Consider the following 70,174-nt stretch of genomic DNA (forward strand, 5'->3'; position numbering starts at 1 on the left):
CATTACGTTTTGTCTGGGCAGCAACCTGCTTCTGTAGTGCCCCCTCCCTCTTGGGCTACCCTTAAAGTGCTCCAACTTACCACCTGCATGGTACTTTCATTTAATTAGCTGGCAGGCCCCCTGAGGCCCCCTCCAAAAAAATTCCCTAGCTACGGGGCTGAATGTCTCTCTCCTTCACTCGGCATGATCTCTTCCACAGAAACCCATTCATTTCAGTGGTGCTTGGGCAGGAGAACTTCCTGGTATATGTTGCCCCCACGGGTTATTTGTTTTTGACTCCCACACATCTCCCTTGAGGCACCCAAAATATACTGCCTGAGGCAGCTACCTGTCCTTACCTCAGGGCAGGATTCTGGGTTGTGGTTCAGGATCAGGGCGAGCTCAGGCTAGCACTAAGCAGAAAGTCTGTTTAAAAATCCTTCTCCGTTTGGATACCTTCCCCCTCTTTTCCAGAATATTCATAACTTGCCTATGGCTGCCCTCGGATTGCTGCTGAGATGTGCTCATGCTTTCTTTCTTTCTTTCTTTTTAATCATTTTATTTAAATTTTATCCAAAGTATACAACTTTTACAATTGTAATTATGTAGATATAGTCTGAACGAGTCTATTACATATTTTTGTTCTCTATCCATTTATAACATTCTGCCCATCTTTCTTTAAACACCTTATCATCTTTCCCTTGCAAAATTACTGTTAATTTGTCCATTTCTGCGACATCCGTAAGTTTCTCAGTTAATTCCTTTCTCTTGGGAATCTTCTTGTTTCCAGTATTTAGCTATCAGGATTCTAGCCGCTGTGAGCATATATGTTAGTATATACAAGTTTTTTCCTTTATGTTCATTTGTGCGCATGCTTTCTGAGCTAAGATTAGGACCCTTTGCCGAGTCCAAAGCTCTATCCGCTAGAGACCCCTCGGGCCTCTTGCCTCCTGGAGCCTCCCACCAGCACAAAAGGAGCGCAGCATCGTTGCGTAAGCAACAAAAAGGGGCTAGGCGCACACACCGAACTGCAAAGTAAACACAGAGCAAGAATGCAGAACGCTCACCAGTAAACACGGACAGAACTATGAGACCAAACAGCCTGGCTGTTCCCAGGAAGCTGAAAGTGGGCTGCCACTCACGTCGGACCCAAATCGTCAAGAATGCAACGTTTGATCGAGTTACTAAAACAGAGTTTTATTTGCGGGAGAAAGAAGAGAACACCATAAACTAGTACAAAACACAAAGCAGGTGGGGGAGTCTCAGTCGGCCTCGAGCCCCGTAGAACCATGAACCCGTTTCCGCCTATCTTCGCTGGATGTGAACCCGCCTTGGTATCCCTGGTTAAAATGTTCATGACAGAAAAGTCTGAAGGGCTGCTACCAGTCAAGATTCATTTTACCGGCAGCTTCTTAAATATTCCTCTGCCCTGTTCCAGTGGTTGCCACCACCCTGCTCTCCCAGGAGGTGTCGGTATCTGCTAGTCGGCTTGTTCACTCCTGACCGGGGTAGTTACCACTCGTGCTGAAGGGCCAGGCTTGAGAACATGAGGGATGTCGGCCATCTTTGCTTCTCCCTCACCAACTCTCACAAGCTTCTCAGTGGCAGACCACTTGCTCAAATGCACCGCCCGCTTTTCCCCATGGCTGATTCCCTGTACCTTGGGTGGAAACCATTTATTTCCCAGAGGTCCGGTTTGGGACAAAGTTATTACCTCAAGGCAGGATCTCCTTCTCAGTGTAGAGGAGGAAGTGGAGGCCATCTTTATTTCTCCCTGGAAGCCTGTCACACACAAGAATGCTGGCCTCTTTGCCCAAATCAAACCAAATCCCGTGCCCTAAAGCAGCCATTGCAGCTTTAAAAAGAGCCCTGGTTTGATATCATCTCCCACCGCCCATCATTTCCCCAGAATTCGCAACAGCAGGCAGATCTTAAGCCTGGAGGATGTCTCTCCCCACACAGTCTTTGTCACATCATCGCACCCTCCCTCCCCACCCTTTAAATTAATCACTTTTCTAAGTAATCCCCGCAGAAACAAAGGGTCCGAGATAGGAAGAATAAAAGGGCCCAGTGTGAGCCTTGAACAGCAGAGAGGCAATGTGAAGGGCACACCCACGGGGGCTTCCCTGGCTTACAAACAGTGCCCTGGCCCCCTTGCCAACCTTTGCTGGCTGAAGACGAAGCTTGAGGGACGGGAAGCAGGGTCTAATCTTGCAGAGGCACTCAGTGAAAGTCCAAGATGGGGCGAGAGGTGTTTTCAGTCAAAGGCTATCCACGAGAAGACGAGAAAGGACGAGCTGACGGGTTTTCCTTCCCCTTTTCAGGGATTCTTTGTGGCGGGGGAACGCCAGCCCAGAGCCCCTCATTCAGTCCCCAAAGTTAAAGCAGAACATATCTCTGTGCATGTATTCCCAAGGATATATCTGACTGTCTCTTTTCTTGAGTGAGTGACGGTGAAGTTCAGGAGCCTCCTGGCGGGTGCAGCAATGAGCGGTTGAGTTTTACACCCAGGGTGGGCTGCCGCTTCATACATAGTTCTTCTTGTCGTAGTTGGTCACTGCTGACCTGGGGGCTGAGTAGGCCACATTTGTGGGTCTGTACCTGTCATCTTTAGGGGGGCAGGTGCAGCAGAGCAAGGCGCCCCCGAAAAGAAAGAGGGCAGCCGCTGCCCAGCCAATGTAGAGAGAAGCTCCCAGCTCTCGCTTCTGGGCTTGGGGCACCAGCGTGTTGTAGAAGTCACGGATTATGGTGTTGGCCGACCAGCAGACGGGGATGAGGACCAGCATGCCGGACAAGAGGAAGACGACTCCAGAGACGATGGTCACCTTGGCCTTGGTGGACTCTTCCTCGATACAGCGGGTGCACTGGGCCCCCATCAAGAAGACGAGGATGCCCAATGCACCTAGGAGGACGGCAATGACCACCAGGGCACGGGCGGCCTGCAGGTCCGGGGGTAACGACAGCATGGAGTCATAAACCTTGCATTGCATCTGGCCAGTACTCTGCACCACGCAGTCCATCCAGAGACCCTCCCAGGTGATCTGTGCAGTGACAATGGAGGCGCCAATGAAGGCCGTCACCCGCCACATGGGCAGCCCGCAGCACAAGATGCAGCCGATCCAGCCCAGGACGGACAGGGACACCCCGCCAATTTCCAGGCCCATCGACATTTTGCCGCCGCTTTGTCGGTCAGTGCTTGCCAAGCGGGGGAATCGGTTGCTCTCGGCGTGTAGCTTCCAGTAGAGCTTCTCAAGCACCTGGGCTTGGGCTGATTTATAACCATCGCTATAGCCGGGGCGGGCTGTGTTAGCTCAGGCGCGGGGTGGGGCTTTGCCAACGGACTCTCACCCAGCCGTTCCCTCACACCATCTCCTTTTGTTTGTTTGTGGAGATGGCATCCCTGAGAGATGGAGGCCGACCAGGGAGGGCGAGCTGGAAGCGAGCCCTGAATTCCTACCGCTTGTTTGCCGTGACCGCTTTTGGTTTCAAGAGGAGGCTGGCAAGCAGGGGCAGGGCTGGAAGCAGAAGGGGAATACCTTCCAGAGTGCTCTGAATGGCACAGGGTGTTTCTTGACTTTTAAGCCTCAGAAGGCCTTGAATATTTATGGGTGAGGCCGGCATTCTCAGCATCCGTTCTGTTAAATGACTGCCACCATTTGAACCCAGAGCCTCAATCACTTGAGGCTGGGATAGTCTAGTGAGTTATTTGGGGTTGTGCATGCTTGGAGAGCAGAGCCCCTTTTAGGTATAAAAAGGGAGGATGGGTCTGCAACATGAGAACCGGTCATGGGCTCAGCAGTACAGCAGGTGGCTTGCCTACAGAAAGTACCCAGCTGAATCCCTGGCATATGCTAAGGCTGCCCAGCTTGGGAAACTCCTGGAGATTTGGGGGTGGTGCCTGAGGGGGGCAGAGTCTGGGGAGGGGAGAGAGCTCAGCAGGCATATCGAAGTCAAAGGTCAGCTTCTTCACCTCCTCCTCTTCCTCTGTGGTGACTGCCACCAAAATTCAAATATTAAATTTAAATTTCCTGGCTTGTATTACTTCCTCCAACCTTACATCAGTTGTAGGCTACTGAATACGCATTGGTCCTATCCAGCTGCTATCCGGTTATGTTCCACTCAGTCTAAGAAACCTCTTCAGATATTTCTCAGTGTTTTGGGGGGAATCATTCTGAAGATCCACAGAAGGACACCGGCCAACAGCAGTCCCATCTGTCTCTCATTCCCCAACCACCTTCTGGCCTTTAGTGTCTTTATAAAGGTAAAGGTCTCCCTTGCTCGAAAGCCAGTCGAATCCGACTCTAGGGTTGCGGTGCTCATCTCCGTTTCAAAGCCGAAGAGTCAGCGCTGTCCGAAGACATTTCTGTCATGTGGCCGGCATGACTAAACACCAAGGCGCACGGAACGCTGTTACCTTCCCACCGAAGTGGTCCCTATTTATCTACTTGCAATTTCTTGCTTTCGAACTGCTAGGTTGGCAGGAGAGTGTCTTTATAGGCAACAATAAACAACCATTTTCTGGTATGATATGATATACCATAGGAAAAGCAGGAATCCTAGAATATCCACTCTCTGTAGATGCTTTAGGTATTCCATTTATCAAGGAATTTCCATTTCTGCTTTCCAAAGCTGCCGTTTCCTCCCAAGGAACTGATCTCTGTAGTCTGGAGATTGGTTGTCATTCTGGGAAAACTCCAGGTTCCACTTTGAGGTTGATAGCATCTCCAGGCAAAAGGTTCAAGGCGGGAAGTGTTCGGAATGAGCTCGTGTTGCCTGAGACAATGGAGAATGGAGGAGACAGTAGTCAGCTAGATGGACCAAGAAGAAGAGATTGGATTTATACCCTGTCCTTCACTGCCTGAAGGAGTCTCAGAGCAGCTTACCATCTCCTTTCCCTTCCCCTCCCCACAATAGACACCCAGTGAGGCAGGTAGGGCCGAGAGAGCTCTTTCGAGAACGGCTCTTTTGAGAACAGCTCTGAAATAACTTATAACTGACCCAAGGTCACGCCAGCAGCTGCATGTGGAGGAATGGGGAATCAAACCTGCTCCTAAACACTGCACTAAACTGGCTCTCCCAAGGCTCTGACTGTCACAGTGTAAGCAGGTAACTTCTTTTAGCCCTGGGCTCATACTTCAGAGGTTGAAGGAGGTCTTTGTTTTGGTCCATCACATCTTCACTTGGAAGATGTGGTGAAAAGCACTTCTTTTCCAGAGATCCTGGAGAGAGCTTCTTCCAGATAGACGCTACAGATACTGTTCTGACTCAGTATAAAGCATCTTCATATTTCCTCGTTGGCCCCTGTGGTAGACAAGTGTGGTATAAATAACAGGAACTTGACCTTTTGCCTTTGCCTGAGAGAGCAGAACTTTCTATCTGTAGCCCTCGAGCCTTCCAGTTTCCCAAGGGCCATTTCTCTCCCTTTGTAAGTGCCCAAGAACCATTCCGGAGGCTTGGAAATGCCAGTAGAATCCATTCAGTAGAATATTTCCTTTGCACCCTTCTGAAAGGAAGACTATTTACTGGGAAAAAACCATGGTGACTCAGCTCCCGTGTATGCTTCCATGAGGCAGCGAGCAGCTGTTATCTTGGGGTCCAGCAAATTGTTCATGGTTCAGTTATAATACTTATAATAATACTTTCCATTTATTAATTGCTTTCCCCAGTGGGCTCAAAGCGATGTACAGTTACTCAATATAGACAAGGGACTAACAATGTTTGTAGGGGAAAGGGAAGACAACATATATTCATTTAATTGCACACACCGTCACTGCCCGGTGTAGACGTCTTCTGGCTTGGCTCCGTTGTTTTCCGCACAGCTGCTTGTTGACCAGGCTTCAGAACCCGTATCTCAATCACCACACTGCCACCACCTGGCCGGAACATCCACTGCAGGGATTCTTTCGTAGCCAAGAAGTTATTTCACCTTTCTGAACCTCGACCAGGACGTCCGACCATCAGCTAACACCCTCCCACAAGGGAGATTGGCGTGCCCACCCTCTCTAAGGAGTGGTTCCCATTTTATCTACTCGCTGAAGCTTTCGAATCGCTGGGTGGATGATGAGCTGGGGACAACAGGCTGGCTGCTCACACCAGCGCGGGGCTCAAACTAACACAGTTCAGATGTTAAGACAGTGGGATATACCCACTGTGCCACCGCTCCCCTTGTTAAACAGTTAACAATGAACATCCTCCTTGGATCAGACTAAATTTCCATCCATCCCACCATCCTGTTTCCAACATGGACTGACTTGGACACCTTTGCGAAACTCGCAAGTAGCCCGTGAAGGCAATGGACATTTTGGTCCCCAGCACTTGGTATTCAGAGGTGAATACGAAGGTTCCATGTAGCCATCATGCTACAGATCATATCTGTTGCTGGTCACTTGCAAAGCTCAGGAGAGTGGGGAAGCCATCTAGAAACAGGACGAGGACTGGGCTTGCTGTGGACGATAAAAGCCAAGGTGAACAGCTAAGATTGCCAAAGGACTGGGGTTGATGTGCCTTGAAAACCTGTCTAAAGTCTTGAATAGGATCACAGAATCAACCCTCTGCTCGATGCAGGATCAGCCTAGAGCATCCCTGAAAAGTGTTTGTCCAGCCGCTGCTTAAAGACTGCCAGTGATGGGGAGCTCACCACCTCCCTAGGCTCTGCTGCCAACAGGAACAGCTCTCTGCCCTCCTAAGTGAGAGCCCTCCAAATACTTCAAGAGAGCAAACCTGTCCCCCCTCAACCTCCTCTTCTCCAGACTGAACATTCCAGGAGCCAAACAGGGCGGCAGAGAAACTGGAAAGCCCAGCCTCTAATCAGACCTTTTCCGGCTGGCCAATTGGTTGTCGTTTTCACATATGCTTAAACAGGGCTTTTTTTGTAGAAAAAGCCCAGCAGGAACTCATTGGCATAATAGGCCACACCCAATAGCAGAAACTCATTAGCACATTAGGCCACACCCCTGACAGCACCACTCATTAGCATATTAGGTCGCACCCCCATGCTACCAGAAGTGTGGTCATCCAGCCACACCAACCTTTTGCTTCTTATTCTGTTTACCTTGTTTGTTGTCAAAACCCAGAGCTTTTTTTGTAGCAGAAACTTCTTTGCATGTTAGGCCACACACCCCTAATGTAGCCAATCCTAATGAGTTTCTGCTGTTGGGTGTGGCCTATTATGCTAATGAGTTCCTGCTGGGTGTGGCCAACTCGGAAGCCAGCCGGAACTGTGCTTAAAGGAGCTGTTTTTCTAGTCCGCTGAGAGGCCCCCAACACCTGGCTCTGCTCTCTTTCCCAAGTACTTGAACAGCCACTGTCAGGGAGAGAGAACTAGACAGGTTGGAACGTTGCTCTGGTCTGCACCAGCGGTTCTCCATAAATATCAGTTTGCTGCGTTAATCTGAAGTTTATTTAAAGTGTGGTGGCTCCTCTATCAGCCATCGTGTTTAACCAATGATCCCAGCAAAGGCGGTTTGTTGACTATTGCCGGTCAGCTATCGCTGCATACACATTCCCAGCAGTTCAGTCTCTTGGTGACACACGCTCCGTCCTTAGGATGCATTGCCTTGTCTAGATAAGGAAGTAGAAGGAATCCAATGAAAGAACATAGTTTCGGTCTCAGGCCATACCTCTTTGCCCTGGTCCGTTCCAGCCAAGGTGGCAATCCAGGAAGCGCATCCGTTTGCTCTCTCATTGCAAAGGATTTGTGGCAGCCAAGATTTTATGGAGGGCCGAGTAAAGCTTTATAAAAACGTATTGACAGCAATAACATTTCAGGGATAGGGTAGAGCCATACTAGCCAGACCTGCTCTCAGGGGAATTCCGGCCTGATTCATCGAAACTTCAACAATCTTTTCTTTAAAAGAAGAAGGACTACCCTTTCCCACACTTGAACATGTGGTTTGCAGAGGATCAGTGCCATACCCTTTGGAAAATGCTTTTAGGGATGCCAGCCTCCAGGTGGGACCTGGAGATCCCCTGGAATTATAGCTCATCTCCAGGCTAGAGAGATCAGTTCCCCTGGAGAAAATGGACGCTTTGGAGGGTGGAGTCTATGGCATGGTACCCCACTGAGGTCCCTGTCCTCCCCAGGCTCCACCTCCCAAATCTCCAGTAGTTTCCCTACCTGAATATGGTAACCCTACAAGGCTTCATCTCCTGCTGGTGGCCAGGAGGGACCTGGCATACATCATATCTATCTACCACATGTTTCTCCACAGAACTAGGGCACTGTGCACTGTTTTCCCATTTTCCATTGAGTACCTTTTTGGGCAGGAGCTGCAGTGGCTCAAGTGGTTAAGACGCTGAACTGCAGGCTGTGGAAGGTCGGTAGTTCAGCAGTTCGAGACCCGAGTGTGCCGCATGATGGAGTGAGCTCCCATCTCTAGTTCCAGCTCCTGCCAACCTAGCAGTTCGAAAGCAAGAAATTGCAAGTAGATAAATAGGTATCACTTCGGTGGGAAGGTAACAGCGTTCCGTGCACCTTGGTGTTTAGTCATGCCGGCCACATGACCACGGAAATGTCTTCGGACAGCGCTGGCTCCTTGGCTTTGAAACGGAGATGAGCACCGCAACCCTAGAGTCGGATTCGACTGGCTTTCGAGCAAGGGAACTTTTACCTTTACCTTTTTGGGGAGAGGCTGTGGTGTGGCTCGGTGACAGAGCATCTGCTTGGCATGCAGAAGGTCCCAGGTTCTGTCCCCAGCATCTATCCCCAGGTAGTAGGTGATGTGAAAGACTTCTACCTGAGACCCTGGAGAGCTGCCGCCAGTCTGAGTAGACAATACTGACTTTGATGGACCCATGGTCTGATTCAGGATAATCACCCGTGAACACACATAGTTCCCACTAAGCTGAGTTAGTGTGAGCTAGCTCACAGATTTTTAGCCTCCGGCTCACACATTTTTGTCTTAGCTCAGGAAGGATGGCTCCAAAGCAAACTGATTTATGCAGCATCCAAATCACTCGGTCACAACTTTAATGCCAGTAGCTCACAAAGTAGAATTTTTTCTCACAAGACTCCACAGCTTAGAGGGAACATACAGTCATGTGTTCATGTGTACATAATCACTTCTCTGGGAGCCAGTGTGGTATGGTGGTTAAGAGCGATGGACTCTAATCTGGAGAATTGGGTTGGATTCCGTCCTCCTCCATTTGAAGCCAAGCTGGGTGACCTTGGCTCTGTCCCAGCTCTCTCACCTCCACCCCAAATAAGCCTAGCTCGCTGCATAATGCTAAAAAAGAGCTAGAGCTTCAGGCTGCCAGACAATCTTTGGATCTCCCAGAGGTCATTTCGGGGGGGAACGCAGGGGAACACAGTTCCCCCGGGTGAGGTGCAGGGGGTGGGGCACATGACAAAGTCCCGCCCCCTGCTTCCGGCCACCCCGCTTCCAGCCCTCATTCAGCCAGGAGGAGGCAGGAGAAGAGGGAGGGTAAGTTGCTTCCTCCCCGCCTCTCCCCACCCCTGCCTGCCTGGGGCCAGGGAGGGCCTTGGCGGGGCTTCCTCGCACTCCCGCTGGCCTTGCAGGTCCACCGCCGGGCCCCTGATGTCAGGGGGTGTGGCATATGCTAATGAGTTATGCTAATGAGTTCCCCTAGCTCTTTTTCTACGAAATGACCCCTGCTCCTGGCTATACCACACACAATGCCACATGGTAATTTAATTTTTTTAGTCACTTGTCTGGAGTTTTGGCAACAAAGTTGTTTTTGCAGCATCTAAGTCCAGTAGCCGGATTAACATGGGGAAGCTGATTTGGTCTTTCTGCAGTTGTTTTTTTGCCACTTGCTACCCTCTAAAGGGGTAAAAGGTGGCTCAGAGGTTAAGACACTGAGCTGCAGACCAGAAGGTCTGTAGCTCATTAGTTCGAGACCCAAGTGCCGCATGACGGAGTGAGCTCCCGTCTCTGGCCCCAGCTCCTGCCAACCTAGCAGTTCGAAAGCAAGAAATTGCAAGTAGATAAATAGGTACCACTTCGGTGGGAAGGTAACAGTGTTACGTGTGCCTCAGCATTTAGTCATGCCGTCCACATGACCACGGAGAAGTCTTCGGACAGCACTGGCTGTTCGGCTTGGAAACAGAGATGAGCACCGCCCCCTAGAGCTGGATTCGACTGACTTTCGAACAAGGGAAACCTTAACCTTTACCTTTACTTACCCTCTAAAAGCAGTCCTAAGCAGCTGTATTCAAAATCCTGCACAGGGGCTTACACCCAGGAAAATGCTCTTAGGATTGTACTGTACAGTTAATGTCTCAGGTCCTCCCTTCAAATAATGGAGACATCGTTTGCCTTCTGATGGCCATAGTAATTCCGTGTTTCCGACAGATTCGGCTCCAGTCCTGGGTGAACAGACCTTACAAAAAAGGACATGCATCCTACATTAAAAACTGCACTATTCAGAAGTGAGTGGGGCAGGACCAGTTCCAGGTTTGGGGAGTCCCAGGGCAGAGAGTACTCTCGGCCCCCCCATCTGCCCACCACCAGGATCCTGCTTGGGCCCTCCTTTCCACCCTCACACCGACATCTGCCACTGTGTCCCTCTCCCACTCGCAAGCCCTCCCAGCGCCCAGGCTCAGTTGCCTGCATCACCTGCACTAGGGTTGCCAGGTCCAACTCAGGAAATATCTGTGGACTTTGGGGGTGGAGCCAGGAGACTTTGGGGGTGGAGCCAAGATGTGACATCACTTTTGTGATGTCACTAGGGTTGCCTGGTAAGGCCAACAAGCTGGAAGGGAGTTCTGGCCCGTCACATTAAAGCATTCCTTTCCTTTTAAATGTTTCCCCTCAATTGGAAACAGAAGAAGAAGAGATTGGATTTATACCCGCCCTTCACTTGGAGTCTCAGAGCGGCTTACAAATTCCTTTCCCTTCTCCTCCCCACAACAGACACCCACCATGTGAGGTGGGTGGGGCTGAGAGAACTCTGACACAAACTGCTCTGTCAAGAACAGCTGTGCCAGAGCTTGTGACTGACCCAAGGTCACATCAGCAGGTGCAAGTGGAGGAGTGGTGAATCAAACCCGGTTCTCCCAGATTAGAGTCCGCACACTTAACCATGGAGAATAGAGGCACCTTCTTTTGGAGCTCATAGAATTGGACCCCCTGGTCCAATCTTTTTGAAACTTGGGGTTCTTTTTCAGGAGTGACACCACCAGCTATGCTGAAAATGTGGTGCCTCTACCTAAAAAAAAACAGCCCTCCCCGAACCCCAGATAACCATGGATCTATTCTCCATTATACCCTATGGGGACCGGTCTCCATAGAGTGTAATGGAGTGCCCAACGGCCATTTCCCCCTGCTTTCTGACAGCCCTGAAGCAGGGGGAGGGGCTCCAAACCAGGGGATGCCCTGCCCCCAACTGGGGATTGGCAACCCTAACCCACACACCCTTTGTTGACCACAGTGGCCAGTGTATGTGCTGCTGCCAGTGCCACCAGGAGTGCCACCCCTGTTCCCCACCCACATGCCCTTCCTAAACAATTCTAGGCTGTGGGGAGCACAGACAGGTGGCAGGGGAGGTGTGTGAGTGGGGGTCAGTGGGGCCCCACCAGAAGTCCTGGGTCCTGGCAGCTGCCTTGCCCCCCCCCCTCAGGGTATGCTGATGCCCCTACTGCAGTGGGGGACATTCCAGTCTCTGTTTCTGAGCCGCAAGTCTCGATCTTTCAGCAAACTGACTTCAAATGGAGGCTCCGGCATGAAATGGCTGAACCAGGATTTATGCAAAGGCTTCCCGCTCCCTCCAGTGCCCCCTGCCGGACTGAGCTGAGATGCCGCCACTACGCCCGAAATCCCACACCATCCTCCAGGATGGAGGCACAGTTTCGATCTGCTGTTTTCGCAGTGAATTGTTTTCCTCCCATTTCCTCGTACTCCGGGTATGATGAGAGAGTAAAGCCCAACAACCTCTGTCACGTGCACACCTGGTCCGTGGCCTTCCGCCAGGGTTTCAGGTATCTCCAATCCAGACAAGCTGTGAAGGGGAAAACATGGCCGGCTGTTGGCAGCAGACTTGAGTTTGCAAATACCGGGGCTGTTGCTGTTTGATCAAGACACTTCACAACATTTCTGCTAAGAGCAACGGCTGTGGGGTGGGGAATCGGAATGGAAAAGGACCTCTAGTGAGCCTCCTGTTGTGGGTTTATAAACCAGCAAGTGGGATGAAAAACCTTCCTGTAGCCCAGCTGAGTCCTGCTCTTTCATGTGGACTAGAAGCGGAACAGTGTATACAAAACAGATACATCTTGAGAGTCAGATTCAGGTTGTTCCATTCCAAACTACCTCTGTTTGCACCTGTTGTTATTGCTCCTCTGTTTTTTCAATGTTTGAATTCCTTTCCACTGGTTTTGTTTCTGGAGGTAATCTGACCGTTTTGCTTGTTTAGGTTGGGAAAACCTTCGCAGAGACTGTTCCCTTCACCCTACGTCGAAACCCTCCCAATTCCAGGAAAAGAAAGCTCCCCTATTTTACTGGGGTAAAATATGTTTCTGTGGGTTTTGTTTGTTTGTCCCCAACCTCTGGGACAACAGGCTCAGAGACTTTACCCAGGGCTTACGTCAGCATTGTTGGAAGAACCAGATGTGACGTCCCTGTGCCTCAGCCTCCAAGAAGCAAGTGACCAGAGAGTCACATCTAGATAGGCAGACACTAAGCGTCTTCCTGTTTACTTTTCTGCCACTGAAGCCTTTGATGTGCAGGTTGCCACTCTTAGGGGAAACAGCTTCCTTCTGCCTCCTCTCTCCTTCTCTCCTCGCACTCACACAAAGAGGGGGGTCACATTTCTCAGTCTTTGGCACCGTGTCAATGTTCCCTCTAAGCTGTGGAGTCTTGTGAGCAACAATTCTACTTAGTGAGCCACTGGCATTAAAGTTGTGAGCAAGTGATTTGGCTGCTGCATAAATTAGTTTGCTTGGAGCCATCCTTCCTGAGCTAAGACAAAAATGTGTGAGCCGGAGGCTAAAGAACTGTGAGCTAGCTCACACTAACCCAGCTTAGAGGGAACAGTGCCGTGGATGTAGAACGCCTTTCTGCATCTGCATCCATCCCTTGCTAGATAGGACAGGATCTGTCACTGTCTCTAAGCTGCAGTATCCAGTATCCAGTATGTATTTCCTAAATAAACCAGTTCTTATTTTATTTTAAACTGATAAAATGGCTCTGTGCAACTTTGTAGTCTTTACGAGTGTATGCTGAACAAAGGAGCTCTGCTGCATTCTGAGCCTTTAGCGCACTCTGCAAAATTTAGCAAGTGATCTGGACTAACAAACCAGCTCTCACAATAAGCATACTCTGAGGTGGTGGGTGGCTGGCAAGGCCTGGGGTTTTTGGCAGGGCCGACTGCTGTAGAGCTCCCCAGCCACATGCTCCCAGGGTACAGGTGGTGCACAGTGGTGGTGCACAGGCAGGCAGGGGGGGCACAGTGGTGGTGCACAGGCTTGCAGGTGGTGCACAGTGGTGGGACTCCTGCTGTGTGCATGAAAACATGAAGCTGCCTTATACTGAACCAGACTCTTGGCCCATCAAAGTCAGTGCGGTCTACTCAGATGTGGCTCTCCAGGGTCTCAGGCAGAGATCTTTCACATCCCCTACTGCCAGATCTTTTAACTGGAGCTTTGGGGGATTGAACCCGGAACCTTCTGCATGCCAAGCAGGTGCTCAGTCACTGAGCCACAGCCCCTCCCCTGTTCCAGGAAGTCAGTAAGGAGAACACACAGGCAGGGGGGAATGTGGGTGGGTTGGAAGGAAGGCATGATTGCGGGTGCTGGTGATCGTCAGAAGAGGAGATAGGGCCCCGCCATGGGCATTGTCTGTGCTGGACCCCCCCAAATCTGGAACTTGTCCTGATTGCACCCCGCACTCTTGGGATCCTCCTAATGCCAAGCAGATAGAATGAATCATCCCTGTTTTATAGGCCATCTTCCACTGTAGATAACGTTGCCAGCTGTGGGTCGGGAAATACCTGGAGATTTGGGGGCTGGAGCCGAAGAAAGATGGGGTTAGGGGAGGGGCAGAGACTTCAGTGGGGTATAATGCCATAGAGCCCACCTTCCAAAGCAGCCATTTATCTTCTCGAGGGGACCCGCTCTCCAGCCACCACCTGGAGGTTGGCAACTCTACTTGCAGAGCAGGCACACGGGCGTGGTGAGCCATCCCAGGAGGCAGGCGGAAGGGCAGAGCAGGAAGTAAACACAGTAGTGTCTCTCAGGGAAAAGGAGTTGGCGGGGCAGGGAGACGCTTCCAAACAAACCCATCCCGAATGCGCCAGGATAAGCAGAAAATGCCACTCGGGAGGATCTTCTTTTCACTCGTTCTGCTTTGCTCAGCGTTTCTTTTGCACACGCAGCTCTTGATGCAGACTGTTTCTTTCCCTTTGCTGGACCAGCCTTTCCTTCCTCCTTCCTGGAAATGCACCCAGACAACGAGGCACTGGAAGTGCCATCTGATCACAAGAGTCGTGGCCACTCCCAAACATCTGGGACTGGGAGCATACCCAAGATTTTCCATTCTTCCCATGGGATCCAGACCTGTCAGTTTCCAAAAGCACATCCCTAATTATAGGGGCATCCTCCCTTCATCTGATCTGGTAGGAGCTAGTCGCCTTAATGCAGCCTCCAAAGGGGCATAATTTAGTGACAGAGCGCCTGCTTTGGATGCGCTTCAAGAGTCAATCCCCGCCTCTCCCATGTAAAAAGACTGTGAGAATAGCAGGCCAAGGGAAAGCCTTTCTGTCAGACTCCGCAGCGCTGCTGCCAGTCAACACAGACTGTACATCTGCAGCCGCCTTAAAAGTAGGGTTGCCAGTCTCCAGGTCAGCCCTGGAGATCTCCCAGAATAACAACCAAGCTCCAGACTACAAAGATAATTCCTCCTAACGGCTCCGTCAGAGGCTGGACTCTATGACATTATGCCTCACTGAGGTCCCTCACCCCCCCCCCCCCAAGTCAGCCTTTTGCAGGGGACACCCCCAAATCTCCAAGAGTTCCCCAACCCGGAGTTGGTGGCTCTGCTCATAGGGCTATTGGTCTCATTAGGCCAGTACTGAAGCAATTGACCTCTCTTAAATGTGTTTGTGGAGCTGCGGTAGCTCAAGTGGTTAAGACGCTGAACTGCATGCTGTGGAAGGTCGGTAGTTCAGCAGTTCGAGACCCGAGTGTGCCGCATGACGGAGTGAGCTCCCGTCTCTAGTTCCAGCTCCTGCCAACCTAGCAGTTCGAAAGCAAGAAATTGCAAGTAGATAAATAGGTACCACTTCGGTGGGAAGGGAACAGCGTTCCGTGCGCCTTGGTGTTTAGTCATGCCGGCCACATGATCACAGAAACGTCTTCGGACAGCGCTGGCTCTTCGGCTTTGAAACGGAGATGAGCACCGCAACCCTAGAGTCGGACTCGACTGGCTTTCGAGCATGGGAACCTTTACCTTAAATGTGTTTGTGCATATGTCTGTGTAAACAATAGAGTTGCCAGCTCCAGATTGGGAAATACCTGGAGATTTGGGGGTGGAGCCTGGAGAGGGTAGGGACCAATGCTCCCTCTAAGCTGTGGAGTCTTGTGAGCAAAAATTCTACTTTGTGAGCTCCTGGCATTAAAGTTGTGAGCAAGCGATTTGGCTCCTGCATCAATTAGTTTGCTCTGGAGCCCTCCTTCCTGAGCGAAAACAGAAATGCGTGAGCCGGAGGCTAAAAAACTGTGAGCTAGCTCACACTAACTCAGCTTAGAGGGAACACTGCTAGGGACCTCAGCAGGGTGTATTTATATAGAGACCACCCTCCAAAGCAGCCATCTTCTCCAGGGGGACTGATCGCTGTTGTCTAGAGACCAGTTGTAATCCCAGGAGATCTCCAGATCCCACCTGGAGGCTGGCAACCCTAGTAAACAATGGGATGGCCCTGATTTTCTAAATTGTCATTTTTCTAAGTTAAGACACTGAACTGCAGGCTGTGGAAGGTCAGTAGTTCAACAGTTCGAGACCTGAGTGTGCTGCATGATGGAGTGAGCTCCCTTTCTCTAGTTCCAGCTCCTGCCAACCTAGCAGTTTGAAAGCAAGAAATTGCAAGTAGATAAATAGGTACCACTTTGGTGGGAAGGGAACAGCGTTCCGTGGCGCCTTGGTGTTTAGTCATGCCGGCCACATGACCACGGAAACGTCTTCGGACAACGCTGGCTCTTCGGCTTTGAAACGGAGATGAGCGCCGCAACCCTAGAGTCGGACTTGACTGGCTTTCGAGCAAGGGAACCTTTACCTTTTTACCTTTCTCCCAAAGGGCTCCTAATACGCATCTACAGATCGCCCAGCGATTCCCCCTTGGCTTGCTGCTGCTGCAATTGCCTCTTTGCTGTCACGGAGTCCGGGAGAAAGTCACCCTGTTCTTTGCAACAGACATTAAAGGGACTCCTACACTCACACACAATGCAACCCAGAGCAGGTGAGGGACGCAGAGGAGGAGGAGAGGTCATCCAAAACTATGCAAGTTCTCCCCAGACAAAGGCCTGTCAACTTGCTCCCTCCGGGCACACGCTCCCGCACACCCTCCTGCAGCCCTGCTCCTGAGCCTCGTGGCTCCCTGCCATGGCTCCCCGCCTCCTCTGGCGACCTGCCTGGGCCAGCCTTCCCTCTCAAGGAACTTGTCCCGCAGCTCCACTTGCTGCCCAGGGACCCTCGCAGCCAAGGCAGCGGACCCCTCCCTTCCCCTCTGCCTGGGATTGTTCCCCCGTTCTCCGGCAACCACAGGAATCTCGGCAGGTGAGTGAACCTCTCTTCTGTTCATTTGTCCTCATGGCATAAACACCCCCCCTCCCAATCTGTACATCGTACGTGCCCGGTGAGGAAAGACCCACCATCAGCCCAGCTGCGGCTCTCTGAATTGTGTTCACCACCACACACGCCTCGGTTTTTGTGCCGGTGAAGAAGGGACGCCGACGACACCAGGATCAGATCCTGCCTTGGATCTCAGTCCCTGGGAGGGGTGGGGGCTAAGATCCCTCCAGGAACTGGCTGGCACCCACTTACATCTAGGATGGTCTCACGGGCCCCTGTCTTGCTGGTTGGCGTCCCTTTCCGCAGGTCAGTACGTAGCGACCATTGTGCTTTTGTGTTTCTTTTGTTTACCTGTTGAATCAAGGGATGGAGTGCAAAGCAGGTACTTTGCAGTTGTCCAAGGGCAGCCAGCTGGCCCCAGGGGATTGGTGTCTTTGTTCAGCAACAAACTGACCGTTTTGAGAAAGGGAGAGCAACGCATCTGGAAGCATTAGGGCGGGTAGTAGACCAGGATTGGCTCATTGCTGTCACCTGATCTCCAGGACCAAGAGGATTCTGGGCTGTGGGGCTAAGGCATGTGGTCTTCTGCTCAGAACAGTGGCCCAGGGAGTCAGGAAGCAGTGCCCCATTGGACAACTACAGTCCTGCTCACAAGTTACAGTGAACACACTGGTACAATCAATGTATAGCCTACACTTGACGTTTCTGAGCGTGTGCATCGAGTCATTCCTTTGTTACGTTCAACCAGGGTTGCCAACCTGCAAGTGGGCCTGAACTCCTCCTGGAATTACAACGCAGCTGCAGACAGATCAGTTCCCCTGGAGGAAATGGCTGCTTTGGAGGGTAGACTCTAAGGCAGAGGTGTCGAACTTATTTGTTACAAGGGCCGGATCTGACATAAATGTCACTTTATCTGACTGGGCCATGTGTGCCATAAAGCATAATGCCAAATACCGGAGATATAAACTGCATAAAGGACAGCAGATGGTAAGCTCTGAGTTAGTGTGTCTCCTCACTGCAAGGTCCCATGGGCTGGGAGGGGGTTGTAAAGGAAAACCCATATGGGTGGACTGGAGAGCCAGTGGTGCGGCACTGGGCGGATGCTCCCACGCTGCTTGACAGCTACAGATGAGGTTGTCCTGCCATGCTGAAGCCATAATCGGAGTGGCTCCGCCCACTCCTCTAAACAGTCTCCCGTTCCCCCCCTTGCACTAGTTGCTCGCGGGCTGCATAAGAGTCTTGGACGGGCCGATTCTGGCCCCCGGGCCTTATGTTTGACAACCCTGCTCTAAGGCATTATACCCTGCTGAGGTCCCCCCCTCCCCAAAACCCACCCTCCCCAGACTTCATCCCAAAATCTTCAGGAATTTCTCAGCCTGGAGTTGGCAATGCTACATTCAGCCCATATACAACTCACCTCAACACTGGATTTAAAGCCCTTATTTATCCAGGTGCTGGTCCCTGGATTCATTTGTAAAGTGAATGCATGCTGTCTCTTTCTTACAAACAAATGTACACATGTGCATACAGGATGTACGTGTGTTCACTGCGACACATGAACAGGGTTGGGTTTGAAGTTAGAGGGTTTATATGGACTGAGGAGTCATTCCCGGCCTAGTGTCCTCAGCTTCCTTAGGTGTGGCAAGAGGGCCATCAAGGGAAACTCTTAAACTCTTATCTTCCTTTCTACACTTTGATCTCTCCCTTTTAGGACGGTTTCACTTTCACTGAACTTCCATTAGCCGTTTTACTTGGAAGTAAGACAAGCTGCCTTTGAATTAACTAGGGCCAAACTGTGAGGCAGCGAACTGTTTTACCTTCATCTAATAATAGAGCCTTTTGACATCAGCATCATTTGCAGAATTAAAAACAAAAACCACCACCCTGCTGGAAAAAAACACACACCTAGAGCTTTTTGCAAGGCACTTTGCAAAACGGATTAAAAGTAGAATGTTCCTAAACCTGAGCCACTTTAGAGCTCATATCCAAGGTTTTGCAAGCAATATTCCCAGGTGATGCCTAATCAGAATGTTTAAGAACATAAAACGGAATAACGGGAATAATCTCTCCTTATATATAATTGAATAGTGGGTGCCAAAGTTCTAATTCTAAAATGCACTCCCTTAGTGTATGGCTGATGGCACTGCTCCTCAGCATATATCGCCACCAATCAGAAGGCAAAGCCCGGGTCCCGCCCACACCACAACTGCTGCGACAACCTGGTCTTTTGCATATGGAAGCTGATTGGACTTCACTCCATTCCACACCTCAAACTCCCCCCCCCCCCGCAAGGCAGTTGGAATGTCAGTTGCATATGAAACCTGCTGTATTCTGGTGGTGTGCAGGTCCCAGGTTCATGTTTTAAAAGCAGACTGACACTGTTTGCCCAAAGCCAGAGCACTCTCCCAGAGCCTCTTTCTAGCTCCCGTTGTATTTATTTCCACAAACCCTACCCAGCAAGCATTTATTTCCACAACGGGCCTTATTTCTAGTCAGAATATAAGACTGCTAAATATTATTGTGTTTTGGAAGTGCTTTTCCTCTTAGCATACATTTAGGAATAAGGGAATATTCAAGGGAGCATTCTGCATACACAGATTTGATTCTGGATGTCACTGAAAGCACCCCCTTCTCCAAGTATATCTGTGAGAGGTAAACCCCCACATTCTCCATTCTGTCACAGGTGTGGCACCGGCAGCATAGATCTGACCCAGCAATAGGTTTGCCAACATCCAGGTGGGACCTGGAGATCCCATTATTACAGTTAATCTGCAGACAATAAAGCTCAGTTCCCCTGGAATACAAGACTGCTTTAGAGGGTGGACTCCATGGCCCTGTACCCTGCTGAGGTCCCACCCCTCCCCAAACCCCGCCCTCCCCAGGCCCCACCCACCAGGTTTTTCCCAGCCCACAGCCGGAAACCCTACCCAGCAAGCATAGCTATGACCAAGGCTACCAAGGGAAGTCCCAAATCCATGGTTACTTCAGAACATACCAAAGGAGGAAAGTTTGTAAAGCAATTGTCTGTTTATTACCATTTGCTCTGTGTCCCACTTCTGCAGTACGAAGAGAAATACAATTCAAACAAGGAACCACTGCTCTGCTCTCTTGCGTGTCTGGTATGTTCTTGCCTGCCCCTGCCACTCTCTCCTTGTCAGGTTACGTGAAAGGGGAACTTCTAGGGCATTTCCCCTACATGTGTGACTTTCTCGCTATCCCATTATTATCCCACCGTTCCTTGAGACGACATACATCATTCTCAGGGGTCGTTTCGTAGAAAAAGAGCTAGGGGATCTCATTAGCATAACTCATTAACATATGCCACACCCCCTGACATCCCCGGAAGTGTGTCATAAGGCCACACACCCCACCCCCAATGGTCCCGGCTGCCGCCGCCGGCCTTGCAGCTCCACTGCCGAGCTCCATGAGGGGCTTCTTACACACATCCAGGAGAGAACACCTGTTTTAAAATGGTGTTTGGTATTTACCCTTTTGATAGCAGTAGAAGAGAGCAAGAGTCCAGTAGCACCTTAAACAAAATCTGTTGGCAGGGTATGAGCTCATAAGGTAAAAGTAAAGGTTTCCTTTGCTCGAAAGCCAGTTGAATCCAACTCTAGGGTGTGGTGCTTATCTCCGTTTTCAAGCCGAAGAGCCAGCACTGTCCGAAGACATTTCCGTTACTATTTGGCTGGCACATGTTGCCTTCCCACTGAAGTGGTACCTATTTATCTACTTGCAATTTCTTGCTTTCGAACTGCTAGGTTGACAGGAGCTGGGACCAGAGACGAGAGCTCACTCCGTCATGTGGCACTCGGGCCTTGAACTGCTGAACGACCGACCTTCCAGTTTGCAGTTCAGTGACTTAACCACTGAGCCACCACATACCCTGCCACAAATTTGTTCGTCCTTAAGGTGCTGCTGCCACAAATTTGTTCGCCCTTAAGGTGCTGCTGGAGCTGCGGTGGCTCAAGTGGTTAAGACACTGAACTGCGGGCTGTGGAAGGTCGGTAGTTCAGCAGTTCGAGACCCGAGTTGCCACATGACGGCGTGAGCTCCCGTCTCTAGTTCCAGTTCCTGCCAACCTAGCAGTTCGAAAGCAAGAAATTGCAAGTAGATAAATAGGTACCACTCTGGTGGGAAGGTAACAGTGTTCCGTGCGCCTTGGGGTTTAGTCATGCCGGCCACATGACCACGGAAACATCTTCGGACAGCGCTGACTCTTCGGCTTTGAAATGGAGATGAGCACCGCAACCCTCGAGTCGGATTCAACTGGCTTTCGAGCAAGGGAACCTTTACCTTTAAGGTGCTGCTGGACTCTTGCTCTTTTCTACTGCTACAGACAGACTAACACGGCTACCCATCTTACTGGTGCAGTTCCTTATTTATATCCTTGAAAAGGGATTATTGGCAATTACAAAATGCCCGTGGAAATTTGAAAGAAAACATTTGTGTTTATTTCTATAGCACCAGCCACCTCCATAACCACAACACTTCGGGTGTTTGTAAAAGCAGGAGGGTGAATCCAAATGCAATAAACAAAGAGCCTCATATAGCATCTTAAGGATGGACCCATTTATTGGGGAAGATGCTTTTGGGAACCCGCTTCATCATTCAGTGTTTTTAAATTCTGCTTTTCAGCGGAAAGTGACTGACAGTGAGGTTCAGGGGAATAAGAAACCCATCAAATGACATTCAAATCCAATGCAAATGTTCAGGGGGAGGGCTGATTATCTGAACCTGGAACCAGGTGTGATGTGAAGGTTCCTGTCTGCTGCCTGCACCTCCTTCAACGGTCCCAGTGGTCATCGGAAACTGGAGAAAGGGGACATGAAACCTTTCATGAAGTTGCAGTGTGTCTGTGTATGTGCACATTCACACACACAGAGTACAAAAGGAGAATGGGTGGGAAGTTATTAGCAAATGAGGGCAGAACACCCAACATTCCAGGACAGAGGTGTGTTCCATTACTATGCAGAATGGATATGAAAACAGGATCCTAGCAGGAGAGTAGATGATTCCATCAGAGTGGGTGTGGAACGCTCTTAACTGGTGCTGCTGAACTGGCAAAGTCAGATTTCTTTGTTTCGGTATTTACACCTTGCTTTTCTTCCCCCGGGGACCAAAAGTAGCTTCCAACATTGCTCTCCCCGCCTCCAGCTCATCCTCACAACAACAACCCTGCGAGGTAGGTTAGGCTGAGGGGAAGAGAGAGGGGGACTGGCCCAAAGTCTCTTAGCTAGCTTCTGTGGCAAAGTGGGGATTTGAGCCCGGGCTTCCCAGATCTCTGCATCATGCTTCCATTTAAAGAATATTCTGAAGGGATGGATGACCCACCTCCAGGCGGATTCTGGAGTTTTCTTGGAATGACAGCTGTACTCCAGACCAATGTTCCCTATAAGCTATGGAGTCTTTTGAGCAAAAATTCTACTTTGTGAGCTACTGGCATTAAAATTCTGAGCGAGCAATTTGGCTGCTGCATAAATTAGTTGGCTCTGGAGCCATCCTTCCTGAGCCAAGACAAAAATGTGTGAGCTGGAGGCTAAAAAACTGTGAGCTAGCTCACACTAACTCAGCTTAGAGGGAACACTGCTCCAGACCACAGACATTTCTTTATTTATTTGTTACCTATTTACATTATTTGTAGTCTGCCTTTCTCACAGGGACTCAAGGCGGATTACACATCATGAGTCAGTACAGTCAACAAAGAGGAACATCCGATAGCCAGCGCATTAGGATTTTAGAAGTCTGGAACCACCAGAAGGAACTGAAGCGTAGCATTTCACACGACACATTAAGAGGGACAGAAGTTACATAAGTCACATAAATAGGATACACAGCAGTACAGACTGCAGTCCCTAATCGTTTATCCAAGCAAGTCTGTAAAACCATTTCATGTAGTGCAGTCCTATTACCTTCAGTGGGCAAACTACGTGGCATCACATGCCTTTTGAGCTCCCTCCTCTCTAAATCCTGCCCTCCTCGGGCTCCTCTTCCAAATCTCCAGGAGTGTCCCAAGCTGGAGTTGGCAACTGTATACCTGCTTCAAATGACACCCATCTAAGGCACTTGGCTCTGTCCACCCAGGATTCCCTGACAAATTGTTAGATGAGGCAAATCCGTGCTCCGGGTGTGGCTGGTACCCTCTGGTCCCACCCTGGCTTTAAAAAGAAGCACCAGCCATCTGCTGACAATCTGGAGAACAGGACAGAGTGAAAGGGAGGAGCAGATTCCCAGGTTTTTGGGGAAAACAGATGGCAATCTTGGGCTCGTCAGTCAGCAAGGACTTGATTGAGATCTCAGGATACCAGCTGGCTGGGCGAATCCTTATCTGGCGCCCGGCCAGCAGTGTTGAAGGCCTGCCTTTTGCAACCCCCAAAGTCACTGGGCCTGCTTGTTTCATTCCTGCCCAGAAGTATGATACCTGACAGTCGTGCTGCACATATTTTGTGATTTCTGCATTCCCTCCAAAGAGGACAGTGCATCTGCTGTTATAGATAGATGTCCCGACAGGAGCTGTGGTGGCTCAAGTGGTTAAGACGCTGAACTGCAGGCTGTGGAAGGTCGGTAGTTCAGCAGTTCGAGACCCGGGTTGCCACATGATGGAGTGAGCTCCCGTCTCTAGTTCCAGCTCCTGACAACCTAGCAGTTCGAAAGCAAGAAATTGCAAGTAGATAAATAGGTGCCACTTTGGTGGGAAGGTAACAGCGTTCCGTGCGCCTTGGGGTTTAGTCATGCCGGCCACATGGCCACGGAAACGTCTTCGGACAGCGCTGGCTCTTCGGCTTTGAAACGGAGATGAGCACCGCAACCCTAGAGTCGGATTTGACTGGCTTTCGAGCAAGGGAACCTTTACCTGACAAAGGACCCGTTTCCAAGTAGCTTTTGTGAACTTTTATTTTGCGTTGGGGCAGATTCTTTGATTCCCAAATTCTTGCAACATTCAGCCAGGTGTGCAACCAGGATTCAGAACTGGTATTAGGAGTGTGCTTAATTTTTGAGTGAGGAGCTAGGTGGAATGTGTATGATTTGGCAGAAGCAATGAAGTCTTCGCTGTGCTTTTGGATGGAGGATGAAAAGTGCTCAAAACATCTCTCTGATTCTGAACGCACAACTAAGTCATGCCTGTGATTCTGAATGGGGAACCGTGACCAACCAAGTCATCCTTTAGTGGAAGCGTGTCTCAAACGTGCCCTTCCTTGCCTGGGACTCACATATCTGTCTCTTGAGACAGTGTATGTTCCCATGCGCCAGCTTCTTCAGCTGGCCACCTTCTGGGTGTTCCCTCACTAAAGGTCTCCAGCCTGGCACCGGCTAGGGCCAACGCATGCTCTCTGGCTGCTTCCACTTGTTGGAATGGACTCCCCCGAGGAAGTGAGGGCAAACAGTCTCTTCAGAAACTTTCTGTAGGCTGTTTTATTTGGCAGAGATTTAAAGGAGCATAAGCTGCAGGCGCTTCATTCGGTTGGGAGCGAATTGGAATATTTTTGTTACAGGATGTTTTAAATTATGTGGTGTGAGTTGCCTTGAGCCATGGGGAGACGCTGGGTCTTAATGTTTTTTAAAAATAAACAAATGCCCATTCTCAGGACGGTACTAGAAACCCCTTGAAAGTTTCCCCATGCCCTTTAAATACCCAGACTTTTGTGGTGGGCTTACATACAGTTAAGGAGCTGTGATGGCTCAAGTGGTTAAGACGCCGAACTGCAGGCTGTGGAAGGTCAGTAGTTCAGGAGTTCGAGACCCGGGTGCCGCATGATGGAGTGAGCTCCCATCTCTAGTTCCAGCTCCTGCCAACCTAGCAGTTCGAAAGCAAGAAATTACAAGTAGATAAATAGGTACCACTTCGGTGGGAAGGAAACAACGTTCCGTGCGCCTCGGTGTTTGGTCATGCCGGCCACATGACCCCGGAAATGTCTTCAGACAGCGCTGGCTCTTCGGCTTTGTAATGGAGATGAGCACCGCAACTCTAGAGTCGGATTCGACTGGCTTTAGAGCAAGGGAACCTTTACCTTTACCTTTTACATACAGTTACAACTGCCTCGGGTTGCCAGCTCTGGGTTGGGAAATTCTTGGAGATTTTTGGGGGTGTAGCCCGGGGAGGGTGGAGTTTGGGGAGGGGAGAGAGCTCAGCATGGATGTAATGCCACAGAGTCCGCCCTCCAAAGCAGCCGTTTCCTCCAGGGGAACTGACCGCCAGGGCTTTTTTTTGTAGAAAAAGCCCAGCAGGAACTCATTAGCATAATAGGCCACACCCAACAACAGAAACGTATTAACATATTAGGCCTAACCCCTGACAGCACAGTTCATTAGCATATTAAGCCACACCCATGCCTTCCCTTGGCTTGCCCAGAGTGCCCAGCGGCTGTGGGGCACCCGGGCAAGCCGGCCCTTGGACAGACCGGGGAAGGCACGGGGAGGCATTTAAATGTCTACCCGATCCTTCCAGGGGCCCCCTGGCCTGCCCACCTCAGAGTGGCCGGGGGGGGGGGGATGTCACTCTCCAGGCCTTCCCTCTGTAGCCACGCATGCAGAGGTTTTGGCTGTAGTGGGCATGGCCAACTCTGAAGTCAGCCGGAACTCCGTTCCTGTGCGTTCCTGCCCCAAAATAGCCCTGCTGACCTCTATAGCTCATGGTGGTAGGGTTGCCAGCTTCGATTTGTGGAATTCCTGGAGATCTGGAGGTGGTACTTGTGGCGGGTGGAGTCTGGGGAGGGGGGGAGTCCAGTACTGTTGCTAACCTCCAGGTGGCACCTGGATATCTCCCATAAAGTTGCCAGGTCCCCCCCCCCCGCCACTGGGGGGGGATGGGGGAATAGGGTTGCCAGCTCAGTTCTGGGGAACTCTTGGAGATTTGAGGGTGGTGCATGGAGAGGACAGGGACCTCAGTGGGGTACAGTGGCATAGAATCTACCCTCCAAAGCATCCATTTTACCCAGGGGACCTGATCTCTGTAGTCTGGAGAGGAGCTGTAATTCCAGGGGATCCCCAGGCCCCACCTGGAGGTTGGCAACCCTGCATGGTGGCTAGTGTTGAAGACGGCCTTGATAAACAAAAGGGACGGCGCTCTGAGACAGGAAAAAAAACAACAACAAGGCACAAAAATGTACCAGACGGACTGAAGGAACAAAACACAGTATAAGTTGGTAATTTCGTAACAAGACACCGTGCCAATGTTATAATGATACGTCATTTTAAAACAAAACACAACTGCAAATTAACACAATTGAGAGGAAGCTTCTGTGACCGGTACATGTAAATTCCGTAAAGCAAATTCATAAAACCGGTTACAAATATAATAAACAATAATAAGAACACCGTTCATTTTTAAAAATATAAGTTATGATAGCCTGTAGTAAGTGCAAACTTCCCTGCACCTCTTAAAGAAAAGGGAAAGCCATCTTTCAGCTAATCACACCAATGATTAAAATTACGACTAGAAATTGCAAGTAGATAAATAGGGACCACTTCAGTGGGAAGGTAACAGCGTTCTGTGCGCCTTGGTGTTCAGTCATGCCGGCCACATGACCACGGAAATGTCTTCGGACAGCGCTGGCTCTTTGGCTTTGAAACGGAGATGAGCACCGCAACCCTAGAGTCGAATTCGACTGGCTTTCGAGCAAGGGAACCTTTACCTTTTACCTTTGTGATCATGATATTTGCACTGTGTCTTGTTATAGAATTACAAATTAGTACTGTTTTCCCCCCTCTTGTTCTCTCCAGTATCTTTTTGTACCTTGTTTTTTCTTTGAAGGCCTGATGCTCAGGCACCCAAAGGCCCTGGGCTGTCCAGGATGGCTGTGACGAGCAGCATTTGGTTTGTCATCATGATCCAGAAATTTGGCAACCGGTCTGTTGTGACCTTGTCTGACTGTACAGTGTAAATTGATACCAGGCAGGCTGTGGAGGAAAAGAGACTGAAAGGACTAGCTCCCAGAGAGCAGCGGCTGGAGTGGATCCCTGCCTCCTTACTGTTGGTGAACTCGGGTCTGGACTGTGCCCATTTCAGATTTTAGATGGAGACTCACGAGATTGCGGGCTCGTCTGTTTAAAGGAGTTCTACGCACCAAGAAAGCTAGCATATCAGGGTGGGGGCTGGGCTAGAACCCTTCACCTTGAAGCTAGATTTTTAGGTGAACTTAAAAAACACACACACACAAACACACAGAGGAACAATCTGCCATCAGTCAGAACTTGGCTTCGGCAGCCCTAAGGCAGAGCCGGTTTCTTTCATCTCAGGTCCACAGTGCAATCCTGAACAGAGTTACACCTTTTAAAGTCAACTGAAGTAATGAGGCTTCGAAGGGTATAGCTCTACTTAGGACTGTACTGCCCAGGAGCTCTGCAGGTGTGTGAGAGGGGCTGGTGAGGCCTCCAGGCTGTGGGGTGAAAGGGCCGAATAGTTTCCAGCACACTGGCTTCATTGTTGGTGGGAGACAAATAAGGGGGGAAAGGGAAACCTTGGGACAAATGCAGTCCAAAGAATGGACCGTCTGGGCTAAAATACAATCTGTACTGAGGGCCAACTATCGGGTTTATATGGTAAGGTGTGTGGTGAGTGTGTGGGTGCGCACGCACACACACACACACACTAAAACAATAGGGGTTTCCCAACAATAAGCACAGCCATTTCACACATGATGCAGTTAACTGTCCCAGGTTTTATCACTGAAAGTTCACTCCAACCCAGTCACCTCCCATTCGGTCACTCTGATAAGTATACGTGCGAATGATACACGACAACATTTTGTTAGTGGAGAGAGACAACAGAAGAAAAGGAGTGAAGAGTAGCCAGGATGAATGTTGTTAGTGGCACCGGAAAGATCCAGGAGTGAGATTCTTGTCTCGATCGCAGCCTAGAACATGCCGCTTCCTTGAATGATGGTTCTGGTCTCTTGTGGAGCCCTGCTGGCCTGGATGGTGGGTGAGGCTCAGTTCTGTAAATGCGCAAAGTAATCGGGACGTGCCTCTGAACATGCACAGAGTGTGTTTCCCTCTCCACTGAGTGAGCTCAGCAGTGTGACTTCTAGTCTTGCTTGATTGCCACTACAGAGAAGGTGTACGGCACACCAAGCCAATCTCTCTGTCCTCCATTTTGAAACTGGCCAATGAGTGTGCCATGCAGTTCCCCCTCAGGAAGGACTAGGCCTGTCTCAACACTTGCCAGCATCCCTGGGCTTTTAGCCCTGGAAACGTTTAAGAGGAAATCAACCACAACAGAGGGGAAGAAAGAAGGATGCTGTGTGGACCAGGAAATAACTGGGCCTCTCGCCCTCTCCCCTCACACCATTTACTGTCTTGGCTGTTGGTGGAACAGGGATTTCTTCTTGTGAGGCAACTATTGCTGCTCTGACTAGTTTGGTGCTCTCAATAGCAAGGGACAGGTGTGGCTGGACATCCCTTCTTCAGAGGATGAGGTGATTCACTTATGGACGCAGTCAGGGCTTTTTTTGTAGAAAAAGCCCAGCAGGAACTCATTAGCATAATAGGCCACACCCCACAGCAGAAACTCACTAGCATATTAGGCCACACCCCTGCCAGCACAGCTCATTAGCATATTAGGCCACACCCCCATGTTACCAGAAGTGTGGTCATCCAGCCACGCCCACCTTTTGCTTCTTATTCTGTTGACCTTGTTTGTGGTAAAAACCCAGGGCTTTTTTTGTAGCAGGAACTCCTTTGCATGTTAGGCCACACACCCCTAATGTAGCCAATCCTAATGCGTTTCTGCTGTTGGGTGTGGCCTATTATGCTAATGAGTTCCTGCTGGGCGTGGCCAACTCGGGAGTCAGCTGGAACTCCGTTCCTGTGCGTTCCTGCCCAAAAATAGCCCTGGACGCAGTCTATAGGCCGTGTGGAGATGGAGCATCCAGGCCGGATCACAAGTGAGGGTGTGGGAAGGGAAACATTTGGGACACAGCAGGACTGCAGGGTAAGGAAGGAGGGGCACACTTTTCCTACAAAGGATGTTGTTAGCCTATGGAACTCGTTGCAAGAAGGTTCCGCTGTCCTGACCAGTAGTGCCACTGGCTTTGAGAAGCGATTTGCCTAGTGTTGCCAGCTCTGGGTTGGGAAATACCTGGAGATTTTTGGGGTGGAGCCTGGGGAAGGTGGGGTTTGGGGAGGGGACGGGACCTCAGCAGGGTATAATGCCATCGAATCCATGCTCCCAAGCAGCCATTTTCTTCAGGGGAACTGATCCTCGTCAGCCGGAGGTCAATTGTAACAGTGGGAGATCACCAGGTCCCACCTGTGAGCCGGCAACCCTAGATTTGCCTATCGATATCTGTTAGCTGTGGTGGCTCAAGTGGTTAAGACGCTGAACTGCAGGCTGTGGAAGGTCAGTAGTTCAGCAGTTCGAGACCCGGGTGCCGCATGATGGAGTGAGCTCCCATCTCTAGTTCCAGCTCCTGCCAACCTAGCAGTTCAAAAGCAAGAAATTGCAAGTAGATAAATAGGTGCCACTTCGGTGGGAAGGAAACAGCGTTCCGTGCGCCTCGGTGTTTAGTCATGTCGGCCACATGACCACAGTCTTCGGACAGCGCTGGCTCTTTGGCTTTGAAACGGAGATGAGTACCGCAACCCTAGAGTCAGATTCGACTGGCTTCCGAGCAAGGGAATCTTTACCTTTACCTTTTATCTGTTAGCTAAGTGGAGCCTCCATGTATAGTAGCTGTACACCTCCAAATAGCAGATGTGACATGGAAATAACACTCATGCTCAAAATGGCCAGCCACTTTGGGAACAGGATGCTGGACCGGATGGTCTCCCTTCGCTCTGATCCAACAAGGTACCTCTTCCATAGGACAAGATTTTTCTCATTGCCCACGATAGCCTTCTTGTTCAAGCACACAATATCTTTGACTATCAGTTGCTGGGGACAAGAGTGGCCGCTTTCCTATCCTGGTCGTGACTCTGTTCCCCAGGAAGATTTGGCTGTTCACTGTTGGAAGCAGTCTGCTGGACTAGATGCAGAAGTGGAGTCATCCACTCCTGTCTTCTGATCAGTTCTGCCAAACAGCAGAACGAATGTTACACACACCCTTGGCGTGTCTTCTCCTAACTCATCCCCTTCTTCTTTTTTTTTTTGGTCCTGGCTGAGGTTTAATTTTACCCGGTTGGGAAAAGGGAAAAACCAGTCCTCCCAGTCCAGGAGACAGCTCTATCCTTGAAAAGCAAAGATCCCGGCCTGCGATGAAGAGCAGGAATCCCGGCAGACTGGTTTGAGCCTCGGCGTCTGTTCAGGCGGGATGGGGCTTGGGAGGCTCCACCCGCCGCCGAGACATATAATTTCCCCAAATTTACCACCTGCAGCTCACTAGCAGAGCCGCGTCTCCCGTTTCTGCAGCTCTCCCGTTTCGGTTCAGTGGCAGGTGCGGGGAGCCGGGAGCCACCATGGCCACCATGGGGATCCAAGTGCTGGGCATCACCCTCTCGGTCATTGGCTGGCTGGGCACCATCCTCTGCTGCGGCCTGCCGATGTGGCGAGTGATGGCTTTCGTCGGCAACAACATCGTGGTGTCCCAGATCATCTGGGATGGCCTGTGGATGTCCTGCGTGGTCCAGAGCACCGGGCAGATGCAGTGCAGGATCTACGAGTCCATGCTGGCCCTGGCCCAGGACATGCAGGCAGCCCGGGCGCTGGTGATCGTCGCGATCATCCTGGCGGTGGTGGGCATCTTTTTCGCCATCATCGGCGGGAAATGCACCAACTGTGTGGAGGACGAATCGGCCAAGGCCAAGATCGTCATCTTCTCCGGTGTCATCTTCATCTTGTCCGGCCTGATGCTCCTCATCCCCCTCTGCTGGACCGCCAACATGATTATCCGGGACTTCTACAACCCCATGGTCACCGACAACCAGAAGCGGGAGCTGGGCGCCTCGCTCTACATCGGCTGGGCCTCCGCCGGCCTCCTTCTTCTCGGAGGGGCCTTGCTCTGTTACAATTGCCCGCCTAAAAACGAGAAGCCCTACTCCGCAAAGTACACAGCGGCCCGATCGATGCCAACCAGCAACTACGTCTAAAATCAGCCGGTCTTCCCTGCTGTGTGGTTTTGGCCTGGGACTTCCACCACCCCAGCAGGGGAGATCTAAGACTGCGTTTTTTCCTCCGCTGAACAGTCCCTCCGACCATAATTTAAAAACTTTATGCTGTGGCTGGAGCTTCTTACCCTGATTCCAATAGCGGGCATCATTCTATTGTGTTCACTCCTTGGAGGAAACATCTCAGGCAAAGGGCCTGAATGTGTTTGGCTGTCACCCACTGGAAACACGTGGAGAACCTGCTTCCGAGGCATTCATTGCCTTTGGACTATGGGCAACGGGTTATCTTCAAGGTCATCCAATGGATCCCAGCTCGCAAAGCTGGACTGGGGAGGTGGAAAGGCTCTCCTCCTTGCCTTCGCACCGGCTCACCACCAGAATGGAATGGAGAGCAACAGCACAGAATTTGGGGTTTGTGTGTCTTAGTTTGCTGGGCTATCTCTGGTTGCCTAGATCTTGAAAGACTGAACCACGCTGGTGTTGCAGGGTGGCTTGGAGTGGGGACTGGGAACCAATGTTCCCTCTAAGCTGTGGAGTCTTGTGAGCAAAAACTCTCCTTTGTGAGTGACTGGCATTAAAGTTGTGAGTGAGCGATGTGGCTACTGCATCATTTAGTTTGCTCTGGAGCCCTCCTTCCTGAGCGAAGGCAAAAATGTGTGAGCCGGAGGCTAAAAAACTGTGAGCTAGCTCACACTAACTCAGCTTAGAGGGAACATTGCGAACCCGAAGACAGAATTGAGAATATTGGTCTGATCTTGGTGTTTTGGGCCCTGGCATGAGGGCTGGCAGATAACCAGGAAGGACTTGCAAGGTCATATGGGGGTCTGGCTAATGGGTAGCATGTTGTTTGCAGGTTTTGTTAAGTGTTTAGAAGAACGCATAGAAATGCAAACAGTGCGTGAGCCTCTCTCCCTTCTTAAACAGCGGAGAGACAAGAGCCACACCTTGTCTCTGGGTGGGCCGGCTCATCCTTGCAATCTTTCAGATTACATATGGGATTCCTTGGGTGTAAATTGTTCATTGGAGGCAGAATAGACATCAGGGCGGCTTTGCTGATGTTAGAAGATAAGCTAAAATTTAAATCGGGAAGCACAATGGTAACACAGGAGAGGAGGAGGACACACCTCAGAACCCAAGCAGACCTTAATTTGGAAATGGGCTTAGATCTGGGACCTCCTTCCAGTGCCAAGACCCTCCTTGTGATGCATGGAAAGAACTTTTTATTGATGCAGTCTGGCTGCAGCGGGTGGTGCTCTGACCATGTGCAGAGTGCACTGCTTACACCAGTGAGTAATTGTGACTGAAACCCTCCATTCTGAGACGAGGAAAGAGACATTTCAGACCAAGACAAGTGGCTTTGAGGAACTCCTGAACACCACGATCTTCTTTTAGAAACGATAATTCCCATCCCCTCTTCCCCATGGCCCCAGCTCTGTACGTTTGGAAGTGACCATCCATCAGGAGGGTTTTTGAAGGCTCAGTCTGTTTTGAATATCAGGGCCTGGTCCTGCAGCTTATGAAATAGCAAAGAGTGACCTTCTGTGCATGTGCAAAGTGTCTTTCTCACAACACTGAAATAACCTAGGGATCTGTCAGGATTTGCCTTTGGTGCCGGTCCCATTTGCGTGGCCAGGGTGGTATTGTGAGAATCTCCTTTCTCGCAGGGTTGGTTATTCTGGTCCGTCCGTATCGGGGATTGTCAGAATGAGAGACGAGAGGAGCTGACCCTTTTGCCACTCTGTCGCCGTGTATTCTCTCTCCCTCCATATTTTATTTTATTTCATCGTTTAAAGTGATATTCTATCTTTGTGAACTATGTTAAAGTTTTCAGAAAAGCAGCCTGTAAATGGTTTTGAATAAATTGTGTTAAATAAATGTGTGTATTTATGAGGAATCGAGGGCCTCTCGCTGGTTTCTCTCGCTCCACTCTGCACGTTGAAGCCAAAGAGGAGCCTGCACTTTGATCTCCAAAGCGAAAACGCTCCCCTTTAGAGAAGTGGTGTAGCACAGAGGCAGAAAGGCCGCTGTTTGAGTCTCATCTCTGGAAAGAGCACATATCTGCCTTAGCCTCTATGTTGTCCTAAGGGGATAATTCGTCTCCACCAGCCTGCAGGGCTGTCGTAAGGATTATGAGAAAATGTCTTGGGACGGTTCTGTTATTCGGTTAGTGACATTAAAGTCACTGCTGCCACTGGTTTTCACGCATTAAATTTTTGGAGGTTTTTAAAGACTGCAGTCCCAATTTTGGATTTCCTCCTCCTGTTTTGATTTTATTCCTTTGTTATTAGTCTGTGATGCCATCTGGCTTCCATCACGGATCCGAAAGGCAGCGTCCATGGGTGGGGGAGGAGGGCTTTCCCAGGAGATCTCCCATCCAGCCGCCCATCAGACGGAGACCTCTTTTAATCAGCAGGGCATGGGGGACCTTCGGCCCACACCGTGCATGGATTTCTTTTGAATGAGGGGGCTGTGGCTCATTGATGGAGCATCGGCTTGGTGTGCAGAAGGTCCCAGGTTCAATCCCCGGCATCTCCAGTTGAAAGGGATGAGGTAGCAGGTGATGTGAAAGACCTCAGCCTGAGACCCTGGAGAGCCCCTGATGCCCTGAGTAGACAGCACTGACTTTGATGGACCCAGGGTCTGATTCAGGATAAGGCAGCTTCATGTGTTTATGGTTTGATGCTGGATCATAAGCTGTCTTGAAAACCCACAGTTGGAGAGGGAGGTTAGAAATCTTGAAACACCCTTCACACACACACACACACACACACACACACACACATGGCTCTTACAGCATCTCCCAAGGATGAATGAATGAATCGACACCCCATAATAATACAGGGGTGGCTTAAGGAATTGTGCCGCCCCCAAGAAACTTCTTCCCGTGCTGCTCCGCCCTTGATGCTAGGGTGGTTCTTCCAGCTCAAAGCATGAGGAAGTCCGCAAAATGGCGGGACCAGGGGTCATTTCCTGCAGGAGCGCACAGGAGCGGAGCTCCGGCAGTAAAGAGCCCAGGGGGCGGGCACATGCAACAAGCCCCACCCCCTCCTCCCAGCAGCCCTCAGTCAGAGCAAGAAGCAGCCAGGTAAGTTGCAGAGCCCCCGCCCCATAGAAAGCAATCCAAAACAGTCCAGTGGCAGCTTTAAGACCAACTTTTATTCAGGTACAAGCTCTCGCTCCTCTGCGAGGACAGATCTGCACGTTCCCCCCCCCCCAATAGCTAGCAATCCAAAACAGTCCAGTGGAGCCTGAGCGGTCGGTGTTGCCTTCTGACCCACTTCCCGTGATGTCAGGGGGTGTGGCATATGCAAATAAGTTATGCAAATGAGTTATGCTAATGAGCTCCTGCACCTCTTTTTCTACTAAATGACCCCTGGGCGGGACACACGGTAACTTGGTATCGGGGGCAATGAGAGCCTGGAGGGAGTGCCAGAGGAAATGGCAGGATGCACGCAGACCTCCTCCTCCTCCTTCTCTGCAGCAAGATCCCATCAATCACTGAGCCATCCACGGTGGCTCTGCTGCCATCAAATCCCCTGGTGTTGCCCACTCTGAGTAACTTGCATTCCGGGCACACCGATGGACCTAATCCTCCATCAAAGGGTCTAATCCCCTTTACAACCTCCTGTGGCTGTGGGTTTCACAACCTATTTATAATTCGGAGCACTTCACACCTGAGATCACCGTAATCCTGACTTAAACCACCCTGTAAGGCGGGCTGCTTAAAGGATCTCAGAGGGCGGGTGCTGCCTGAGACCACTGGCAGAAACCCTGGAGAAGAAGAAGAAGAAAAGAGATTGGATTTATACCCTGGCCTTCACTTGGAGTCTCATCTCAAAGCGGCTTACAAACTCCTTTCCCTTCCCCTCCCCACAACAGACACCCTGTGAGGTGGGTGGGGCTGAGAGAACTCTGACACAAACTGCTCTTTTTCAAGGACAGCTGTGCCAGAGCTTGTGACTGACCCAAGGTCACATCAGCAGGTGCAAGTGGAGGAGTGGGGAATCAAACCCGGTCCTCCCAGATTAGAGTCCACGCACTTAACCACTACACCAAACTGGCTACCAGCCCGAGCAGGCAATACTGAGCCAGATGGACCAAGGGTCTGACTCTGGATGTGCTCTGCTGCCCTGCTAGGGACAGGGACGGTCTTAGCCACAGGGCAACAGGGCAAAGTACCTGTGGCCCTGCCCCACCTGGTTGTGGAAAAGAAGAAAAACAGCAGGTTCCAGCCACCCCCACTTTCACCCAGCCTGTTCGGGGTTTGGTCCAGCTGCTCAAAAGTTCACACAAAGAAATTAATGCTGAAATCCAACTTCCATGTTGTTTATAATTCTTGTATTTCAACAGGTGGACATCATCCAGACACCAGAGTGTCGACAAGATGTACAGAACGGGACGAACTTCTCGAGTTTTGCCGTTCGTTTCGAGAACAATCTTGATCAAACTTCAATTTCCAGTGGTCCTTTCACAGTCTAATTCACCACTAGTGAAATAATAATGGTTGGTGATAAGAGCTGTTAGAAGCCTTCCTGAATGTTTGGATACCTTAGTGGTGAATTAGACTGTGAAAGGACCACTGGAAATTGAAGTTTGATCAAGATTGTTCTCGAAACGAACGGCAAAACTCGAGAAGTTCGTCCCGTTCTGTACATCTTGTCGACACTCTGGTGTCTGGATGATGTCCACCTGTTGAAATACAAGAATTATAAACATGGAAGTTGGATTTCAGCATTAATTTCTTTGTGTGAACTTATGCAGCATTTCACTTTGTATTGATGTCATATGTATTGCTGTGCCCTTAGTTTCTGTTCCCAGCTGCTCAAAAGCCACTTGTGCCTGCTCCAACCATCTTGGCAGGGGCTGCTCGTGCCTTCTCCGTCTGGGGCTCGGGCGACCCGCTTCCAGGGGCAGGGCAAAGGCCACCCCTTGCATGGCTCCAGGGTGAAGGAGGCAGGAGGTAATGACTCTGTGGCCTCGTCTTGGACTTTTGCCTAGGGCCCCAACTGCACTAAGACTTCTTCTGCTTAGGGAAAGGCTATAGCTCAGGGGTAGACCTCAGGTGGCCGAGGCTGCGAAACACCTGGCTGTGCCTGAGACAGAGAGAAGCGTCCTCTGCTTCTGCATAAGGAAGACCTGGATGTAGACCGGGAAGTGAAAATGGCCCTGGAGCCAGCCCAGCTGAGTGTCCCCCCCCCCCCGGGGTGCCACAAGCCAGCCCTGCAGGGACCACTCGGCTCAGCAGTGCAAACAGTGGGAATTTGCTCACCCACGGCTTCTTCTTGACAACCGGCTGCAGCGTGGGAAAAGACAACCGGTCCGGTGGGCTGACTCAAGTTAGCCTTGCCCATGAGAGGCTTGAGTCAAGCACCCTCTGGGGTTCAGGCAGAATTGTTAGAGCTTGATTATCCCGGCTTCTGGCTGCCCGCAAGCCTCTCAGGCAGTGGCCCGCCGGGAGATTTCCCTGTAAGTTAAACACAGCCAAGTCCACCCCTGTCTTCGACAGCCTCTGGGCCCCAGGAAATGCCTAACCTTGCATGCTGCCAATGCTGGCTATCACTTTTCAGCATCTGTCCCGTAGCACCTCTCCCCAGCTTTGCAGATATTCCAGTATTCCAGTGCTGGGTTCAGAGGCAGGGGCAGGAGCAGTGTTCCCTCTAAGCTGAGTCAGTGTGAGCTAGCTCACAGGTTTTCAGCCTCCGGCTCACACATTTCCCCCTTAGCTCAGGGAGGAGGGCTCCAGAGCAAAGTAATTTATGCAGCAGCCAAACTGCTCGCTCACAACTTTAATGCCAGTAGCTCACAAAGCAGAATTTTTGCTCGCAAGACTCCACAGCTTAGAGGGAGCCTTGGTCAGGAGCCCTTTGGGTTTCCCCCTCCGGTGGTGGCGATTCCCTGCGGGAAAAGGCTGCAGCCGAAGTTCAGAGTAGGGGAGGAAAAAACGCTGAGGGATGGAAGGAACCACTCGGGGCCCTTGTAGATAATAAAACAATCTCTTGCTCCTTCTCAGGTGTTGCCCCATGCTGGAGGTAGCGGTGGGGTCATTGACTCCGCAATAAACGCCAGGGTGCCAAAGGCTGGGATTGACAGGTGTGTGGGGGTGGGGGTGGCTGCGGCTGTGCATGCACAACATGAGGCTGTGCCAGCCCCATCTCCCCATCCTGGTAGCTGGACAGGGTTGCCAACCTACAGGTGGTGGCTGGAGATCTCCAGGGATTGCAACGTTTCTCCAGGTGACGGAGAACAGCTCACCTGGAGAAAATGGCTGCTTTGGAAAGTGGACTCTGTGGCCTTATACCCCATTGAAGTCCCTCCCCTCCTCAAACCCCACCCTCCTCAGGCTCTGCCCCCAAAATCTTCAGTTATTTCCCAACCCAGAGCTGGCAACCCTAAAAAATGGAGCTGCCGGATAAACAGGCTCTGGAATCACCAGCTTGGCTTTGACCATCTTCCAGCAAGATCCTCTGCACTCCCAGCGGTGAGCTGGACCCCCAGCCGGCCAAGGAAACAACCTGCCTTGGCAGTGTAGCCAAGCAGGGGAAAACAGCAGGGGGGGAGGTGATTTGCTGGCTGTTGACTGCCCTGGCCCCACAATGTTTGCAGTGGAGACGCGCAATCCTGGAGCAAGGGGCTTTGCAGGCAGGTACTGGTTTACGTCTGGGCATCTCCAGCTCAAGGCCATAAAGAAGGCCAATGCTATGCTGGGGATTATTAGGAAGGGTATTGAAAACAGATCAGCCAATATCATAATGCCCCTATATAAATCAATGGTGCGACCTCATTTGGAATACTGTGTGCAGTTCTGGTCACCACACCTTAAAAAGGATATTATAGCTTTGGAAAAAGTGCAGAAAAGGGCAACTCGAATGATAAAAGGGTTGGAACACTTTCCCTATGAGGAAAGGTTAAGGTTCTTAGGGCTCTTTAGCTTGGAGAAAAGACGACTGAGGGGTGACATGATTGAGGTTTATAAGATTATGCATGGGAAAGAGCAGGTAGAGAAAGAGGTACTTTCTCCCTTTCTCACAATACAAGAACTCGTGGGCACTCCATGAAATTGCTGAGCGGTCGGGTTAAAACGGATAAAAGGAAGTACTTCTTCACCCAAAGAGTGATTAACACTTGGAATTCACTGCCACGGGAAGTGGTGGCGGCTACAAGCATGGACGGCTTCAAAAGGGAATTAGATAAGCATATGGAGCAGAGGTCCATCAGTGGCTATTAGCCACAAGGTATAGATAGGGGCTCTGGGGCAAGTGATGCTCTGTCATCTTGGTGCTTGGGGGGGGGTCAACAGTGGGAGGGCTTCTAATGTCCTGGCCCCACTGGTGGACCTCCTGATGGCACTGGTATTTCTGGCCACTGTGTGATACAGAGAGTTGGGCTGGATGGGCCTTTGGCCTGATCCAACATTGGCATCTCTTATGTTCTTATGTTCTCTTAAGCAGGGAAAAGCAGCAGGGGGGGAGGTGATTTGCTGGCTGTTGACTGCCTTGGCCCCACAACATTTGCAGTGGAGACGCGCAATCCTGGAGCAAGGGGCTTTGCAGGCAGGTACTGGTTTACTTCTGGGCCTCTCCAGCTCAAGGGCTGCAGGGGTTTGGAAAGAGCTTCCTGAGACCCCGAAGAGCCCAAGGAGACAATACTGAGGTTGGTCAATCAAGAATCTGCGCTCATCCTTCCTAGGGCAGAGGAGAGTCTGCAGGTTGCAAATGCCACCAGGACAGTATCAGGCCTTATTAGAGTATGCCTCCCCTGTAGTATGTGTCACCTGTGGATTAAAAGCAAGGCTTGCAAAATCTATTTGGGGTGCAGAAACTGGTGTGTAGGCAGCATCGGAATCGCTTTCCGGTTGCAAAATCCGCCCAGCCTGTGTTTCTGGGCGCGTACAGCAGCACCGCCTGGTATACGGCAGCTTCTGTAGCCCACAAACGTTCAGTGAAGAGATTCCCTGTTCTGGGGCAGTTCTACCCTTCCCACCCAGCTTGCATTTGGTGGTCTCCTCTCTTCCTTTGCTTCGGGTGCTCTGCACTACCTCAAAGGGCTTCTGAAGCCTCACAGTTGCCACCCAAGGTTTCACAAGAGCGCCTGGTGGATCAAAGCAAAACACATGATGCAAGACAGCTTCTCTTCCTGAGCAACACCCAAACGGCACTCTCCTTGCAAGGCTGTGGCCGTGTTGTTTGTCTCCAAGCCGCTGGCCCTCAGCGGTATTTTGCCCCTGAAACTGATGCCTTCATAGCCTGGTCAACAGCCACTGAGATTTTTTAAAAAAATCAATAATGTACCAACTACAGTAGGGTTTCCTTTTAATCATCGTTTAATGACATATTTTGTGAGCTGCCTGAGAAGGTCTTGGAGGAGAATATGCAGGGAATACATTTTTCAACTCCCCTCCAGTCCGATCCCATGAATTGGTCTCATCTCTCTTTGAAAGCCAAAGCTGCAAGTGATGGTCACCAATCTGGTGTGTGTACACATTTGAACTCAGATCTGCCCTACATTTGTCAAGCAGGGGTCTAATTTAAAGAGGAAACTGGGTGGGAGGGCTACACAGAGAGGGTTGCCAACTGGCCTGTAGCTATGGTGGGGCTATTCGGAGCTCCACCCCCTTCCTTAAAGGCCCCCCACTTCTTCTCAAAAGCATTTAAAGGATCCCTTTAAATGCTCTTGAGAAGAAGGGGGGTGTGGCAGCACGTGCCCCTCTCCCTCCCCTCCTGCAAGATTTAAAGGGCCCTCCGGCTGATCGGACAGGCCATGAGCTCCCTGCCGATTAGCTGAAGGGCCCTTTAAATATTGCAGGAGGGGAGGGAGAGGGGCACGTGCTGCCACACACCCCCTTCTTCTCAAGAGCATCCCCACACCATTATGGCAAATAATGGCAGCCCTACCAGAAAAAAAAGATTGCCCCACAAGCCACAAAATCCTGGCTACGGGCCGGGTTGCCAGCCCTCCAGTGGAGCCCACAGTTCTTCTGGAATGACAAGGAATCTCCAGAGGACAGAGATCAGTTCCTCTGGAGAAAATGGCACCTTCAGAGGATGAACTGCTTGCCAGTTGGGAGGTAGGAGGTTGGGGGAGGGTAAGCCAAAGTTTTCCTAGGACAGGTAGGCTTTGAAAAGAGGTTGGAAGGATGGACTGGGAAACACCTCATAGTTGTTTTGGGAGAGGCTGGAAAGGAGAATGAATGAGCAGAGTCATTTACATGAGCGGGAGACTTGGCGTTGGAGGGTGGCAAAGCCGGAGGACTGAAGATCACAGGCAAGAGCATCACAGGGAAATGTGGGCAGAGAGAGAGGAGGGAAGAGGGATGGGTGGGACAGGGTGATTTCCTTGCCACATAGTTTGGCTCAGGATATTGAGATGGCATGGTGTAGAGGTGATAGGGCTTCCAGCTCTGGGTTGGGAAATCCCTGGCGATTTGGGGGGTGGAGCCTGGGGAGGGTGGGGTTTGGGGAGGGGAGGGGCCTCGGCAGGGCGTGATGCCACAGAGTTCACCCTCCACCGCAGCCGTTTTCTCCAGGGGAACGGATCTTGGTTGCCTGGAGATCAGTTGTCATAGCAGGAGATCTCCAGGTGCCACCTGGGGTTTGGCAACCCAAAGTGGTTAGAGTGTTGGACCAGGATCTGAGAGACCCAGGTTCGAGTCCCTACTCTGCCATGGAAGCTTGCTGGGTGATCTGTGGGCCAGTCACACACTCACGGCCTAACCTACCTCACAGGGTTGTTATGAGGATAAAATGGAAGAAAGGAGAAGGATGTAAGGTGGCTTAGGTGGGGTATAAATGAAGTAAAAGAAAAATAAATTGTGGTGGTGCGGGGGTGAGGAGGACTGGATTCACACCTAGGGTTGTCAGTTGAGGCTAACAAGCTGCTGGGGGACTTTCCAGGAGCCTCCGGGAGAGGGGAGGGTGAAGCATGATTGAACTCCAAAGGGAGTTCTGGCCGTCACATTTAAAGGGACGGTGCTCCTTTTAAATGCCTTCCCTCCATTGGAATAATGGAGGATGGGGGCACCTTCTTTTGGGGTTCATAGAATGGGACCCCCTGGTCCAATCTTTTTGAAACTGGGGGGGGGGAGGTTGAGGAGAGGCACCAGGCACTATGCTGAAAATCCGGTGCCTCTACCTCAAAAAACAGCTTCCCCAGAGCCCCAGATACCTATGGATTGATTCTCCATTATACCCTATGGGGACCGGTCTCCATAGGGTATAATGGAGTGCCCAGCAGACATTCCCCCCGCCCACTTTCTGATAACTCTGAAGTGGGGGGAGAGCCTTCAAACCAGGGGACCCCCTGCCCCCAACTGGCGATTGGCAACCCTATTCACACCCCTCTCCATCAGCCCTACCTGTTCCTCCTCACCAACCCCTGTGCTCTCTTCCAGCCATGGCGGTCCTGGCCTTGCAGCTGGTGGGGCTGGCCCTGTCGGTCTTGGGCTGCCTGGGGGCCATCTTGGCCTGCGCCCTGCCCATGTGGAAGATGACGGCCTTCATCGGCTCCAACATCATCGTGGCGCAGGTCTTCTGGGAAGGCCTATGGATGAACTGCGTCTACGAGAGCACCGGCCAGATGCAGTGCAAGATCTACGACTCCTTGTTGGACCTCCCGTCGGACCTGCAGGCCGCCCGTGCCCTCGTGGTGGTCTCCATCGCCATGGCCTTCCTGGCCCTCCTCATCGCCATCGCTGGTGCCGAGTGCACCCGCTGCATAGAGGACAGGAGCGCCAAGGCCAAGGTCTCGGCGGTGGCCGGCATGGTCTTCATCCTGGCAGGGCTGGCTCTTCTGGTTCCCGTGTCTTGGTCGGCCAGCTCCATCATCAGCAACTTCTACAACCCGCTGGTGCCCGAAGCCCTGAAACGAGAGCTGGGCATCGCGCTGTATGTGGGCTGGGCGGCCAGTGCCCTCTTGGTGTTTGGGGGATCCACTCTCTGCTGCCTCTTCCCTCAAAACAAGGACAAGAAACCCCACCTGGTGAGATATTGTGTGGCAAAACACTCCAACCCGGGGAGCTATGCCCGGAAGGACTATGTGTAGCTTCCTTCAGAAAGCGACTCTCCCTCTGTACCTCACGGAGGACCTCTCCTTTCTCCGGGACTCTGACAGGCAAAGGGAGATCACAGAGGCTGACTGATGCTCAACCGGTGTTCCCAAACCCTCCACATCTCTCTCTCACAGCTCGAGCGTGGAGGGTGTTTGGCGCTGAGGAAACGGTCCATGCCAGCCCATTCTTGTGTGATTTGCGGAACATATCGATGCTGTTAGTGGAAATAGATCCTGCTACACAATGAGTATGTGTTTTATATTGTTTTCGCTAGCACAGCTTTCCCCAGAGAATCCTGGGAACTAGGGTTGCCATCAACCTGGAGAGAAGAAAAGTCCTGCCCCTTGAACGTCCCTTAAAGGGAAGCTATTTACCTGGTGATATTTACTCCTGTGCCACAAAAAGCTTCAAAAGTCCGTTCTCACACATTAAGGGGCAAGGTGTATTTTTCTCTCCCAGTTGCTCGCAACCCTACCGGGAACTGAAGTTTTGAGAGAAGCTTCTTTTAGACACCCCAGCCGAGAGATCCCTCAAGACCAAGAACTTGCCTAGGAGGAAGAGGGAATGATTCATAAACACATTTAAGTAGCCTGTTATACAGATACCAGAGGAAGGCTATGGCAAACCACCCCTGCCTGGTTGAGAGCCAGCTGTGGTGTAGTGGTCAAGAGTGGCAAACTCTAATCCGGAGAACTGGGTTTGATTCCCCATTCCTCCACAGACAGCCAGCTGGGTGACCTTGAGCCAGTCACAGTTCTCTCAGAGCTGTTCTCCCAAGAGCAGTTCTCTCAGAGCTCTTTCAGACCCACCTACCTCACAGGTCGACTTGTTGTGGGAAGTAAGCTGCTCTGAGACTCTGAGTGAAGGGCGGGGTATAAATCCAATCTCCTCCTCCTCCTCCTCTTATCTCTTGCCTTGGAAACCCCACGGGGGGGGGGACTTCACGGGGTGGCCATGAGCTAGTTGCGACTCGACAGCACACTGTACCTTAGTACAGATCAGCCCCGTAGGAAGGGATTTTGGGGGGAGGGGGCCTGGCGGGGTCTCAGCTAATTAAATCAAAATTAATCACATTAATTCAATTTGGGACTGGCCCTGGAGAGAGGGGACCCAGAAGAAATGCTAGGAGGCCAGGCCCTACAGGCCCCGCGTTAGCTACGGGCCTGGTACAGATATGCCTTAAGAGTGTGAGGCGCGGTGAGGCGGTGGCCTTGTGTGACAAATGGGTGTGTGTGTATTTCCCACTGCCTCGTCCTCACTCCCATCCCTATCAATGTGGTGGTCACTGCTGCTCCACTACACTGTCCTCCATCTAGCAATGGGAGCAGGTAGTCCTCCTTCTCACCCAGTTCTTCAGGTGGTACGATCTGTCTCATGAAAGTTTGTGGTACGATCTGTCTCATGAAAGTTTGTGGTACGATCTGTCTCACGAAAGTTTATTCTCCTATTGCCCCTCTGACTGGCAATTGTACACACCAGCAATGTTTATGCCATGTGAAAGAAGCTTGTATCCTAGCTGTGTAGTTTGCCATTTTAAAACAAACCTTTTAAAAACCTGTGGTACTATCTGTCTCGTGAGTTTATTCTCATGCCCTTCCGACTGATGATTCTACACACCAGCAGTGCTTAGGCCATGTGAAAGGGGCGTGTGTCCTAGTCGCGTAACTCGGCAGTGTAAAACAAACCTTTTAAAAACCTGTGGTACTTACCTGTCTCATGAAAGTTTATTCTCATGCCCTCTGATTGACAAGGCGAATGGACTGGATGTCCTAGCTGTGCATAACTGGGCATTTAAAAACAAACATTTCAAAAAAAAATATCCGAGGTACTATCTGCTTGTTTCCTGGTCTTCTGGGTTTTTCTGCACACATCCAGTTATTCTGCTGTCCCCAGAGATGTCTTGTGTGAAAAGTTTTTTCTTATGCCGTCTGACTGGCGATTGCACGTGGCAGCAGTGTTTGTGCCACGAAAAAAGAGCGTGTCCCCAGCTGTGCTTAATTCGGCATTTTAATACAGACAGTTCATTCTAAAAAGTGGAGGGCTCGCGGGAGGAGGGGCGCGCCCTGAGCACAGAGACAGGTGCAAAAAAGCGGCGACTGTCTTGACTCAAAGGAGAAGAAACAGATCCTACTAAGCCTCCGTAGCTGAGGATTTCCTTTAAAGACCCAGCTGTCAGCAAAAGCCGTAACTTCTGGACTGCAAACCAAGCATCTGGGCAAAGAGGAGGCGCCCTTAGATCCCACACTATAAGACTTTGGGGGCAAATGTCCTGGGCAATGCTCCCTCTAAGCTGTGAAGTCTTGTGAGCAAAAATTCTACGTTGTGAGCTCCTGGCATTAACGTTGTGAGCGAGCGACTTGGCTACTGCATAAATTAAGTTTGTGCTGGAACCGTCCTTCCTGAGCGAAGACAAAAGTGTGTGAGTTGGAGGCTAAAAACTGTGACCTAGCTCACACTAACTCAGCTTAGAGGGAACACTGGTCCTGGGTCAGTTCTAGTGTTGCTGGAAGTCTTGGGGGGGCCTAACTCGTCTCCTCCCCTTGTCCAGGCTGAATGACAGCAAATTATATTTTATAACAATTGTATGCAGCAGAATCCCAGAACTGGAGTGCACCATAAAAAGCTAACTGGGCCCTGACCTGGATAGCCGAGGAAAGCCTGATCTCATCAGATCTTGGAAGCTAAGCAGGGTTGACCCTGGCAAGTACTTGGAAGGGAGACCTCCAAGAAATACCGGGGCCGGGAGGCAGAGGCAGGTTATCAAGCCACCTCTCTGAAACATCCAAACCCCACTGGGGTTGCCAGAAGCTGCCATGACTTCCAGGCATGCAAACACACACACAAAAGTGCCGCTGGCCTATACAGAGCTGTGTGATTCAAAGGCCCTTCCCAGCTTGCACTTTCTGTCACTGTGTACTCTCTCCGCCAGGCGTTTTGTCCTCATGATCTTGGATGCATGTGTGTATGTGTCTTCTGCCCTTTAAAATTTTATTCCCCTTTTGAAGCAGTACAAAACGAATAGACTCTGGCAATAATTAACAGGTTTTCACCACACCCGTCCGTCCGTTGCCACTTTGGAACATTCTGTCTTTTCCCACCTTCCTGAAGTCACCTAATATAACATTTAGCGAGGTTATAAAAACATTAAAACAAGCAGTAAAGCTGAAAGCACACCTCTGCTTCTTTCCGGAAGCTCCATTTTCCCTCAAGAGCCAGAGAAAACAAAATGGGATTGCCATCTAAGCGGTGGTGGGAAATGCAATCTATTCCAGTTCACCTAGATTTCCTTTTTAAAATGGCTTGCTGCTTTAATCAAATAAGAACATAAGAACATAAGAGATGCCAATGTTGGATCAGGCCAAAGGCCCATCCAGTCCAACACTCTGTGTCACACAGTGGCCAGAAATACCAGTGCCATCAGGAGGTCCAGCAGTGGGGCCAGGACATTAGAAGCCCTCCCACTGTTGACCCCCCCAAGCACCAAGAAGACAGAGCATCACTTGCCCCAGAGCCCCTATCTATACCTTGTGGCTAATATCCACTGATGGACCTCTGCTCCATATGCTTATCTCCCTTTTGAAGCCGTCCATGCTTGTAGCCGCCACCACTTCCTGTGGCATGAATTTGGGGTGCTTCTTCTGTTATATTCAGTTTTCCTTGGGCTGGCTAAAAACTGGTTCTCCCAAACAGCAAAGAGGGAGAGTCTGGACCAATGCTCCCTCTAAGCTGTGGAGTCCTGTGAGCGAAAATTCTACTTTGTGAGCTACTGGCACTAAAGTTGTGAGCAAGCGATTTGGCTCCTGCATAAATCAGTTTGTTCTGGAGCCATCCTCCCTGAGCTAAGACAACAGTGTGTGAGCTGGAAGCTAAAAAACTGTGAGCCAGCTCACACTAACTCAGTTTAGAGGAAACATTGGTCTGGACTGCACTGCAGGCTGGAGGCTTGTAAAAGGGAATGTTCCTCTGTAAACTAAAATAACCCCTGCGCATAGAAATCTGACATGCCAAGGGAAAAGTTGTCCTCCTGACGAGGATGGCCCAGGACAGCCCCATCTTGTCAGATCTCAGAAGCAGAACAGGATTGGTTGGCCCTAGTTAGCACTTGGGTGGGAAGCCAGCAAGGAAGTCCAGGGTTGCTACGCAGAGACAAGCAGTGACAGACCACCCCTGAAACATCTCTTGCCCTAAAAACCATATGAGGTCACCATGAATCAGCTGTGACTAGACGGTACTTTACACACACACACACACACACACAAGAGGAAAGGTGCCAATGGTTCTATGCCGGTGGACTTAGACGGGCGCAGTGTGAGTGTCAGATGTGGTACAGTCCAAGCCTGAAGTGGGCTGGCTACTTAACTGACAGGGAAAGTTCACTGCAGGCCTCTGCCCAGGAGGGGCCACCAGCAGGCAGGAACAAACAGAGCCGGGCCTGACGGGCTTTGCCCCCACTGGAGGGGCCACTCAGTTCAGGCCTGGCCAACAGTGGCAAAAGTGAGCACGACACCACTTCTTGGCTCCTCTTGCTCCACGGGTGAGCCGATGCCTGTCATTCCCGGCAGTTCTTGCTGTTGGGCCATTTTAATGTCCTGCTCTGCCCATGGTCCAGGCACTGGTTTACCCCCTGCCAGGGCTTTTTTTGTAGAAAAAGCCCAGCAGGAACTCATTAGCATATTAGGCCACACCCAATAGCAGAAACTCATTAGCACATTAGGCCACACCCCTGACAGCACCACTCATTAGCATATTAGGTCACACCCACATGTTACCAGAAGTGTGGTCATCCAGCCACACCCACCTTTTGCTTCTTATTCTGTTTACCTTGTTTGTTGTCAAAACCCAGAGCTTTTTTGGTAGCAGGAACTCCTTTGCATGTTAGGCAACACACCCCTAATGTAGCCAATCCTAATTCCTGTGCATTCCTGCCCAAAAATAGCCCTGCCCCCTGCCATGCTGTCTGGGAGAACAGTGCCACTAATTTGTCTCAAAGACTTTCTGGCCGGCGTCACACAGAGGGCCCGTCTGTTGTCACACAGCACTCTGCCGTTCTCTAGGTGGATCTGGTTCAGCCTCCGGGATTTCGTTTATGGCCCTCTGCTTGTTATTAAGCTAAGCCACTATCGAGGGGGCGCTTCCCTTCCACGCTCTTTCTTCCTGCCCACATGTAAGCCAATGGAGTCATAAACCCGCTGGGGGAACCAGTCTGGTGACTCCAAATGGGACTGCCCTCTGTCCGCAGAACAAAGCCTTTGTCAGGGGTAGTCATGTTTGGGTTTTTGCTTAAAAGAAGAAAAAGCCTCAGCCACACATTCTGGCATCCTTCACAACTTCGGGTTTACGAAGTCCATTTTCCAAATGTACGTGCACATAAAAGTATCCCGCTTTTCTCCCCGGCTAGGACTCAAAGGGGGCTTAGAACACTGTTTGCCCCTCCTCCATTTTCCTACAGCCACCCTGTGAGGTAGGCCAGGCTGCGAGTTTGTGCTGGCCCCAAGGTCAGTGAGCGTCCGTGGTAGAAATGACGATTCGAACCCAGGTCTCCCAGGATGCAGTCCGATACTTCCCCCACTACACCTTGACACTTTCTCGCCTGTTACGGGATTAAAAGCCAGTGCTGGCTTGTCTGTGATGGCTCCTTGTTCGTACTCCACTCCCCAAGAAGACTCTCCGCAAGCAGAGGGACAAGGTGTTCCCTCACAGCTTAAGGACAAGCCCCTCCCCCTACAGGACAATGGCACCAGAAAAGTGAGTCTCAGCCCTGCGCCATAAACTGCAGCTGTATAGGCAGTGTACGTTTGGACAGATATACACTTTGCACATGCTCAGAGGCAGCTCCGGCGTGTTCTTCTTAGTGAAGCATGCAGCTGCTGGTTCGCAGCACACCCCAAAAGCAGTGAACACTTTGGGAAACATCCCTACTCCATCCAATCTTTTTATTTTATTTTATTTATAATTTCAATTTATAGCCCTCCCTCCCCGCAATGCAGGCTCAGGGCGGCTCACAGTTAGGCATACGCCACACATAAAACCGTTAAAACCATAAAACCATTGTTACAAAATTACAAAAATTACAGAAAACATAAGTGCTCTAGATGTTCTAAACAAAATCTTTCATCAAGATGGCGTATCTAAAATGGTATATCTAATCTCTATCTGGTGCCTTCAGAAAGAAGGGGAGCTGCTGCCTCCTTTCACCCCCAACCCTTTCAAAACTAAACAGCACCTCCATGTAAAGAGGCAGTATATCAGATGCTGGGGACAAACACCAGGCGATAGACGCAACCTGCTTGGGAGCACCCAGAGGTGACTTGACTGGCTTTTGTTAGATTGGGGCTAGACGGGTCTTTTCTATTAGCTGCTCTGCAGGTGAAGGGAAGTATCAGAAATACAACTGAGAAAGAGGCAAAGCCAGATTTGCTTCCCCTACTTGGGATTTCGGGGCATGGAAATGAGAAGGGGGGGGGGAAGTAGAAGGTGAACAGTAGGTGGCAGCACTGCAGCCTTCTTTCCCTGCTACTCCCTTCACTACCCAAAGGTGTCTCGGAGTGGCTTACAAACTCCTTTCCCTTCCCCTCCCCACAGCAGACACCCTGTTAGGTGGGGCTGAGAGAGCTCTGACAGAAACTGCTCTTTTTCGAGAATAGCTCTTATCAGAACTATGGCTTGCCCAAGGTCATCCAGCCAGGTGCAAGCGGAGGAGTGGGGAATCATAATCAGCATTAAATTTTCTACATTTATCCCTGTTACATCTATCCCCCCTCCCTTTTCCCCTCCCTTATATGCGACTTCCCACAGTGCTCCGACCTCCTGCACATTTACTTCTAATTTCTTCAACCTCCTGTTTACTCCCTTCTAATTTCTTTTTGTTTCCATTACATTTTTTTCCAATAGTTCACTAGGTAACTCTTATTTCATTATCACAATTATTTCTTTACCTATCATAACTCTCAGAAAAACTCTAAAAAGTTCTGTATTCAATAATTCTCAAAACAGAATAAATTGCCTTTTACTTCCCAATGCTTCTTTTAAATCTTTCCAATCATTAAAAAACTCTTCTGCTTCCATGTTATTCAATTTCCTTGTCATTTTGTCCATTTCAACTGCAAACAACAGTTTCTTAATCCACTCTTCAATTTTCGGAATCCTTGAACGTCTATTTTGCTCAACCCAATAAGCCCCAACTCTGATTTTGGAGAGCATGAGATTCAAAGGACAAGTACTTTTACTTTGCAAATATACGACTTTGGAAACACCCCCAGAAGAGAGGAGCTGGCAGTCTCCGGAAGGCACGCCTTCAGAGACGGATGCGCAAGTCTTCGGGTTGCCAGCCTCCTGCAATTACAACTGATCTCCAGACGACAGGGATCAGTCCCCCTGAGGGAAATGGCAGCTCTGGGAGGGGGACTCGACAGCATCATGACCCCGGCCAAGTACTCCCCCCAGGCTTTGCCCCCAAATCTCCTGGAATTTCCAAACCTGGGGCTGACAACCCTGAGAAGTATGGCTGGACAGGCTTGTGGCGGTAAAGGAAAGGCGCTCTGTCTATGACCCAAGGAACGTGTTTGCTTTATTATTGCTTCCACGTGTTCCCAAACTGAGTCCTGGTAGGAAAAACTGGGTCTGGAACTAAGCTCTTTGGAAAAGCCAGCTCTTCCCGTGAGCCTCTCCTGGCCACCTACTGGACCAAAGCCGCTTTGGGGAATCTCCCAGCAAGCAGAGGGTTAAGGCACTCCCTCAAAAGCTGACACTCGGAGTCTTCCGGTACAGGTAAATCACCCCAGAAATGTAGTCTGCGCCCCCCTGGGCTTCCTGCTCCGATGTCGCCCTCTCCCACTGTTTGACTTCTTGCACCTTGACCTTTTCCCACAATCCTCGCTGCTCCAGGTCATCCAGCAGCTGCTGCATCTGGCTTTTGTACCACAGGTTGCTTTGGTTGGTCCGCGTGGTCAGGCACAAAAAGCCCCCTGTGAGGTGAAGAGGTGATCAAACATCACACAGGCACATACAGGCATGTAGCTGGCAGGGGGAGGGGGTGGGCAAGAGAAGCCCTGGACCTGAATCCGGCCCCTTGCAGGGAAATATCTGGCCCTTCGTACTGCTAAACTCTCACTTCCTTGCTTCTTGAACACAGAGGGAGGGCAGCAGGAAAAATCCAGACTGCGCATCTCTCTGCTGCTTCTCTTCTTGGCCTTTGTCTTGCAATATCTTTCTGAGGCATTTCCTCGCTCGTGGAGACGGAACACTAGGGAGATGGAGGTGAATTGTGCTATCCCTTCTCCCCCTTTCTGGGAGGAAAAGAGCTGGGGAGAAATGGGTCTGGAAGCCAACTGGTCCCTCATAGGGTGTGCTTTGCCTCTGCCCTCCACAGGTCAAACTAGTTGCTCATCACATAAGAACTGTAGGGCAGATGGGAGAGAATCCTGGCTAACCAGGATTATTCCTTCAGCAACACTGTCTAACCCAGGGGTACCCAATGTAGTGCCCGTGGGCTCCACGGTGCCAGCAAACACCTTTCCTGGAGCCCACCAAGTGGTTTTAGGAAGTGGGTGGAGCCTTCTGATTGACCATTAGAGAGCTGTGCAGATTTCTAAAAGGCTGCCACCACAACACAAGGCGCTTCACTTGTGTGACTGAAGAGAAGCGGTGGCAGCCATTTTGTTGCTGGCTCCACCTCCTGAGACAACCATTTTGTGGCAGCTCGTTCGGTAGGTTTGCCAAGTCCCCCCGGGGGGCGGGGAAAACCCTGCCCCAGAGGCCCGTTCCCCGCCGGCGGTGGATCGGGCCCCGGGGGGAACCCCCAAAGTACGCGACGTGCACGTCACCCGGAAGTGACGCGACCACACCGGGCACGTTGGGGGCGGGGCCACGGTCATCCGAGGGAAAACTCTATGTTTTTCCCTAGGATGGTCGTGGCCCCGCCCCAGCGTGCCCGGCCTGGTCGCGTCCCTTCCGAGTGATGTGGTTGCAGCGCGCGCACTTCGCGAGCGCACACACACTCCTGGACCGGCACTGGAGTCCCCCGCTCCAGCGCCACTTCAGACTTCGCAACCCTATCGTTCGGGGCTGCGTCCACAATGCTCTGTCAGAATTCCAAAGCTGCCCACAGGCTCAAAAAGGTCAGGGGCCTCTGGCCCAACCCAAACCACCACCATCACCTCAGCATACCATCTACCCATCCATTCCGGCCTTGTCCCTTTCCTGTGAACTGGAAGCAGAGACTCCCCCCCCCCCCCCCCCAATCCTTCCGTGTTTCCCCTGCAGGAGCAAGATTCAACCACAGCAAGAGATTAAGGCCTGGAAATCTCTCTGGGCAGAGCTAGGCCGCAGGGAAGACAAGGGAAGCTGATCCAAACAAGCCGACTTAGCTGTCCACCTTCCCCAGCTCCCAGTCAACAGCCTACTTAGAAAAGCCTCTCAGGGCAGTAGCACCATCTAGTGACCGCAGACACCAAATCCTGACTGTCTTGCTGCATCGGACCAAAGAGGGCCCCCATCAAGCACAGCATCTGGGATGTTTTCCTGATCCTTGGAGCTGCTCTATGCCCCACTGAAGGAAAAAGCAATATTTCCTCCAGAGGCCAAATACCAGCTCCTCTGGGGGCTACAGAAGGCCAGGGAAAAAAAAAAAGAGTAAATCCCCACCTCCCTAATTCACAGCCTGGATCCAGACCTGGGTGTCTCCCGCAGCTGCTGTTGAGCTACAAGAAGGGGTCAGAGATTGTCCAGCATCTGGGTTAAAAATGCCACAGAATACTAAATTAAATTAAGAAAAGTCTGTGGAAGTGGGAGCCGTTAATACATTCAGCAGATTTTCTCAGGCATTGAATCAGGGTTTACAGGTAGTTATTGCTTTCAGTTAATCGGACTGGCCCCTCCTTTCAACCCCGATGTACAGTTCTCTCTTTCCACAGCTTATTTTATAGTATTGAAGGCCCCGGCTACGGTCTACAAATCAGCCATACAGCCAGAGGCCTCTGCGCCTTAAGGCTGCGGCAACAGAAGACAATGGAAACCGAGCCCTGAGTCTCCTGAGCGACAAACAATACCTCCGCTGCACGCAACAAAGATCTTAACAGCGACTAGTTTCCTTGCCGCGTGTACCAAACCTGGGAATGCAGTCAAATTAATGAATTCCAAAACTGCCAGCTTCCCACTGCATCTGTCCTGCAAAGTAGCTGGGACCCTACAGGTGAGAGAAATGGGAAGGCAGGGAAAGGGAATGAGCCTGCCTCGCTTTCTGTCCTTAAGGAGCACAGATTCCTCAGGATGTAGGGCGGAGGAATGTTATCCTTCCAAGAGCCACAGAAGAGAGCGAGTCTGGAATGGAGCCTCTGTGGTCAGAGGCAGTCTACCACAGATCGCCAACTGCTGGAGACAAACCATCTTCAACCAGTGTGGAACGGCACTCCTGTAGTCAGAAGCAAGCTACCTCAGATCACCAGCCACCAGAGACAAACCACAGGCCTGGCTGTTTCCTGACCTGACTGCATCTTTCTACCGCTGGCCGCTGTTGGGGGTTCTGTGCTGGGCTGGGTGGATATCTGGTCCACCCCAGTTCTGCCAAGTGTCCCGATGAATCCCTGTCCTCCCTGGGTTCCCCCAGAAATCAAGCTTGTCTTGCCAAAGCCCTTACCTGGTTTGGTGACACGAAGCAGCTCTGGGATGACGCTGGTGGGCACCTGCCCTTCACTGAGAGCCCCTACGATCAGAACGGCATCGTAGAAGCCTGGGGTGGAAGGAATGATGCTCAGCCGCGAGGAAGAAGAAGGCGAGGAGGGAGTGAAAGGAAGCAATCCCCTGAGAGAGAGCTTCCTGTCCACCTCAGCCTCTCCTTCCCACTTCCAGCTCCTTCCTGGCTGTGTTACCTGAGGATGCGGGCAAGGCTTCCTGGCCCAGCATGCACTGCTTCAGCTCCTGGTACAGCTCCTTCCGGCGTGCAAGTTCCAACATCCCATGGCTTCCGTCCAGGCCATGGAAACAGCAGAAACCCCTTGCCTGCAGCTTAGAACATGGCACAAATCACGTTGCTATGGAACTGTTGCTACAGAGTTGAATTGCTTGACTGCCTCTTGCTTTTTATGGCCCTTGGCTTATAACAGCTCAATGCCTAATCTTCTTGGCTTGCCACCATTTCCACCATGTGCCAGCCTGGGCAGATCTTTACACCAGGAGCTTGTGAATATTTGCTTTACATCTTTTGGTCTGCGGAAGAGTTCTGGGGAACCCGAAAGCTTGCACATTGTGACATGTCATTGGGTAGATCTTAGTAAAGGGTATTACGTGGATGGTGGTTTGGGCCTTTGGTTTGTAGCTTGGGGGTGCTACTTGGACCCCGGTCTACGGGCATTGTTTTCAGAACCCAAAGGTTAAGAAGATCTGAATGTATCGGCCCAATAATTCTGTTAGTCAAATTAAAAACATTACATGTTGACAGATATACAACAATATACACGGACTTATTACGAAGTAGATTAAAAAACAGATACTGGCCCTGGTGATAGCCTCAATTAAGAATCAAATTGTACAGTAACAGCCAAAACTGACCATTACTGACCCTGACCATACACATTTTGGCCCATCAGCCTTCCTTGGTGGTCAAACAAAGGATATTACAGAATAGCTTCTGACATCACAATGTAGTAATCATTTCTTATAAATTGACCAAGATGAAATTTTTACATGCTTATTGCCTGAGACCAAAGGCAAAGGTATTAATCAGAGGCCTCATTCTTGCTGGTTTGCTGCCATGGTCAGGTACACCTTCCTATAGTAATGGTTCAATTGTGTACCTTTCTCACTTGGTCAGAAAAATCCAATGTAGCCAGGACCAATGTTCCCTCTAAGCTGTGGAGTCCTGTGAGCAAAAATTCTACTCTGTGAGCAACTGGCATTAAAGTTGTGAGCAAGTAATTTGGCTACTGCATAGATCAGTTTGCTCTGGAGCCATCCTTCCTGGGCTAAGACACGGAGACTAAAAACCTGTGAGCTAGCTCACACTAACTCAGCTTAGAGGGAACACTGCCAGGAACCAATAGTGATGTAATAGTACAGGCACTGCTGTCAGTGGGCATCAGCCACAATTACCAGGAGATTGCGCACCATTAGTGGGCACTTGGTAAGCCTCCCAACCAATGCTCCCTCTAAGGTGTGGAGTTTTCTGACCAAAAATTCTACTTTGTGAGCTACTGGCGTTAAAGTTGTGAGTGAGCGATTTGGCCACTGCATCAATTAGTTTGCTCTGGAGCCCTCCTTCCTGAGCTAAGACAAAAATGTGTGAGCTGGAGGCTAAAAAACTGTGAGCTAGCTCACACTAACCCAGCTTAGAGGGAACACTGCTCCCAAGAGCCCAGACTAAGATGCAACCCCAGGTGAGACAGGGGACCCCATTACCTCCTGGGCCACAAGCCCTGTGCCACAAGCCACATCCAGCACCAGAGCATCTGCGATGGAACCCTGGAACACCGAGGCCAGGCAGGAAGCAGCCAATTGGGGGGCTTGGTAGTGCAACACAGTCACGTCCTACAGGAGAAAAGTGTCAGGCAGCTGTTTGAGCTGGTGAATTCATCAGAAGTGTTTTTTTTTTTAAGAGTAGTAGTAGTAGTTTGGATTTATACCCCACCCTTCACTCGGAGTCTCAGAGCGGCTCACAAACTCCTTTCCCTTCCCCTCCCCACAACCTGTGAGGTAGGTGGGGCTGAGAGAGCTCTGACAGAAACTGCTCTTTTCAAGAACACCTCTGACAGAACTCTGGCTTGCCCAAGGTCATCCAGCAGCTGCAAGTGGAGGAGTGGGGAATCAAACCCGGTTCTCCGCGCACATAACCACTACACCAAATTGGCTCTCTATGCTATGACGCTCTATACTTAATTGTGATAGTAAACTGAGATTCGGCTCAAGGCCACCAAGAAAGGATTATGACTACGCGGGGATTTGTACTTTGCCTTGAAACAGAGCAGTCCGCGTTCTTTATCTTCTGCACGTTCCAGAGCAGAGTCCGAGATCAGGAAACATGTTGGGGGTGAGTCTTGGCTGAGATTGAGACACGGTAACCGCCCCTGGTGCTCAAAACAGGTCAGATAAAAGAAGGGAAATGGGGCAAAATGGGAGGATGGGAGATAAGAAGGTTTCAAAGGATGGATGCCAGCCAGGATGGAGGCTTGCACTGCTTATCAAACCACAGGAGCAGGATCCGTCCAACCTGTGTTGGAGGCAGCTGCACACCCCTGAAAAGGAGTGTCCTTAGAGCCAGTATTGCTAATGCACATACAAGACGTGAAAGCTGGGGGTGGGGGAAGGGGGGGGTGGACCCCTGGCTCATATGCAGCTATCTGCGCAGCCAAGTTTAAAGCTTTCCTCTGAATTGTAAGAAGTGTCTTTTTCTCTCAAAAGCCGAGCAAAACAAGCCCGTTTCTTTCTGCAAGGCCCTCACGCTTGATACACAAATCTGTCTGCGTGCTCCCGTTGCCGAATTGGAAACACATAGTCGGAGTCTCAACGAGTTAGATGAATATCTGTTTAATGCATTGAAATAGGGAACACAGGGCTGAGTACCTTAGCACTTCAGCAATTCTGAAGCTGTATTCTGCCATAACCAGGAAGGGCAGAAGGTCTTATACCCCAAATGACATCACATATAGTTTACACATTAAAGACTCTCTAATTGGTCATGTATGTCAGGGATTGTATTTGCTTATCTGCTCTTCAGAGCAATGGGAACATTAGGGAACACGGAGATCCTTTCTGACCTTAGCGAAGCTTGTCCCACTTTCCCTTGTTTTTGGGGAGCTGGGTGATAAGGGTTGTGATTCACATTCAACTTTGCTCTGGGCTGCAGTGGGCTATGCCGATAAGGTGTCTGTACTAAGTTCGGCACCATGCTCACCCATGCTCTGGTAACACTGAGGCATGAGTACCATGCTGGCATGCAGGGCTACCTTTGAAAAGCACTTGGAAACTTTGAGAGGTGCACAATGCAGCAGACAGATTGTGAACGAGGGTTGACTGCCATGGGTTGAACCAGGGTTAAACGACTGCTGCTGCCTCCCACTTCATTCCAGGGCTCAATTAATTCAAAGTGCTGCTGTTACCCTAAGGGGCGTGAGCAACTACAAGACTGCCTTTTCCTCTATAAACCGGCCCCACCTGCCAAAAATCTGAATAGAAGGCTCGTCTTTGAGTGCCCTGCCTTTGGAAGCAAGGTGGGTTGCTACCAGAAACAGGGACTTTTCTGTGTTGGCACTGAGGTTAAGGAATTCCCTCCCTTTATGTGGACTCGCAGCCACCTTGGTTACCCATTCAGATACCAAAGTTTTTCTCTTCTCTTGAGCTTTCAGTGGTGCCGTTTAATTGTTCTTGGTATTGCGTGCCTTTCCGTTCTCATTGATTAATAGCAATAGCCATTCACTAATAATCTTCTTTATATTGTCCAGCTTTATTGCTGTTTTTGTTTTTCCGTTTCCCTTCGGGGAGGGTTTGTATTCTGTCCCATAAGCCACCTGGAGGGCTTCATGCCAAAATCAGGGCAGACATTTTCCGTATAAATATTTATGGCCAAATGGTAGGAGATCGTTCCCTTTTAATCCTGTGGAATTATTCCTGACCTTTTGAATGCAAGCAGCTCCCTTCTCTGGCCCTTCTGCTTGGGGTGGGTGGGTGGGTGGGTGGGCTGAGTGCAAAACATACTTTTTTTGATGTTCTTTTACCAGACAGATGCTTGTCAATAAAATTCTTGTTAACGGGTAACTAAATCCACGTAACGATCACTTATATTTCCCCCTATATTTGGAGACATGATCTGGGTTGTATGGTAACAAAACACACAGTCAGCTACACTATTAGGAACTAAGCTTCTAGTCCACAAGAAACAACCGTTTTGAACTAGAGGGCTGTCAAATGATTGGCTTCTAATTCAGAATAAGACTGTTGCAAGCCAGTACTTACTCACCGCAAGGAGAGATGTGGAGGGGAAGAATAAGACTGTTGCAAGCCAGTACTTACTCACCGCAAGGAGAGATGTGGAGGGGAAGAATAAGACTGTTGCAAGCCAGTACTTACTCACCACAAGGAGAGATGTGGAGGGAAGCGTGGGTGCGCGTGTTCTAGGAAGACACCTCCTTCATCCTTCCTGTAAGGCCTTTCCTATAATCTCACAACCCTGACGGATGGTTGGGCTATACTTTCCTAGTGATCAAAGGAAAGCTCACTGTACATGCTCAGGGGCATTGTCTTGACTCTTGCTTCCTGTGTTCCCGGTTATGAAAACAATTTTCACTGTTTAAATTAAGAACACAAACATTGCCTGGATCAGACCAAGCCCCTTAGGGTGGCCAACAATGGGTTGGGAAATCCCTCAAGATTTTGGAGGTGGAGCCTGAGGTGGGAGGCGGAGCTCAATGACCTAGAATGCCACAGGATCCGCTCTTCAAAGCAGCCACTCCCTCCAGGGGAACTGATTTCTGTCACCTGGAAATCAGATGTAATTCCAGGTGTTCTCCAGGACCCTCCTGGAGATTGGCAACCCTAGCCCATTCCCAAAGCTGGCCAGTCACTGGGAAGCTCTAGAGCAGGGTATGAAGGTGAGGGCTGCTCCTCTTGTTTCGTGCTGTATCCCCGGGCATTGACAGATAGACTGCCTCTGAACACAGAGGTTCCATTTAACTGTTGCAGCCCATAACTACGGACACGCATCCCCTCCACGAATCTCCCAACGCTTTGCAAAAAGCCAGCTACACTTGCATGCAGGAAGGGAAATGCCCTCTGCACGTGCTCTTTAGTTACCGCTTCCGGAGCACAAGTGATAAATCAGGTCAGTAAAGCTGGGGTGACTTGGGGAAGCACCTGCTCATAGTCCGGGGCCCAGCCGTCGTAGAAGCGCAGTTGCTCCTCCGGGTCCGTTCCGTGATGGACCGCGGAAACGCGGCGCTGCACTTCGGCAAGGCTCCGACTGCTGGAGGCAGCCATGGCGCCGGGGGGCCGGTCTTTTCCTGCCCCCATTGACCGCCTCTAGGCCGGCCCTCCCGGAGAAGGCGGCTCCCTTTCCCAGCCTCTGCTGCGCCCGATGGATCTGCTGTCTGGGCGCGGCTTAAACGCAAAGCCCAGCCACGGGCTCGATTTAATTTGCCTGCAGGGCTGCGTCCCGCCCTCTCGATGAGAAATCAATACGTTGCGTGTTTTGTTTCTTTCTTTCTTGAGTCCTCTCAGCTGGAGTTGGCGGAAGCCTGTGAGACTCTTTTCAAGATTAATCTTGGCTCTTTTATAGAATTAATCGTCGGCTTTTAATTTGGATTGAACGTTTACCACGCCTAGCCCCGCCCGTTAGATTATCTTTTAATATTAAAATTAAATGACCGCACGGTCTTTGGGAGTTTGGTGGGCCGCCCGAAGCCTGTTTTGGGTCAAAACCGCGAGAGATACCTTGATTAAAGAAATTAATTCCCTATGCAACCCTTTGCGGAGTCACTCCGGTTTAAGCACACCGATTTCAATGGACCCGAGGCAGGAATAACTTTGCAAAGGATTGCACAGCAAATGTTCAAACTTTTATGATAAATGCCAACTCCAAGCATCCTTAGGGCGTTAAGAAGGCGAGATTTTATATGAGATTGATATGGGGCAGGATTGAGCATGGACACTAAGCGCTTGCAACAGGCGCCTTTGGACTCTTCCCCTCTTTCCAGGAAGGCAATCCATTTTTGGCCTAATTTAAACACAGCACATCAGGCAGCAGCTCATCTGGGCATCTTCGGAAGGCGGGATAATGGCTCTGTCTCCGCTGCCATGGCAACCAGGGCGACAGGTACCAATCTCCACGGCAACCGGACAAAGGTGCTCCTGTATTGTCTATGCAGAGTTCGCAGGAGGAGGAGAGAGTGGCATCTGAGGCCTTGGGAGGAGCCTAGTAGTTGGATGTGACGTCAGACGCAATCTCTTCTGTGACGTCACAAAAAGACCCAGGTCTTTGAAGCTGGCTGGACAATTTGCACTATGCTTGGAGGTAGTTTCTGACATCTCTAGCCCTTCAAAAAGCAGTTGGCTTACAAAACCCCTTCAAAGCGACTTCCTTGGGAATTTGGTTGGTGGCTAATAGATGTCTCGACAAGGAGGTCCTTTTGGTTCCCACCATTCAGCAAACAGGTGAGTCCTCTGAGGGATGTGTACAGCACCCAGCACAAGGTCCATAGCGCTCTCAATCACCGTTTTATCTTGTCCTTCCTCCATGATGTGATATGACAGGTTCAAAGAGAGGCTCCCGGTGAACCAATGAGCTTCGTGGGCAAGTGGGGCTTTGAACGGGTCCTAGTTTGACACTGTAACCATTATGCTGCAGGGGTGCTAGGAGTTGTAGGCGGACTTACGCCTCACTGTCATCTTCCCTCAGGCGGCAAGCGCTGTCCTTTGAGACAGCTAGCTGCATGTACCTGAATACATTGGCATGAAGAAGGTCCCAGGTTCAGATCTCAGCACTTCCAGGTGAAACAAGCAGGTAGGAGGTGATGGGAAAGACCTCTGCCTGAGACCCTGGAGAGCTGCTGCTGGTCTGAATAGACAATAATTACCTTGATGGACCAAGGGTCTGATTCAGTATAAGGCAACTTCATTTGTGTTCCTTTGCCTGAGGTCTTGGGGACAAGCGTTGCTTGTTCATTAGGGGAAGGGCCGTGATTCAGCAGAAGAGCCTCTGCCTCGCGTGCAGAAGGTCCCAGGGTCAATCCCCGGCATCTCCAGTTAAAAAGATGAGGCAGTAGGTGACGTGAAAGATCGCTTTCTTGATGAGCCGCTGCCAGTAACGCTTTCACACACACTCAGTTGGCATGCTTTCAGTCCACTTTCAGTGCACGGTCGCTGAAATGGATTGAAACGGCAATATTTAGCATGTGTGAAAGCACCGTACTGGCCATGATCGATCGATGGTCTGATTCAGTATAAGGCAGCTTCTTGTGTGTGAGAGAGATGGTAAATCTGCTCCTCCTTTACCCACAGTCCACTGCAAAGCTCTCTCAGTTGCACTGCATTGCTGCTGCAACCCTCCCCGGGCAAGCCTTAATACTTGATGGAGCCGGCCGCCTGTCAAACCCTCCCAGAAGACCAGGCTTTTCCTGACAAGGATCCTGATCCGGCGTCCCGGCCTCCAGCGTCCATCGGCAGGACCCGACGCGGGGCAGTGCAAGGCAAGCCTAGCGCCCTCTACTTGAAGCTCCTCTCCTTGCGCGTTGGGCTGTTGGGCTGGTTCTTCTGCCTCAAGAAGATTCAGTGGGACGTGGTGCGATGGATCCACATCTCCTTGGAGCTGGCCACCGATGTCTTCTTCAGCTGGGTGCAAAACGCCCTCTTGGCTTCCATGATGCTTCTGCTGCTGGCTTGGAAGGTTCACAGCGGGGCCAAACAGCATGGCTGGAGGACACTGCTGCGGAGCTTGGTGAGTGGCGACGGAGAAGGGCATGCTGGGTAAGAGGAAGATGTAGCACCAGGTCCAGGAGCCTTTGCTTCTGCTCTGGCCTACTAATTAATTGTGGGAAAGGGGTGGACAAATGTTAATATGCAGCGAAGACCCTCCGTTTGACGTTCGTGGTCCCCGTTAAGAACATCAGGCAAGCTCCACTGGACGAAACCTCGTTCAGCATCCTGATTCCAACAGTGGCTGGCATTGGTAATGGTAATGGCCTTCCTAAGTTCTTTTGTCCCTGCCTGTTATTTATCTATCAAGTCTCTACTCCGCCCTCCCAGCCAAGGCTGGCTCAGGGCGGCTTACATAAAATCAGCATATAAACTACAATAAGACAATAACATATAGGCCCCAAAGAGCACTTCGGTCAGGGTCACAATTCCATCTGATGACCCCGGGCCCTAAAGAGGCCAGGCTAGAGATCTGAGCAAGAGAGAGATCTTGGAGTTGTAGTGGATAACTCACTGAAAATGTCGAGAGAACTGAGCAAGAGAGAGATCTTGGAGTTGTAGTGGATAACTCACTGAAAATGTCGAGACAGTGTGTGACTGCAATAAAGAAGGCCAATGCTATGCTGGGGATTATTAGGAAGGGTATTGAAAACAGATCAGCCAATATAATAATGCCCCTATATAAATCAATGGTAAGACCTCATTTGGAATACTGTGTGCAGTTCTGGGCACCACACCTTAAAAAGGATATTATAGCTTTGGAAAAAGTGCAGAAAAGGGCAACTCGAATGATAAAAGGGTTGGAACACTTTCCCTATGAGGAAAGGTTAAAGCGCTTAGGGCTCTTTAGCTTGGAGAAACGACGGCTGAGGGGTGACATGATCGAGGTTTATAAGATTATGCATGGGAAAGAGCAGGTAAAGAAAGAGGTACTTTTCTCCCTTTCTCACAATACAAGAACTCGTGGGCACTCCATGAAACTGCAGAGCGGTCGGGTTAGAACGGATAAAAGGAAGTACTTCTTCACCCAAAGAGTGATTAACACATGGAATTCACTGCCACAGGAAGTGGTGGGTGCTACAAGCATGGACGGCTTCAAAAGGGAATTAGATAAGCATATGGAGCAGAGGTCCATCAGTGGCTATTAGCCACAAGGTATAGCTAGGGGCTCTGGGGCAAGTGATGCTCTGTCTTCTTGGTGCTTGGGGGGGGGTCAACAGTGGGAGGGCTTCTAATGTCCTGGCCCCACTGCTGGACCTCCTGATGGCACTGGTATTTCTGGCCACTGTGTGACACAGAGTGTTGGACTGGATGGGCCTTTGGCCTGATCCAACATTGGCGTCTCTTATGTTCTTATGTTCTTAAAAATGCTTTAGATTTAAAACATTAAAGCAAACAAAAAAGTAAGTAATTTTTAAATTGCTGAATTTTCTAACTCTTTTGTTACTTTTTTTTTACTTAGCTAAACAGAATGTATCAGATTCTACATCTGTTGAACTACATATACCTTTGGGAAGTGGAGCAGGCAATTTATTAACTGAGCTGAAGATAATGAGTTGTTTTAATCTATTTATTTTTATTGCACTTGTGCCTTGTAAGCCGCCCTGAGCCTGCGTGTGGGGAGGGCGGGATATAAATGGAAATAAATAAATAACACAGTTAAAACAATGCTAAAAACAGTTAACGATAATGTAATAAGTGCTAGTGTTGTTGTTATTGACTATCATTGAATCAGCGCTGGCTACCACACTCAGTTCCCTCTTCCCATAGCCGGCTCCTAGATCTTCAGGTGTCTTTCAGGCTGTTATGAAGAATCCCAGGGGCAACAGGGCTTTCTCTCCTTCAGCTCTTGGTTGTTAATGATGTTTAATGGTGGCGGCAGCTCCAAAAGCCTGGCGGAAGAGCTCCGTTTTACAGGCCCCGCGGAACTGTAAAAGGCTCCGCAGGGCCCTGATCTCTACTGGGAGCTCATTCCACCAGGATGGAGCCACCACCGAGAAAGCCCTGGCCCTGGTTGTCACCAGCCTGGCCTCCTTAAGACTCGGGAGGGTCAATCGGTTCTGGGCCCCTGAATGCAGTGCTCTCTGGGGAACACGTGGGGAAAGGCAATCCCTCAGGTATGTAGGTCCCTGACCATAAAGAGCTTCGAAGGTAAGAACCAGTACCTTGAAACGAATTCGGTATGCTATCGGCAGCCAGTGCAATGCCTTTAGCATGGGCTGGATGTGTGTTGGGATTCTTAATTCAAGGCCGATGGTTGTATTGCAAACACAGAGCCACACTTAGTAAAAGAAAAATATCTTTACTGTAAAAACAAAATAAAACATGGGTATGGTACTTTGGATAAAATAAATAAAATAAAAAGTTACATACTTGCAGTTACTCTCAGTAATATATGCTAACAGCTACATCTTTCTATCTCTCTTGGCTTCTAGAAGAGAACTACCTCTTTGGTTCACACAAAGGGCCATAAACTTGGGAATACATTAATGCTAGATCAAAGCATTTCTACAAACAAGATGTTAGTTGACCAATACAAAGGTTACAGGTCACTTCATTAGGGTAAACAACTCCCACAAAATTTCCCGCCATTGAATACATTATGTAACGTAACATCCTGTTTGCTAACAAACAACATTTAACTCTGTAATGGCTGAAGTGTAAGCAACTTGCAATTCCAACAACGTGCTCCTGAACTGAGAGTCCCATCAGCAGCCTGGCCGCAGCATTTTGCACCAGCTGCAGCTTCCAGATTTATGACAAGGGCAGCTCCACGTAGAGAGCATTGCAGTAGTCCAGTCTCGAGGTGACCATCGCCTGGATCGCTGTTGCCAAGTTGTTGCGTTCGAGGAAGGGAACCAACTCCCTGATCAACCAGAGGTGATAAAAGGCTGATTTGGCAGTGGCTGCTACCTGGGCCTCCATTGTTAAGGAGGCATCCAGGAGCACTCATAACCTCCAGCGCTGGCACCAGCAGAGCCCCATCGAAGGTCGGAAGTGGGGATCCCTACCCTCGGGCCGCCTCGGCTCAGGCACAGGACCTCCGTCTTTGTCGGATTCAGTTTCAATTAATATTCAGTTAATATTCAGAGGTATACTGCCTCTGATGGGTAGCCACGTTAGTCTGTCTGTAGCAGTAGATGAAGGTAAGAGTTCAGGAGCACCTTAAAGACTAGCAAAATGTGTGGCAGGGGATGAACTTTTGTGAGCCACTGCTCACTTTGCCAGTGATTCATGAGTCACTTCTCCCTTCTTCAGTATCTGAAGAAGTGAGCAGTGACTCACCAAAGCTCATCCCCTGCCACACGTTTTGTTAGTCTTTAAGGTACTATTGGATTCTGAACATGGAAGTTCAATTTAGCCAGTAGGGCAAAGAGCCATTGACAGACCTCTGGCTCCATGGATTTGTCACAATCCTTTTCTATCATTCACTTCAGTACGTGGCCATCCACATCCCTTGGGGCACTGGCTCCTGCAAGTTAATGGCATTTCATGACTGCAGAGGTCCTCCCTTTTTAAATTAATCCAGTACCTGGTGCCAATCCGTTTTGTCTCTGACTTGGAGTATTTTTGCGAGAGGGAGACACCTTTTTCCTAGCCATGCTCTCTGCAGGTGCAAGCTTTTGTTAAAACGTCCTGCCATTCAGATTTTGATTGCAACAGTCTGAATCTGAAAATTTCCTCTAAAAAAATAATAATCAAGCATTGGGACTTAATGCAGTTCCTGCTGGTGTGTATTTCAGCAGGGATCAAGTGTGACATTTCATAAATGATCAGTGATTGGATACCATTGAATACCAAATGCCGTCGCGTGTCTGTCAGATACCGAATACTGTTAAATGTTAAATATCACGCACTAGAATTCAGTATGAGAGCTGGATTCTAGTCCAGTAGAGACCAACAACATTGTGGGAGTCAAAGTTCCGGTTGTCAGGTCCAAGTCATAATGGAGCTCCCTGAGTCTTTATAGCCCAGCCGGAGGGTGGGAGGGGTAAAGAAGGCACTCCGGCTGCAAAGGTATCATGCACATTGCAATCAGCTTGATTAGAGCAGGGGAGAAATGCCTGGGGGCAGAAAATTAGCATCTGTGGTGAGATAAGAATCCTATATCAGTATTCCGCCCTGAGGGGTTCATTGTTCTGAATTTGTGAATGAACCTCAAGTCCATCGATCTCCCATTGTAATCTCCCGTTGAAGCTTCTGAAGACTGCCACTCTTAGGTCAGCACTCTTAGGTCAATCTTGGAAGATTGATTGGCTGATTCAGTATGTTTAGCTTTCCAAGACTGACCTGTTTGTTGAATGTTTGGCAAATATTTAAATACTCAGGGAGTATCTGGTGAACACCCTGGCCTGGATGGCCTTGGTTAGTATTTGGCTAGCCTGAACATGTCTGATTTTGGCTGCTAAACATGGTTGGCCCTGGTTAGTATTTGGATGGGAGACCACTAAGGAAGTCCAGGGTTGCTATGCAGAGGCAGGCAATGGCAAAACCACCTCTGAACTTCTTGTGCCTTGAAAACCTTATAGGGTTGCCAGAAGTCCCCTGTTTGCAGGGTCAGACCTTGGTTTCCAAAATAAAAAAGAGAGAAGTGGAAAGGTCAGGGCTGGCCGTTAGGGACTGCTGGTCCGTAACCCACTTTCAGAGGCTTTGCAATGCACTTTTGGGTCCCGGCCCACAGATTAAGGAACACTGCTGTAGGGGACGCCGTGAGCACACTTGGAAAATGGGCCTGGAAACGAGGGACTTTGTTGACCACTTCACAGTTAAAGCTGCTAACTAGCACCTGCGTAGACAGCCCAAACTATCTTTGTTGACTGGCCGGCGTGACATCAACAGTTTCTGAGCCTGGGAACCTCAGCCCTGGAGCAGAACCAGGCGCTTGAACAAGCCATCTTGTTCAGATATGGAGATTGTACTTAACAGGATAACCTGAGGCCAGACTTGAACCCAGCTAACATACAGGCCACTCTGGTGTACTCTTGAACAAAGAGCCCTAATAGATAATAGGAAAAAATGCATAAAATAACACACAATCAGAAAGGACCGAAAAGTTGTAAAGGAAAGAAAGAAATCAGGGGGGAAAGAAACAGGAAAGATGAAAGAAAACTGGGCTGTGTTAGTGCACAACTCAGAATATCAAAACCAACACATCTTTCCATCAGAGATGCATAAGCGTTAATAATAACCAGATCGTATAATTGTAATCAAATCAAAGGCCGTGATTCTTGCCTAATATTCTTATGAGGTTTGATCAGATTCCAATAAACAATACCAAGGGACCATGGCTTTCTAAACTGTTTGGTGGAATGCCTTTCCCCTTTCTCCAAAGATGTTTATACAAGGTACGCTTACTCATTAACAATGCATTTGAAACCCTGCGCAACCAACACAAAGGGAAGTTCAACAATCGTGCTTCCAAAACTTCGCAACCCAAACCCTAGCCAAAACAGAGAGGTTCGTTATCATACCAATGTTTACTTTCCTAACTAACCCGCTGAAATAACCCTGAAGGAGCACTGGACCATCATGAATCGAATCGCCAATCAATCTTCCTATTATTTGATGTACATTTCTTCAATTAGCCGGAACGTCTGTGCATTGCCAGTTCCAGGAACAATCTTACATCTGCGGCTGAACACGTTTCTATTGACCAGCCTTTTTTTTTCTGTGTCTCACAGCAACAGAAAGCACCTTTGTGCATTGTTTAGAACGTTCCCTCTTGAACTTACATCACTAAACTAATGCTCTCTTTTCATCTATGTACTTCACTGGGAGTCAAAACTGATCTGGTTTCGCTCCCACTCGGTGGTTCTGTGTCAGATTGGCACCAGCAAGCCTGTATCTATCGCATACATAAGATCCTGTGGAGCTGGACGTTTGACAAGCATTATTTTATTTTTTTTGAAATCTGTTAGCTTTCTGAAAACATCACTGGAATGTTAAAACGTGTCAAATGCAACTCTCTGTTGGTACATTCTGAAGGCTTTGGAATGTTGTCGGGATAAATCTCTCTCTGCCTGACCGCCCTGAGTAAACGCAAAACCAAGAATCCTAGGACAATTACTCCTTATCCCTGGATCAAAATGACCTAACTTGTGAGCAATCCTACAGTTTGGACTGAAAATAATTGATGTCAGCAGGGAAATCTGGAAGCCAACTTTGTCCTCAGATTTATCCCACACTTTTCGTAGAGTGGTTTGAATGAGGTTATTTCTCGTGGCAGGAGGGTCTTTTCTTTTTAACCAGATCCATCTTGCGAGGATCACGTTTACTCCCAGCTGTTGCCCTTAGCAAGGAGCCTTCACTCGACCAAAAAAGAACAGTCAGAAAGTGCATTATGATAATACTTGACAGTTCTGGCTAATCTCTGTATATTTTTGGTAGTCATAATCGTTTGCTTTTAATAGGCTTATAATTCCATATGGAGCATCCTATCACACGGAGTTATATTTAAAACTAAGGTAAAAGGTAAAGGTTCCCTTGCTCGAAAGCCAGTCGAATCCGACTCTAGGGTTGCGGTGCTCATCTCCGTTTCAAAGCCGAAGAGCCAGCGCTGTCCGAAGACGTTTCCATGGTCATGTGGCCGGCATGACTAAACGCCAAGGCGCACGGAACGCTGTTACCTTCCCACCGAAGTGGTCCCTATTTATCTACTTGCAATTTCTTGCTTTCGAACTGCTAGGTTGGCAGGAGCTGGAACTAGAGACAGGAGCTCACCCCGTCTTGCGGCACCCGGGTCTTGAACTGCTGAACTACTGACCTTCCACAGCCTGCAGTTCAGCGTCTTAACCACTTGAGCCACCGCAGCTCCTATTTAAAACTAAAAGCATGAATAAAAAGAAGATAATGTTAAATTTTATATTGTTATTTTATTTATTGTCAGTCTGTCTCCCTGAGAGTCCAGGGGGATTACACAGTTATAAAAGCTATTCAGTGTTCCATCTAAGCTGTGGAGTCTTGTGAGCAAAAATTCTACTTCATGAGCTACTGGCATTAAAGTTGTGAGCGAGCGATTTGGCTACTGCATAAATTAGGTTGCTCTGGAGCCATCCCTTCCTGAGCCAAGACAAAAATCTGTGAGCTGGAAGCTAAAAAAACTGTGAGCTAGCTCACATTAACTCAGCTTAGAGGGAACACTGGTCTGAACAACCCAGCGGTTCGAAAGCGCCAATTAACACCAGAATAAGCGCAAGTAGATAAATGGGGACCTACCTTAGAAGGTAGGGGGCACCCTCCCCCGTGGTGGGGGTCGTTGGAGTATCGGAGCCCGGCGGACGGCGAGAGCAGCAAGTGGCGAGCAGCAAAAAGATGGCGTCCGGGACATCGCAAGCGAGCAGAACTGACGGCGGCGGAGAGGTGGAGCCAAGACAACGTGCAAGCGTGGACGATGCAGGCGGGGCAGAGCCGCGAGAAAGACCATCAGGAAGAAAGCCAGAGGCCGAGAGACGCCGAGAAAACCGAGAGACGCCGAAGCCAACGCAGACGACCCAAGAGAGAAAAAATCCCTCCACTGGGTGCCGGTAGGGATTGTCCCCACCCCTGAAAAAGTGTGGCCATGGGTTAGGGATAATGTGTAACTGTAGCCGCTCAGAGACCCCTTCGGGGATTAGAGCGGGGTAGTAAGTTGAAACAATAAATAAGTAAATAAATAAGTAAATAAATAACAATACAATATGTAAGAGAATCAAACAGTGAGAAAATAAAAACAGTGTAATGCAGCGGTGTCAAACTCATTTGTTACGAGCGCCGGATCTGAGATAAATATAACTTCGTCGGGCTGGGCCATCTGTGCCATAAAACGTAATGCCAAGTACCAGAGATAGAAACAGTATGAAGGACAGCAGCTGGTAAGCTCTGAGTTGTATCCTCACTGCAAGGTCCCATGGGCTGGGAGGGGGGGTGCAAAGGAAAACCCCTATGAGCAGACTGGAGAGCCAGTGGTGCAGCCCTGGGCAGAGGCTCCCACGCTGCTTGGCTGCTGCAGATGAGGTTGTTCCGCCATGCGGAAGCCACAATTGGAGTGGCTCTCCCTACTCCCCTCCTCAAGTAGTTTCCTGTTCCCTCCCTTGCCCTAGTTGCTCACGGGCCACATAAGAGCCCTGAATGGGCCAGTTCTGGCCCCCGGGCATTATGTTTGACACCCCTGGAATAATACGTCCCACAAACTGGGTTCTCATGTCTAGAGAACATAAAGACAGTAGTATATATCCAATAAACAATGTAGTCTAAAAAGGAGAGGAAAACTACTTTCAAAAATCCATAGGCAGTTATTATTAGAACCTTAACCTTTATAGCCCTGACCTGGATGGCCCAGGCTAGCCCGATCTTATCAGATTTCGGAAACTAAGGAGGGTCGGCCCTGGTTAGTACTTGGATGGGAGACCTCCAAGGAAGCCCAGGGTTGCTATGCGGAGGCAGGCAGTGGCAGAGCACCTCTGTTCGCCTCTTGCTTGCCTCGGCTGTGACTCGGCAGCCCTTTCCACCACCACTGACCTTTATTACCGTTCCTGCAGAGTTCGGTTTTTCCATATGAACGTTAAAGCTAAATTAGAGGAAAGAGAAATATCAATTTCAACGATGCATTTGTTTTTATCACGGAAATTCTTGCGAGCCAAGGTGATTAGACCCTCAGCCTTAATTCTGTTCATAGGTAAAGATAAAGGTTTCCCTTGCTCAAAAACCAGTTGAATCCGACTCTAGGATTGCATTTCCAAGTTGAAGAGCCAGCGCTGTCTGAAGACATTTCCGTGATCATGTGGCCAGCATGACTAAACGCCAAGTCACACGGAATGCTGTTACCTTCCCACCAAAGTGGTACCTATTTATCTACTTGCAATTTCTTGCTTTCGAACTGCTAGGTTGGCAGGTTCTGGGACCAGCGATGGGAGCTCACTCCGTCATGCGGCACTCGGGTCTCGAACTGCTGAACTACCGACCTTCCGGTCTGCAGTTCAGCGTCTCAACCACTTGAGCCACCGCAGCTCCGACTCTGTTCATACAGAGTCTCAAAATTATTTGCAGACTGGAAAGATTTTAAAGAATATTTAGAGAAATACTGGGATGTGAAAAATAATCTATTTTGCTTTGATAACTACTGAGGATAGAAGGACATTTAGAGTAAGTTTAAACATGTAAGAACAACAGTTAAAAGATATGTTACCTGAAGAATTTTATTATTGAAAAATGGAAAAAAGAGAAAAAAATATAAGATTTGGACTGGAGGTTGGAGCCCTGCGGGAAGTCAGAAGGGGGGGGGATACTAGGAGAAAACGGTATAAGATAGTTTGTAAGATGGTGTATAGTTTGACTTATTGATATATCCTAATAAAATTGTTTTACAAAAAATTATCTGGAAAAATATTTGCAGTGTCACTTGATGCGGCCTCCCCAAACGTAGACTCAAATATTTATTTATCGTGGATTGAATGAGGGCATTGATATCCCTCCCTGCTCCCCAAGCCGGAGGCATGAGGCATCTTACCAGACAAATGAAAAACATAAACTGATTACAAGGTCATTGGCAGGATCTTAAAGGAGAAACTGGCCAGACTGCCAGCGAAAACCAAACGCTTCAGACATTTCAAACTGGAAGTTCTAGACACAAAATATGTAATGAGGGCAGGGGGGCACGTGTATAAACCCGTATCAGCAGGGCTTGCCGTGATGGCAGGTATGGTGTGGCGGTGAGAGCAGGGGTCCCCAACCTCTTTGGAATCCTGACACAGCATGGTGGATGCAAGCGCAAAATGGCTGCCATGAGACACAAAATGGCTGATTCCGCTTACCTTCAGTCAACTGGTGTGGTGGCAGTTGTTGCCAAAGCAATGTTTTTACAAATCTGTGCAGCCAAGCGAATTCCCAGTAGCCAATCAGAAGCCTTGTTGGGCAAAAGCCCCACCTGCCCCCCACCTACTTTCTAAATACACTTGGTGGGCTCTAGGAAAGGTGTCGGTGGGTGCCCTGCCACCCCGGGGAC

The 70,174-nt window shown here is 50.0% G+C and overlaps 4 protein-coding genes across 4 annotated transcripts; 2 read left to right on the top strand and 2 right to left on the bottom strand.

Annotated features, from left to right (window-relative positions):
* Window positions 1-2,050: 2,050 nt before the first annotated feature.
* Window positions 2,051-3,149, bottom strand: LOC107112421 (claudin-3-like). Its single transcript, XM_015413549.1, has one exon. It carries the CDS (start codon window positions 3,147-3,149, stop codon window positions 2,505-2,507), a length of 645 nt encoding a protein of 214 aa, XP_015269035.1. The 3' UTR covers window positions 2,051-2,504.
* A 26,907-nt stretch (window positions 3,150-30,056) lies between these two features.
* On the top strand, window positions 30,057-31,326 carry LOC107112416 (claudin-4-like). The gene has a single exon (XM_015413545.1). The coding sequence runs from the start codon at window positions 30,111-30,113 to the stop codon at window positions 30,738-30,740; it is 630 nt and encodes a 209-aa protein (XP_015269031.1). The 5' UTR covers window positions 30,057-30,110; the 3' UTR covers window positions 30,741-31,326.
* A 9,821-nt stretch (window positions 31,327-41,147) lies between these two features.
* LOC107112405 (claudin-4-like) lies at window positions 41,148-41,795 on the top strand. The gene has a single exon (XM_015413534.1). It carries the CDS (start codon window positions 41,148-41,150, stop codon window positions 41,793-41,795), a length of 648 nt encoding a protein of 215 aa, XP_015269020.1.
* Window positions 41,796-48,946: 7,151 nt separating this feature from the next.
* Window positions 48,947-57,834, bottom strand: WBSCR27 (Williams Beuren syndrome chromosome region 27). The gene is made up of 5 exons (XM_015413554.1): window positions 57,640-57,834; window positions 54,193-54,321; window positions 52,668-52,803; window positions 52,436-52,528; window positions 48,947-49,766 (listed from the first exon to the last, which is right to left on the bottom strand). Exons 1-5 carry the CDS (start codon window positions 57,793-57,795, stop codon window positions 49,537-49,539), a joined length of 744 nt encoding a protein of 247 aa, XP_015269040.1. The 5' UTR covers window positions 57,796-57,834; the 3' UTR covers window positions 48,947-49,536.
* Between the last annotated feature and the right edge of the window lie 12,340 nt (window positions 57,835-70,174).

Source organism: Gekko japonicus, unplaced genomic scaffold (assembly GCF_001447785.1).
Source record: "Gekko japonicus isolate JY-2015 unplaced genomic scaffold, Gekko_japonicus_V1.1 scaffold250, whole genome shotgun sequence".
Taxonomy (NCBI): domain Eukaryota; kingdom Metazoa; phylum Chordata; class Lepidosauria; order Squamata; family Gekkonidae; genus Gekko; species Gekko japonicus.

Coding starts and splice junctions, on each gene's coding strand:
- LOC107112421 (XM_015413549.1), bottom strand. CDS start 3,149: ATGTCGATGGGCCTGGAAATTGGCGGGGTGTCCCTGTCCGTCCTGGGC.
- LOC107112416 (XM_015413545.1), top strand. CDS start 30,111: ATGGCCACCATGGGGATCCAAGTGCTGGGCATCACCCTCTCGGTCATT.
- LOC107112405 (XM_015413534.1), top strand. CDS start 41,148: ATGGCGGTCCTGGCCTTGCAGCTGGTGGGGCTGGCCCTGTCGGTCTTG.
- WBSCR27 (XM_015413554.1), bottom strand. CDS start 57,795: ATGGGGGCAGGAAAAGACCGGCCCCCCGGCGCCATGGCTGCCTCCAGC. Junction 54,322..57,639: donor GGGCCCCGGACTATGAGCAG/GTGCTTCCCCAA, acceptor TTTCTCCTGTAG/GACGTGACTGTGTTGCACTA. Junction 52,804..54,192: donor CAGGGCTTGTGGCCCAGGAG/GTAATGGGGTCC, acceptor CCATGTTCTAAG/CTGCAGGCAAGGGGTTTCTG.